Here is a 72,089-nt window from a genome sequence, read left to right as displayed (position 1 = left end):
CTGAGTGGCTCAGTCAGCTAAGCGTCTGACTCTTGGTTCCAGCTCAGGTCATGATTTCCGGGTCATAAGATCCAGCCCCCTGTTGGGCTCCAGGCTTAGTGAGGAATCTGCTGGAGGTTCTTTCCCCCTCCCTCTCACTCCCCCTCTGCTCCTCTCCCTCCCCTCGGCTCTTGCTCACTCCTGCACCCTCTCTCTCAAATACATACATAAATACGTACATAAATAAAATCTTTAAATCAAAACAACAGTTTGGGAACCACTGTCCCAAATCAGCCATTTGCAGCCTTGACTCCATGTTAGCATATTTGGCGAGCTTTTAAAAACTACAGATGTCCATTGGGGAGGGTATGTTCTTTGGTGAGTGCTATGAAGTGTGTAAACCTGGCGATTCACAGACCTGTACCCCTGGGGATAAAAATACATGTTTATAAAAAAATAAAAAATTAAAAAAAAAAAACTACAGATGTCCAGTATATACCCAAAAGGACTGCAAAGAGATGTCAAACATTCGTGTGCCCAATGTCCACAGCAGCACTGTTCACAATAGCCACATGGTGGCAGGAAGCCACATGACCACGGACGGGTGAGTGGATAAACAAATTTTGGAATATCCGTAAGATGGACTATTACTCAGTCATAAAAAGGAATGACGTGTTGACGCCTGCTACAACATGGATGAACCTAGGTGACGGAAGGCGGATATAAAATGTCCCATTTGTAGGATTCCTTTTATGGGAGCTATCCTGAATAGTTAAAATCCATAAAAATGGAAAGCAGATTTATGGTTGCTGGGGGCTGGGGGGAGGGGGAAAGGGGGAGTGACTGTTTAACGGATACAGGCTTTTATTTTAGGGCAATGAAAATGTCCTGGAACCAAATAGAGGTGGTGGCGGCAGGGCACTGTGAATGTCCTAAATGCCACGGAATCGTTCGCCTTGAAACGGTTAATTTTGTGTGTGACTGTCACCTCAATAAAAATAGATGACATTTATAAAATACACAAATGCCCAGCCCCCACTGCAGACTACTGAAACCACAGCTTCTGGAGGTGGGGCCGGAGATGAATGTGCTTAGAAGCCCCCCCACCCCAGGGTTCCAGAAGCAGCCCAGGCTGAGAACCACATTCACGAGGGTTTGCCGCTGTGTCTCTGAAGTATAGCACTTGGCTCCTACCTGGTCCCAGTCCGGTGTCCCCTCCTTGAGAAAGCTGTCTTCGCGGCTGCTCCCTGCAAGGGCGACACAGGCGACGTGCTCCAGGATGCCCAGCGCTTCTCCTAGAGCACTTTTCTTACTCAGTTGCCACACTCCAAGCTTTCTGAGCGGGACACCAGGCCTTCCTTCTGACTTGGTTTCCCCAGGGCCAGCCCACGGGGGGTCCTTAGAAACGTTGAGTGCCTGTATGAGTGAGCAAATGAATGCTGAGCGGGTGAGGGAGGGAGAGGAAGCCTGGCTCCCCTGTGTCTCCTCCACCTACTGAGCCCGCCTGGAACTTTCCCAGCCACACCGCTCAAGGGCTCCTTCGGGAGCGGGCCTTCTGTTCCTCCTACAGGTTTTTTCCTGCAAAGTCTAGCGGCCTCAGTGCTGGCAGCTGGAGGTGTTTGCCACTTCTTGTCGGGCTTCTCCGGAGGGCCCTTACATCAGACTTCTCTGCACATTTGGACCACCTGGGGAGCCAAGCGCCGCCCCCCCCGGCCCCCCCCCCCCCCCCCCCCCCCCCGCCCCCAAGCCTCTGACTCAGGTGGTCTGCAGTGGGACCAGGGAGGGCATGGAGGTTTGGCGAAGCCCCCAGATGATTCTAATGTGCAGCCAACCCCACAAACCCCTCGTATTTGGTTGCAGTATTCTTGAATAATTTTATTCCTAAAATCCCAAAGCATTCAGAAACTGACGGTCGTGTCCTCTCACCTGGAACCAGAAGGACGTTTGGCACAACCATGATAGAAGCCTCGAATTTGCTTTACAGTCACCTGCAGGATGGGATGGCCTCTGGGGGGAGCTGACTTGCCCCCCTGGGCCCTGGCTGAGCCCCCGCAGTCCCTGGGTGAGGGAAGAGATGGGGCAGCAGCTATGGAAGTGAGAACTCTCCCAGGATTTGAAGAGGCTGGAGGATAATCTCCCTTCCCTAATCTGTAAATAAAAAGAAGGAGCAGGGGGAAGCCAGCCTCCTACCCTGACGTTCCATGCCCTTCCCAATCACTCAGATAGCTTGGTCTATGGAAATACAACAGCAGCACGTTTCATGTTTACAGTGAAAACAGTTTTTGACTCCATATGTTTGTTTTGTTAAAATTATTGTACCTTGCTGTTGAAGAAACAAAATGCCTAAACTTGTTTTAGTTAAATACGCTTCCATATTTGCCGTTTTAGGTGATAATTTGCTGGTAGTGTTTTGTTATTTCTCTTAATACAATGTGACAATAATTCACTTAAATATTCATGACTCATTCTTAGAATAGATATGATCCCGTCCAAGGACTTCACAAATACCAATTTGGATTTTTAAAATTACGATTGGAGTAAAGCACACATAAACTTGACCATTTTAACCATTTTAAAGTAGGAATCAGGGGGCACCTGGGTGGCTCAGTTGTTAAGCATCTGCCTTCAGCTCAGGTCATGATTTCAGGGTTCTGGGATGGAGCCCCATCTCAAGACCTGCACTGGACTCCCCACTCTGTGGGGCATCTGCTTGTCTCTCTCCCCATCCCTCCCCCTGCTCATGCTCTCTCTCTCTGTCTAATAATAAATAAAATCTTAAAAAACAAAAAAGTATGACTCAGTGGCAGTCAGTAGATTCACAGTGTCATGCAACCACCTATTGCATTCCAGAGCTTTCTTAACGCCCTGTACTCATTAAGCGATCCCTCCCCCTTCCCTCTCTCCCCACATATTGAATGGTTCTATTTATACGAACTTTCCAGAATCCTCAAACCCAGAGACATAGTGGTTTCCAGGCACTCGGGTGGGGTTGTTGGGGAGAAACAGAGAGTGACTACTGAAGTGTACAGGTTTTTTTAATGGTAATGAAAATGTTCTAAAATTGATTGTGGTGGTGGGTGCACAAATCCACAAATATCCTAAAAGCCACTGAATTTTAAACTTTGGGTGGGTGAATTGGATGGAATATGAATTATATCTCAATATACTTCAGAAAAAACCAACAGAACAGTAATGTCTAATTTACTGAGCTCTGAATAAGCTCGGAGTTGTGATATTCGTAGGTTTGCTTCTTTGCGTGTTTTGCTGGACTAGAGCTTTGACTCTGGGGAGGTTAATAAAAGGGGCACCTTGTTCAGGGAGCCCCCAAAAGAAAAACCACGTTTCTCATCCCTGCTTCTTGGGTAAATGAGGTTGCCTGCTGTATTTTAGATTTCTTTCTTATTCAGTAAGGAGTGCGGGAAGACTACCCATTTTCCTCAGAGTGCAGCTCTATCCGTGAGTTTTGAAGGCGATGCTTTCGTCAGCATTATTTCCCAGAGTCTATGACTTTACTTTTTGTCCAATGCTAGTTTGATAGAAAGTCCTGACATTCTTGAATGGTTGATGTTTTGCTTCTACTTTTTAACTTATTTCTAGGTTTATGGTGTTATGATCAGAGAATGTGATTTGTCCTATTTCTAATTCATTATGTACCATGCGTTTTCCTTGGGTTCATTTTTATAAAATTTTTCTGTTCATACTCGAAAATAGATCTACTCTTTTCAAGAAATGCAGTTTGGAATATTTAGTTACTCATTACATTATTCTTTCAGATTATTAATAAACACATTATTACTAATATATAGTATATGTAATTTTATGATATAAAATATATTTAAATAATCATATTAATTATATTATCATCATCTATAATTTTCTTACCTTTTCCCCACGATCTAGTCCGACAAGGACTGACATAAGTGGGTGAAAGTCTACCTCCACTGTTGTATTTCCGTCCATTTTGCTTGGTTATTCCTGCACTTTGTTGTTATGTAAGACATAGGAGATTAAAATGGGACTGCCTCATTCCAGCTTCCTCTGAGGACCCAGAGTGGGGTGAGGCCAACGCAGCAAATGCCAGGAACCCCCCTCCTAAGCAAGGGGCAAGATTGCCTGCACAGGACACGAGAAGAGGCTGTAAAAAATGTAAAGTATAAGAATTACACTTCAATTAATCTTACAGTTAGGAAAAAATGAGGCAAAGCTTAAAAATAACTTATAGTTGCTTTGTGTGACAGAATTTTATGCCACTGTTAATATTAACATATTTGAAATATTTTGGTGAATAAGGACATGTGGACAAGATCATAACATATTAATTCTAATTTTATGAAATAAATGCACATGCAGAAAAGAGGAAATAAATACCCTAATTGAGATTTCAGGTACTTTTTCTTCTCAACATTCAGGCGGCTCTTAGAAATTTCCTACAATTGGGGTGTCTGGGTGCCTCAATGGGTTAAGCCTCGGCCTTCGGCTCAGATCATGATCTCAGGGTCCTGGGATCAAGCCCTGCATCAGGATCTCTGCTTCCCCTCTCCCCAGCCTGCCTCTCTGCTTACTTGTGATCTATGTCAAATAAATAAAATCTTTTAAAAAAATTTCCTACAATAAATATGGATTGGTTTCTTTTAAGTCATTTTTATGTTTAGGAAAAAAGTTGCTTATATATATATATAGAGATAGATAGATAGATAGATAGATAATTTATTTGACAGAGAGAGAGAGAGAGAGAGAATCACAAGTAGGCAGAGAGGCAGGCAGAGAGCCTGATGCAGAGAGGACCTGAGGACCCTGAGATCATGGATTCTGAGGACCCCTGAGATCTCAGGACCCTGAGATCATGACCTGAGCCAAAGGCAGAGGCTTTAACCCACTGAGCTACCCAGGAACCCAAAAAAAGAGTTTTATTAAAAAAGAATAATGAAAATGCCTAAGTAATCAGGTTCCTGTGCTACCTTTACTCCCCAACTTAAGACAAATATATGAATGAAGAGCCATGGATTTGGGGGTGATCTTCCTCTTATCAAAGGTCTCAGAGGAGGGCAGGGACCAATGACCTTGTTTCATTAACAGGCAGGTTTTGTTTTGTTTTGTTTTTGAAGAATTTATTTGACAGAGAGAGACACAACAAGAGAGGGAATATAAGCAGAGGAAGTGGGAGTGGGAGAGAGAGAAGCAGGCTTCCCGCTGAACAGGGAGTCCAAGGCTCGATCCCAGGACCCTGGGATCATGACCTGAGCTGCAGGCAGACGCTTCATGACTAAGCCACCCAGGTGCTCCATTAGTAGACAGTTTTAATAGCAGATTCTATTGCTTGTTTTCCCTCAATGCCCAGAACATCTCAAGAGATGCGTCAAGTTTGCCACTTGCTCATACACTTATTTGGGGCTGCTGCTGGGACTCATGCAGTAGTTCAAGTTTTATGTTTAATCACGGCTCAGAAATTCAGTTGCCATAGATACAGAAGACCAGGATGATGTCTGATGTCACTGCTGCCATTTGCCTCCTGAGCTGGTTAAAACTGACCTTTAAAAGTTAAGCTTAATTACCCTTGCTGCCAAACTAGGCCCCTAGGGAATATGCTTTAATGAATTCATATTTTGACAATCATTTCCTTCTTTCCTCATTATTAAAACTTATTTTCTGGGTCTGCCATGGAATCCACGCTAAGCCTCTCTGAATCACACATTTTCCTAATCCATAGAAGACAAAAATCCTGGTTTGTACTCAGCCTTCTCCCTGGAGAGGAGGGCCTGAACGGAGATCCACGAAGAAGGCGGCCTAGTTCTTTATTTCTTCCTTCTACTCTCCCCTTCAATGGGGTCATTGGTCAGGAGCAAAAGAAGGGACAAAGGGGAAAGTGAGATCATCTAAGGCACACCCCATCTCTTCCTGTCTCTTGCATTCGACACCACAATATCTTGTCTACAGATGCTCTGGAAAATAAATTCTATAATGAAGCTTGCTGTGATCTGATGATCATTATTATTTTTTTGGAAGTATCCAGCACTGCTTCCACGCTGCATGCCCCTATGTACAGTTGTAAAGCCCACAACCCCTAGCTTCAGCTGGTCCACACGTAGATAGATGAATACCCATTTTCATTTATTCATTCTTTGAACAAATGCCCCAGAAATTCTGGATCCGGCCATGAACAAAAAGATAAGGCAACTAGCCTCCTGGAGCCACTTTGAATGGGGGATGCGGAAATGAATGGAGTAGGGGAGGGGTAAGTTCAGGCAAAGTCTCCCTAACGAAGTGACATTTAAACAAAGATCTGAACAATGGCCATCCAGATTTTCTGTAAATGTGATTCAGGACAGTATTCAGGTTAGAGAAAGTGCTAATTGCTTATGTTAGAGAAGGGGAGATGATGGGAGAAGGCTTCTCCAAACATCTCTTTTTCACCAACACCGACGTGATAATTGACATAGTCAAAGGCAGCAGGTGCAAAGGTCCCGAGGTCAGTCTTCTAAGTGGAGACATTCCCATTAAAGATCTAAACACAAATTATTATTGTAAACAAGTGGTTTTCAAACGTTTTGGTCTCAGAACCTTTTTACTCTGTGAAAATTACTCAGGACTCCAAAGAGCTTTTGTTTTTACAGAGTATACCTACCAAAAATAAACTACCTATTAGAAATCAAAACAAAATACAAAAACTTTTAAATTTTAATTTAAAAAATAATAAACCAATTACATATTGATATAGCACATTATTTGAAAAAAAAATTTTTTTTCCCAGAACAAGAAATAGTTGGGGAAAGAGTGACATTATTGTACATTTTTTGGTAAATATCTTTAATATCTAGCTCAATAGAAAACTGAATTCTTATATCTGCATCTGCATTTAGTCTGCTGCACTGTTATTTTAGTTGAGGGTATGAAGAACATTTGGCCCCCACATATAGGTAGTTAGGAAAAGGATATTTTAATGGCCTTTTTAGGTAATTGTTGTTATCCTTCACTCAAGGTTATTACACTGAAACTCAGTAACTGATAATTTTTCCTTAAAGGTAAATTGCAGGATGGAACCTGAAACCATATCAACGATTTTTTTTTACTCTATTAAAATCTTTTGGTCCAACTTGCTCTTTGAATGGATCTTTTACTCATGCATGATTTTGTAACATCATGTTTGGGTCATTTAGAAAATACTCACTCATCAAGTTGTACAGATTTTCCAAATGTTTTCATTATACAAATTTTAAAAATCATGTTTGTTAACATCACTGCCAATGTCATTTAAGTACTGGAAGGCTGTCTACCTCACAGTAATCGATACAAGTTTTCCAAATGTTAAATTCACCTGGAAGCTCAAATTTTATCATTGTTCACAAATATTTCTGTTGTTTTCCATGACTTGACAGCCTCCCTTCATTCGTTTTCAAGAAAATGTCTGTCAAATACTCAAGTCTGAATAATCACAGTTTGAAAAATCATTCCTTCCAGTGAAACTGATGCTACATAGGAATTAAAGGGGCTAATTGGCTGGCAGTTTAGAGTCCTTTTCCTCTACACAACCACTGTCCTTTGGTTTGCAGAAGAAAATGTTTTATGCTTACTTCATAGTTCAGCATGCAGTCTTTAAAAATCCATGTACTCCAAGGCGAAGGTTTTTATTAATAGTCTTTTTTTTTTTTAAAGATTTTTATTTATTTGAGAGAGAGACAGTGAGAGAGAGCATGAGAGGTGAGAAAGTCAGAGGGAGAAGCAGACTCCCCATGGAGCTGGGAGTCCAATGCGGGGCTCAATCCCGGGACTCCGGGATCCTGACCCGAGCCTAAGACAGTTGCTTAACCAACTGAGCCACCCAGGTGCCCCAAGACCAAGATTTAATAATTTAAAAGGCTGCATTGAAGATATTAATGAAAATGGTGCCCCTCCACCCCCGCCGCTATGAGTGTGAGACAGTGGAGAATGAGGCCAAGTTTGTGTTTAGATCTCTTTTACTGTGTTGCCTTTGAAATCTATCTCCAATACCACCATTTCTCTCTCTTGAACCCACATTTCCCTCCCCTTTCTGAGCCTTGGCCAATCCCCTCAGGTTGCCCCAGCAGCTCCCTCGAGGCAATTGCCACACCGGAGGTATGCTGGGTGGCTAGTGCAGCCCTACCCCCGACACCCTCCTATAAGCCTCCTTCCCTGACTGCTCTCTCCAGAACAGCACCCCTGTTGTACCTGCCTCGTGTTTTCTTCCTAGCACTTACCGAGGACATTCTATTTTTTTGGTATGTGGTTTTATTTATTTATTTTTTACTACCAAAAGGCGAGCTCAGCAGGTAGGGACTTTATTTGGTTCATGCTTCTACGGCTGTGTCCAGCAGAGAGCAGCTGCTCAACGAACATGTGTGGGGTGCATGAGGGAGTGAAAGCTCAGAGATGCCAGTGCCCAGTTCTGCCTAACGCAGTCCCCCAAAGACGTGTTCCCTCTCCTCCTCTCTCCCTCTCTGCCTTGTGTTTTGGGATCAGGCCCTGTGTTCCACCTTGGGAAGAGAAAGGCAAACAAGACAGTCTCTTCCCTTCTGGAATCTCCAGTTTCCATGCAGAGCGCACACACCTCCACACAGGTTTCTCATGCAGCTCAGTGGAGAGGAGCCCAGGACTCAGAGGGGCGGAGACTGGAGTTCAGACCCTCGGTGTTCAGCCTTTTGAGTCTGTTTCTTCAACTCTAAAATGGCAATAACCATTGGACCTGCTGTGCTGACTGGTTGTGAGAAACAAATGAGTTAATAATAATATAATGACGTGTCTCACGTATTATTAATGTAGATGTGTTAAGTGAAGGTGGAATTTGAGTCTTAAGGACTATATATTAGAAATATAGATCCAGAATTAGATCCAGAAATAGATCCAGAATTCACCAGTGTGGCTGCAGAATAAGGGGGTCTTCCTGGAGGAGGGTGGGTGGGACATTGCCTGGGGCACGGCTGACATTTGGTGAGGTGGGTGCCGCGTGGGGAGTGAGGAGGCTAGAGAAGTTGACAGGAGCCTAATGGCAGAGGAGTTTGTGACCATGCTGGGGGCTTCTTATCTATGGGCAGAGAAGGGAGAATGAGGCAAAGCAGTGAGTAAGATGATTGGCAGCACGGTGCAGGATGGACAGAGGAGGGAGGGAGCCCAGTGAGGGGGCAGGGCCCATGGGAGAGTGTGGAGGGGCTGGGGGGCAGACTAGGAGGCTGGGGGTAAGCTGCTCTGGGGTGGACCTTGAGGGGCATGCGTAGGACTTAGGCCGTGATTATAACACTCTTTTGTCCCATCGCATGCAACTGTCAATGGAGGTATTGGTTGTCCCAAATTTCCTGTCCCCTCCTGTTTCGGTAAGGTAATGTGGATGAATCCAGGATGTCAATTTTGGCAAAGAGGCAGAATATCTTAAGAGCCAGTCTGACAGTCTTTTAAGTTGTTTTACTTTATAGTGAGGGACATTTGGAGTCCTTCCTTAATTAGTTAATTGGCTGATTGAGATACATCACATTTTGTTCCAAAGAAAAAAGATCTTCTTGTTCTAACTCTTATGCAGTAAGTGCTTACTGGCTGATAAATGTTAAAGATATGATGTAGTTTCTGAAGTACAACAGTCTTTGTTAATTATTTATAATAGAATGTTTTAAAAATCAACTCTGCTTCCTTGAGCTCCACAGGAGGACTGGATGGACTGCAGCCTGTGTTTGGTAATGTCCCTTACCCTCTAAAGGTAACTCATGCTTATGCAAGAAAAAGTACATAATTAAATGAGGCCCAAAGCAAAAGATTCATATCTTCTCTCCACTACCTCCAGCTTCCTAATCTACTCCTCAGGGGTATGGATGTGGTCCTTCAGACATTTTCTTTAATGCACTTTAAAAAAAACCACCAAAACCAGAAATGAGCTCATATACTACACCTTAGTTTTAACTTGCCTTTCTCCTTCAACAATAGACGGCCAGGCCTTTTAGGGTCCTGGCATTGAGTCGCACCCTCTCCTATGTACTTGCTGAAGAGTCCTGTCCATGCAGAATTTGTTGTTAAAGGCACAGGTGGCCTTGAGCACAGCCATCTATGTTAGAAAAAGCAGACCTCAAAGACATAATACAATTTGCAAGGGGATCTTTGGAAAAAGGGTTTTTGCCCTCTGTAAAGCGCCAGCCTGTGGCTGGATGCCATGCGTCTCAGACTCATAGAAGTTGTAAATAGTCCCCTAGCAGCAAGAGGGCCCTGGGCGGATTTGGACCTGCCTGAAAGCAGGAGAAGGCGGGGGCAAGATAGAGCTGTGCTGCTGGACCGGAGTCTTGCTGTAGGGGATCCCAACAAAGCACGTTTGGTCACATTTTCCACTTCCTCTGGGGCTTCGGTCATTGACCATAAGAAATATGATGAGTTGATTTATTGGATTTGGAGGAAAAGTTCCTCCTAGGAAAACAATTTGTAGCTTTCACTCAGCACAGTCAAGCAACGATGTTTCTTTAGTGTAATGGGTTAGTTCTATGAAACATGTAAAGGATTTTCTAATCCTTTATGCTTGCATATGGAGACCTGTATGAAAGCAGTGCCTGCTGGGTTATTTGTTAGTATTTTTAAAATTGGGCACAATTCAAACGTCCATCACCAAGTGAATGAATAAATAAATTGAGGCATATTCATAGGCTAGAACACTTGACAGCAACTCAAATGAATGGATTATATCTTGAAATCATGTTGAGTGAAAGGGCAAGCAGCAGACTGTCAGGTATGGTGTAAGACTGTTTTAAAAACACAGAATATGGCATATTGTTTACAGATGTGTGATTTGTAGTAAAAATGTAAAAAAAAGACCAGAGGTCATAGTGTTCACCATGGGGAGGAAGATACAAAAGGGATTGCCTGCCTGGACCACATCTCATACTTTGCCCACACCTATGATGTTAAATTTTTTTTATTATAAGAAACACATAACAAAATTTACCATCTTAGCCATTTCTCTGTCTCTTCTTAAATATTTTATTTATTTGAAAGAGCTAGTGGGTGGGAGAGGGAGAGAGAATCTGAAGCTGACTCCGCACTGAGCGCAGAGCCCGACATGGGGCTTGATCCCATGACTGCGAGAACATGACCTGAGCCAAAACCAAGGGCCAGATGCTTAACCGACTGAGCCACCCGGATGCCCCCCTTCTTAACAATTTCTAAGCATATAGTTCAGTAGTGATAAGTATACTCACATGGTCATGAAACAACAGATCCCCAGAACTTTTTCATTTTACAAATTTACAATTTCCCCATTGGCCAATAACTCCCCACCCCACCTCACCCCACCCCACCCCCGTCACTGCCATTCCATTCACTTCTATGGATTTGACTACTCTAAGCACCTCATATACATGGACTCATACTATAATTACCTTTTTGTGACTGGCTTATATCATTTAACATCCTGCACTCAGGATCCATACATGTGGTAGCATGTGTCAGAATTTCTTGGATTTTTAAGGTTGAATAATATTCCCTTGTTAATATATACACCACATATCCTTTATGCCTTTATCTCTTGATGGATCTGGGGCTGCTTCTACCTCTTGGCTGTTACGAACAGTGCTACTAGGAACATGGGTGGGCAAAAACATCTTCAAGACCTTGCTTTCACTCCTTCTGGATGGATACCCAGAAATGGGATTACTGGATCACATGGCAGTTCCATTTTTAGTTTTTTGAGGAGCACGCATACTGTTTTCCATGGCAGCTGCTCCATTTCACATTCTCAACAGTGCACAAGGCACTGTTGCTCCACAACCTCGCCCACACTTCAGAGTTTGTTTATTGTTGTGCTATTGTTCACAGCAGCCCTCCTAAATGGGCGCAAGGTGCTAACTCAGGGTGGTTTTGATGTGCTTTTCCCTAATGCCTCCTTTAAACAGGGTCTCTGCTCCCCACCTGCCCCAGACCCTGCTGCTGTGGATCCACGTCCCCTACGATGCTGACAAGCGTCAGCGGCATTTTGTCATCACACTTGTCTTGCTGTTGTCTCAGGGTAGTAAGAGGAGCATGAAGTCATTTTTGCACCCAAGTTTCTATCAAAAATTAGGGAATGGAAGATTAGAGGACAAGGTTGTGTATTTCATAAGAAATACGAGGTCTCTGTACCCCTGGGGATAAAAGTATATTATATGTTTATAAAAAATTTAAAAATTAAAAAAAAGAAATACAAGGTCACATTTCTTTCTGGGAGTGAAGAATATCCCTTTATCTTTAATAAGTAAATAAAGTGTCTCTATACTTTAAGACTTCATTATCAAAGAGATCACAGTAAGAACTATGATGAGCATCTATAAAAGATGAGTGCTGGAGAATTAATGAAAATAAAGAGGATTAAAATTTTAGGGAAGCCTGGGTGGCTCAGTCGGTTAAGCATCTGCCTTAGGCTCAGGTCGTGATCCTGGGGTCCTGGGATTGAGTCCTGCATGGGGCTCCCTTCTCAGCGGGGAGCCTGCTTCTCCCTCTCCCTCTGCCTGTACCCTCCCTCCCACTCATGCTTTTTTTTCTCTCTCTCTCTCTCAAATAAATAAATAAAATCTAAAAAAATTAAATTTCAGAAAGGTTTGTCTTTGAAAGTCTGTAAGTGATATTGCCACAGAACTGTTCTAGCACATGCTATCCCACAGATTTCTGTGGGGACAGATCACTGCTTTTCAGTGAGTGCAGTTGTTCTTATTGTTGAAGAGACCTTACTAGACAATAGTCACTCATCAAACCTGCCATGACAATTCTTGGGCATAAAAGATAAGTCTGAGACCTCGGCCAATGCAGTGGTCAAGTTTTCCTGGGTCAGAAGCAATAGAAACTGCGCCTGACTCTTAGGCAGTAGAGAGCCTTGCAGGAGGCACATGAGCTAGTGGACGGAAGAGCCCGGTCTCAGGGAGGACAGCACAGGAAGGAAGGGCCAGCATGACCTGCTGTTGGCCTGGCTTGGCGGCTCCAGCTGTTTTGGTTTCTCAGTCTCTTGGCTCAAGACTCAGATTCCAGGGGACGGGAGGACCTACAGGGCCTGGCTGAGGTTACAGATCCACCCCCGGGCCTGCAGGAATAGCAGGCCTGTGCAGTGTTAATAGCTCCAATTCACAAAACGAGGGGATAGTGAGGAGGTTCCGTGAAGTAGAAAAATACTGGTTAAAAATAGGAGCATAAATGCTGTAACTCAGACAGAGAGAGGCTAGGACTCAAATCTGATTGACTCATTCTGGGATAAATGATTCTGAGTGAATGATGAGTTCAAGTAAGTAAACAAACAACAGCAACAAAAAAATCCAAAGGTGAAACAGGATGTACAACAAAGGACTACCTGGAAATTATATTTTCCTCTACTGGGAATCTATTTGTCTAATCTCTAATGTGTGCTTTGTTATAAAGCTCAGTCCCTTTTGGCTTTGAGCTGCAGACTAGGTGGTCCGAAGAGCCTTCTTGCTGAGAGACAGGGCAGAGGACACACCCTTTGAGTTATCTTTGCTCGTCATAAACTACAGGAGAAGATTCCGGGAAGAGTGGGCTGAGGCCAGAGCGCTAAGGGCTGGGAAAGGAAGGGTGGCCTTAGGGCAGGGGCTTCAGTAGTACAGCTGTTTAAATTCTGAACTAGTGGAGAGGTTGAGAGACCTCTGGAACAAGATCAAGTATACCATCATTCGTGTTATAGGAATCCCAGAAAGAGAAAGAGAGAAAGAAAGGAACATAGGAGAACTACGAAAAACGAATGGAGAACCAATGAACAAAATGGCAATAAGTACACACCTGTCAATAATTATTTTAAATGTGAATAGACTAAACACTCCAATCAAAAGACACAGCGTGACTGAATGGATTAAAAAAACCAAGATCCATCTGTATGCTGCCTACAAGAAACTCACTTCACCTAAAAAGACACATATAGACTGAAAGTGAAGGGATGAAAAAACATATCCCATGCATATGGAAGCAGAAAGAAAGTTAGGGTAACAATACTTACATCAGACAAAATATACTTTAAGGCAAAGATTAACAAGAGGAATCAATTCAATAAGAGGCTATAACAATTATAAATATATACATGACCCAACATAGGGGCATCTAAATATATAAAGTAAATATAAATGACATAAAGGGAGAAATTGACAGTAATACGTTAACAGGACACTTTAACACACAACTTAACATCAATAGATAGATCATCCAGAGAGAAAATCAGCGAGAAAATGGTGGCTTGGAATGATACATTACACCAGATAGCCCTGACATACACTGAACATTTCATCCAAAACCAGCAAGATATATATTCTTTTCAAGTGCACATGGAACATCATCAGGGAGGTGTCACATGTTAGTCCACAAAACAAGTCTCAGTAAACCTGAGAAGACTGAAATCATATCAAGCATCTTTTTTGACACCAACAGTGTGAAACTAGAAATCAATTATAAGAAAAACAAACAAACAAACAAACATACAGACACATGGAGACTAAACCACATGCTCCTCAACAATGAATGGGTCAATGAAGAAATCAAAGAAGAAATAGAAAAATACCTGGGAGGGGATGTTATATGCAACTAAGGAATCGTTGAACACTACCTCAAAAACTAAAGATGTACTATATGTTGGCTAATTGAACATAATAAAAAAATACCTGGGACAAATGAAATTGGAAACACAATGGTTCAAAATCTTTGGGATGCAGAAAAAATTGTTCTAAGAAAAAGATTATAGAAATACAGGCCTACATCAAGAAATACGAAAAACTTCAAACAAGCGATTAACCTTATACCTAAAGAAACTAGAAAAAGAACAAACAAAACCCAAGGTTAATAGAAGGAAGGAAATAATGAAGATTAGAGTGGAAATAGATGAAATAAAAAATAAAAAAGCAAAAGAAAAGATCAATGAAACTAAGAGCTGGTTCTTTGAAAAGACAGAATAAAAATTGATAAATCTTTAGCCAAACTCATCAAGAAAAAAAGGAAGAAGACTCAAACAAAATCAGATATGCAACTGAAGTTACAACTGATATCACAGAACAAAAAATTATAAAGGACTACTATGAAAAATTATACACCAACAGACTGGACAACTTGGAAGAAATGGATACATTCCTAGAAACATAAAATCTTCTTAGACTGAATCAGAAAGAAATAGAAAATGTGAACATATCAAATACAATGAAATTGACACAGTAATCAAAAACTCCCAACAAACAAAAGTCAAGGACCAGATGGCTTCACTGGTGAATTCTGCCAAACTTTTAAAGAAGAGTTAATACCTGGTGGGGACCCTGGGTGGCTCAGTGGGTTAAAGCCTCTGCCTTCGGCTCAGGTCACAATCCCAGGGTCCTGGGATCGAGCCCTGCATAGGGCTCTCTGCTCAGCGGGAAGCCTGCTTCCTCCTCTCTCTCTGCCTGCCTCTCTGCCTACTTGTAGTCTCTGTCTGTCAAATAAATAAATAAATAAATAAATAAATCTTAAAAAAAAAAAAAAAGAGTTAATACCTGGGAAGCCTGGCTGGCTCATTTGGTTAGGCATTTTTAACTCTTGATTTCAGATAAGGTCATGATCTCAGGGTTCTGAAATTAGGCCCCACATTAGGCTCTGTACTGGGCATGAAGACTGCTTGAGATTCTCTCTCCCTCTCCCTCTGTCCCTCCTACTTGTGCTCTCTGTCTCTCGAATAAATAAATAAAATAAAAAATAAACCAAAATAAAGAAGAGTTAATACCTATCCTTCTCAAGCTAGTCTAAAAAGTTAAAAAGGCAGGAATAGTTCCAAATTCATTCTGTGAGGCCAGCATTACTTTGATACCAAAAACAAACCAAAATACTACAAAAAAATTACAGGCAAATATCCCTAATGAACATAGATGCAAAAATCCTCAACAAAATATTATCAAACTGAATCCAACAATACATTGAAAGGATCACTAACCATAATGAACTGGGATTTATTCCAGGGATGCAAGAGTTCAAGATCAACACATCAATCAATGGGATATACCACAATAAAATGAAGGATAAAAATCATATGATTATCTCAATAGATGCAGAGAAGCATTTGACAAAGTTCAAAATCCATTCATGATATAAACTCTCAACAAAGTGAGTATAGAGGTAACATGCCTCAATACAATAAAGGTCATATACGACAAACCCACAGCTAACATACTCAACGGTGAAAAGTTGAGAACTTTCACTCTAAAATCAGGAACAAGACAAGGATGTCCAGTCTTGCCACTTTTATTCAACATCAAACTGAAATTCCTGGCCACAGCAATCAGACAAGAAAAAAAAAAATAAAGACATCCCAATCAGTAAGGAAGAAGTAAAACCATCACTATTTGCTTATGACATGACACTACATATAGAAAACCCTAAAGACTCCAGAGGCCCCTGCGTGGCTCAGTCAGTAAAGCATCTGACTCTTGGTTTCAACTCAGGCCATGATCTCAGGGTCATGAGATTGAGCCCAGCATCAGGCTCCATGCTCAGTGAAGAGTCTGCTTAAGATTTTCTTTCTCCCTCTCTCCCCCACTGTTCCTCCCCTTGCTCATGCTCTCTCTCTCTTTCTAAAACAAACAAACAAAATCTTTAAAAAAAAAAAAAAAAAAAAAGCAAGCAAGCAAGCCCTGGGATGCCTGGGTGGTTCAGTTGGTTAAGCATGTGCCTTCAGCTCAAGTCATGATCCCAGGATTCTGGGATCAAGTCCCATATTGGACTCCCTGCTCAGCGGGGAGCCTGCTTCTCTCTCTGCCTGCCACTCCCCATGCTTGTGCTCTCTCTCACTGACAAGTAAATAAATAAAATCTTAAAAAAAGAAAACCCTAAAGACTCCACCAAAAAACTATTAGAACTAATAAGTGAATTAAGTAAAGTTGCAGGATACAAAATCAATACACAGAAATTGGTTGCATTTCTATATATGAATAACAAGCTACCAGAAAGGAACAAAATAACCCCATTTAAAATTACATCTAAAAGAACAAAAATACCTTGGAATAAGCTTAACCAAGGAGGTGAAGGATTTGTACTTTAAAAACTGTAAGACATTGATGAAGGAAATTGAAGATTATACAGATAAATGGAAAGATAGAATCATGGACTGGAAGAGTTAATATTGTAAAAAATGTCCATATTATCCAAAGCTAGCTACAGATTAAATGCAGTCCCCATCAAAATACCCATAGTATTTTTCACAGAACAAAAACAAATAATCCTAAAATTTACATGGAACTACAAAAGGCCCCAAAAAGCCAAAGCAATCCTGAGAAATAAGAACAAAGGTGAAGTATCACAATCCCAGATTTCAACTATACTACAAAGCTATAGTAATCAAAACAGTATGGTATTTGCACAAAAATGGACACCTGGATCAATGGAAGAGAATACAGAATCCAGGAATAAACTCATGCTTATATGGTCAATTAATCTACAACAAAGGAGGCAAAAGTATACAATGAAAAAAAGATAGTCTCTTCAATAAATGGTGGTAGGAAAACTGGAAAGCTACATGCAAAAGCATGAAACTCGACTACATTCTTATACCATATACAAAACTAAAATCGGAATGAACCAAAGACCTAAAATGTAAGACCTGAAATAATAAAACTCCTAGAAGAAAAGATAGGCAACAAAATCTTGGGCATTGGTCTCAGCAATATTTTTTTGGCTCTGTCTCATCTGGCAAGTGCAACAGAGGAAAAATGAACAACTGGGACTACTTCAAACTTTTCAAGCTTTTGCAAAACAAAGGAGATCATTGGGGTACCCGGGTGGTTCAGTGGGTTGAGCCTCTGCCTTCAGCTCAGGTCATGGTCTCAGGATCCTGGGATCAAGCCCCACATCAGGCTCTTTTCTTGGCAGGGAGCCTGCTTTCCCCTCTCTCTCTGCCTGCCTTTCTGCCTACTTGTGATCTCTCTCACTCTGTCAAATAAATAAAGTCTTCAAAAAAAAAAAAAAACCCAACCAAACAAAGGAGGTCATCAACCAAATGAAAAGACAAATGAATGGGAGATGTTTGCAAATTATATATCTGATACAACTCAATACCAAAAAAAAACCTTAAACAATCCAATATAAAAATGGGCAATGGACCTGGGCATCTTTTCAAAGAAAACATACAGGTGGCCAAAGACACATGAAAACATGCTCAACATCACTAATAATCAGGGAAATGCAAATCAAAACCACTGAGATATCATCCCACACCAGTCAGAAGGGCGAGAATAAAAAAGACAGGTGTTGGTGAGGATGTGGAGAAAAGGGAACACTTGGGCATTGTTGGTACATGGTAAAGTGGTGCAGCCACTGTGGAAAACAGTTCAGAGTCTGATCAACTAACTAAAAATAGAAATACCATACAATTCAGTAATTCCACTGGTGAGTATTTCCCTGAAGAAATTGAAAAACATTAATTTAAGAAGGTATATGCACTCTTATGTTCATTGTAGCATCATTTACAATAGTCAATATACAGAAGCAACCTAAACCACTGGTAGATGAGTGGATAAAGAAGATATGGTATATATAGGAATATATATATATAATATATATATAATATTATATATGACATATATATAATATATATGTCATATATATTATATATTCCATTATATATATATTATATATATATAATGGAATATAACTCAGCCATAAAAAAGAATGAAATCTTGCCATTTGTGACAAATGAGTAGACTTAAAGGGTATTATGCTAAGTGAAATAAGTCAGATAAGACAAATACTATATGGTTTCACTTAAATGTAGAATCTTAAAAACAAAATATATGAACAACAACAACAAAAAACCCCAAACAGACTTAGGTGAAACAGGTAAAGGGGATTAAGAGTACACTTAGAGTGATGAGCACTAGGTATTGCACAGAATTGTTGAAACACTATGTTGCACACTGAAACTAATATAACATTGTATGTCAACTGTAATTTAATTTATTTAAATAAATAAAGTCTATGTTCAAATAATGAAAAAAATAGAAGTAATAAAAAATGGAAGTGATAATAAGATATGAAAGATAGACTGAGAAAGTCTAACACATCTGTTTGGAATCCCAAAGATAAAGAATAAAGAGCCTGAAGAAGCAGCAACATTTGAAAAGATAATGTCTGAGAGAGTTCCAGAATCTTTAAGAAACTATAAATACACAAAACCAGGAAGCATAACCTATCTTAAGCAGAATAAATAAAAATAAATTCATACTTCAGTTCACTTTCATGAAACCACAGTACGCCAGAAACAAGACGGTCTTAAAAAGGCCAAGAGAGGAAGAATCTTTTTCATAAAAAAATACAATTAGACTGAGAATAGAGTTTTCCAAAACAACGGAATCCAGAAGACAGGGAAAGAACATCTTCAGAGAACTGAGAGGAAAGGATTCCCAACCTAGAACTGTGTACCACCAAAGCAACTTTTCAAGAAAAATGGTACCAGAAAAAGACATTTACAGGCTAGCAAAGACTGAGAACATTCACCATCAAGAAATCTGTACTAAAGACACTTCTAAAGGGTGTTCTTTAGGGAAGAGATATAAGCCATAGATACAAGCTCTAGAATACAACTGGAATAGAAAACAAATGGCATGTAAATACTATTTAAAACCAAACATTGAATAAAATAATAATAGTATAATGTATGGGGTTAAAAAAAAATATGGGATGAAAATAGCATGTAATAGCATGACAGGTAGACTGGAGTTAAAGCATACCAAGGTTTTAGTTTTATCAAGGAGGAGTTAAGACAGTAATTGATGTTAGGGGTGATTAAATTACATGTACATGGTAAAATTTCAATGGTACCCTCTACAAGAATAGGAATAGAGTGTATGAATTCCAAATGTGTAGCAAGAAAATTTGGAATAAGCAAAACAAAACAAAAACAAGAAAGGCAAGAAAGAACGGAGTGGGATACAGAAAAAGCAGAACAAATAATTTTTTAAAGGAAGATAATAAAGCAATTCTAAATATATCAATAATTCCCCTAAAATATAATCGTATATTTGCCAGTTAAAAAAGCATATTGTCAATTTAATTTCTTTTTTTAAAAAAATCTAGCTGTGTATTGTTTATAAGAGATTTATCTGAAGCATAAGGATACAGAAAGTTTGAAAGTAAAAAGGTAAAAGCATGGAAAAAGAAATAGCAACAAATAAAATGCAGGCATAGTTATTTTCATATCAGATAAACTTTAAGAAAAAAGGTATTATTAAGGATAGAAATCAGTGATGCCTGTGGCTCAGTTGGACTAGCATCTTCCTTCAGTTCAGGTCATGATCCCAGGGTCCTACATCAGGCTCCCTGCTCAGTGGGGAGCCTGCTTCTCCTTCTGCCTGCTGCTTCCCTTACTTGTGCACTTTCTCTCTCTCTGACAAATAAATAAATAAAATCTTTAAAAATAAAATAAATAAGTCTTTAAAAGGGATAGAAATCATAAATATAGTTGGTCCATATTATTCATGGATTCCATAATGCAAATTTGCCTACTCGTTAAAATTTATTTTAACTCCAAAATCAATACTTGCAGAGCTTTGCAGTCATCTGTAGACAGGCAGAGAGTGCCAAAAAATTTGAGTCACTCAATGCACACATTCACAGTTGAGGTTGAACAATGGGACATTTTGCATTCTTGTGGCAGCACATCCTGCAAACAAGTTTCCTTTTTGCATCTATATGATGCTACATTTTGGGCATTTTTGTGTTTTTCATTGATTTTGCAGTTCACAGTGTCCCCCAAGCATATTGCTGAAGAGAAGCCTATTGATCCCATGCACAAGAAGGCTGTGAGGTGCTTTATGGAGAAAATACATACATGCATTATATAAGCTTCATTCAGGCATGAGTTACCGTGCTGTTGGCCATGAGTTCAATGTTCATGAATCAACAACACACATTAAATGAGATACCTTTAGGGGTGCCTGGATGGCTCAGTTGGTTAAGAGGCTGCCTTCGGCTTGGGTCATGATCCCAGGGTCCAGGGATCAAGCCCCACGTAGAGCTCACTGCTCCACAGGGAGCCTGCTTCTACCCTGTGTGCCGTTCCCCTGCTTGTGCATGTTCTCTGTCTCTCTACCTTGTTCTCTCTGTGTCAGATAAATAAACAAAATCTTAAAATAATCACCACAATAAATGAGATGCCTTTAGACAGAAGCACACATAAGACAAGGTTATGTATTTACTGACTAATGAATATGTTATGACCACAGACTCATAGAAACCTAACTCTATATTTTCCCTAAGAGCAATTGTTCAGTATTCATTAACTTTGTTTTTGCCATACTCTACAGAGCATAATTACAGAGAAAAATGAGAATCAATTGTAGTTCAATTCACAAAGATATGGCAATTCTTAATTTGTATATATTAAAAAAACACTCAAAACATATAAAGCAAAAATTGCTATAACTATAGAAAGACATTGCTAAATTCACCATCATAACAGGAGACACCTTTCTTTTGCTTTTGCTAGGTTAAGCAGACAAAACAAATCAAGAAAGATACAGAAGATTTGAAAAAAACATTAACAAACCTAAGGCTAATTGATGAGTATGGACATTACACGTTTTCCAGAAGCAAACATGGAACAGTTTTTTATCACATCCTAGGCCACAAAGCAATTATCAGAGAATTTGAACAATCAGTATTACACAGATGTTCTCCAACTAGTTGGGTTAGAAGGGGATATTGAAAGTTAAATAAGTTAAATAAAGTTAAATAAAGCTATCCACACATTTAGAAATTTGAAAACATACGTCTAAATAGTTCAAGAGTAACACATATAATGAGATGCAAAAATACTTAGAACTGAATGATAAGGAAGGAGCAATGTATCAATACTTAAGAGATGCCAGGAAAGTGGGACCTAATAGGAATTAGATAACTTTAAAGTTTTATTTCAGAAAAGGGGAAAAATTAATGAGCTAAATGTCCAGCTTGAATTTTAGAAAAAGAACACAAGATAGACTCGAAGAAAGCTAGAAGAAAAAGATAATAAATAAAAAGGCAGAGAATAACAAACTAGAAAACAATGACCAAAGTAATAAAGCAGTACTGGTACTGGCAATAAAAAAGATACTACTATTAAGCTACAAGATAAAGGTACAAGATACAAAAAACAAACAAACAAAAAACAAAACAAAGAAATGATCAACAAAGACAAAAGTTTATCCTGAAAATACAAACTGGAACTCTGGAGAAAATGATAAAGAATAGATTAGAGGCATGAATGAATAATATTAGGAATGAAAAAAAGAATATTAAATTTAAAAATGGAGATTTTCAAAGATAGTAGTATAATCTTGGTGCCAATACATTTGAAACAAAATGGAAAGGTTCCTAGAAAAACAACTTATCAAATCTGTCTCAAGATAAACAGCAGATAGTCTTAGAAACACTAAAAATAAAAATCAATTAAGCAGCTGCTAGAAATTGCCCCACAAACTAAACACCAGGCCCTGATAGTTTTCAGATGAGTTCTGCAAACATTCAGATAACAGACCATTTCCATCTCCCCAGCTAATTCCACAAGGCCAGTAAAACCAATAAGGAACATACAAAAAAGGAAAATTACAAAACAATCTAATTCAAAAACACTGATGCCAAAAACCCTATATAAAACATTGGTGACTAGCAGTATATAAGATGATAAAACATTAATCCTTGAAATTCAAGAAGCTTAACTTGAGAACATCTTTAAGTTCATTAATCATATTAATAAAGAAGAAAAACCATATGATTATCTTAATAATGCCAAAAAATTACTTGACATAATTCAACCCCAGATTTTGATTAAAAAAAAAAAGAAACTCTAGAAATAAAAGAGTAGTTCCTTAACCTAACTAAGGAGATCTACTTAGCAATCTATACCATACATTATTTTAAATGACAAAGTGTTAGAAGACAAGGATGCCCACTTTTACTGATCTTATTCAACTTTATACTGGAGGTCTTAGCCAGGGTTGTAAGACAAGAAAAAGAAATGAAATGCATAACAATTGTAAAGGAAGAAACAAACTGTCATTATTGGCAGGTGATATGATTCTTTACATGGAAAACCCCAAAGAATCTAACAATAAATTACTACAAATAACAACAGTTTAGTAAGAAATGGTTAAAAAGCATAATAAAAGAAGATATCATTGAACTGCAACCAAAAAAGTATAAATACCTAGAAATAAATCCTATCAAAAGATGTACAAGACCATTATGGGGCAAGTCATAAAATTTTACTAAAAATCTTCACTTGAGCTAATTAGTGATCTAAATTGAGTTAGTTAATGACCTAATTAAATTGAGAGAGACAGTGTGCTTATGGATAAAAGGATTCAATATTATAAAGATGTTAACATAGACACAAATTGAACTGTTGATGCAATGCAATTCTAATCCAAATCTTAGAGGGTTTTGTTGGTTGGTTGGTGGCAATTGCCAAGTTGATTCTAAAACACATAAAAGTGCAAATCAGAAATAGTTAAGACATTCCTCAAGAAAAAGAATTACAGCACTTGCCTTGCTGAATAGTAAGATGTTGCAAAGCTGTAATTCTTATGATTGTGTGGACTTAGCATAAGGCTATGGATAAAATGACCAGTGTAGCAGGAGAGAGAGCTCAGAATCAGTCCCAGCACGTACGTCTGAGGTCACACTGGAGACCTGTGGAAAAACAAACAGTGCCATCACTGGGTAATCCATGTGGAAAAAGTGGGTCTACACCATGCAGAAAAAATATTCCAGACAGATTGAGGACTCACGTGTGAAGAACAAAACTTTAAATATTTAAGATGATATGGTAGAATAGATTGCTAATGTGGATCTAGGGAAAGATTTCTTACACAAGACACAAAGAGACTTAACCTACAATACAAAGAGACACAAAGAGACTTAACCGATACTAATACATTTCACTTCATTAAAACAGAAATTAAGACTTCTCTTTATCTGAAAACATAAAGAAATTAAAACACAAATCACAGTCCAGAAATTGGTAGAAGATACAATACATATAGTGAACAATATTCAGAATGTATTAAGAATTCCTACACTTCAATTTTTAAAAAAAAGGCAAGCAACCCAATAGGAAAGAAAGACCAAAGACATAAGCATTAACTCATACAGGCAATAAACACATGGGAAAATATCCTCAACCTTACTAGTATTGGGGAAATCCAACTTAGCAATGAGATATCATTTTATACGCATTGGATTGTCCAAAAAATAAGGCTGACAGTAGTTAAGTATTGGAGAGGACATACATGGATCACCTTACATTGGATCATATAGGATCACCTTACATTGCTGTATGAATGTAAACTGGTTCAACTATCTTGGAAAAACAACTTAGCAACGAGGCATATCCTAACACATTCTCTGACCTAGCAATCCTATTCCTAAGTATATACACCCTAGAAAACCTCAGCAGATAGTTTAGGCATACATACCTATGGATAAACTTGTTAAAGAGTAAGAAAATGAGAGAGAGGGTGGAACATGTCGGTAGGTACAAGATAATGGTAATGGTCTAGCTCTAGTGTTGTAAGTTAGATGACATAAAGAAATACATTTCCTAAATGTTCCTTTTAAATGGAATAACTTAAAATGGGAATTTTGCGGGGGGGGGGATTTACATTAATAGACATATTAGTACACGTGGTAGGAATGTTCTTTGTCAGCCAATCTCAAAGATTACTGATTGGGTAATTTGACTTGCAGGGGCCAGTGGCTAATGAAATGCATTTCATTTAGATAAAAACTGAAAAACAGGGGTGCCTGGGTGGCTCAGTGGGTTAAAGCTTCTGCCTTCAGCTCAGGTCATGATCTCAGGGTCCTGGAATCGAGCCCTACATCGGGCTCTCTGCTTAGCAGGGAGCCTGCTTCCTCCTCTCTCTGCCTGCCTCTCTACCTACTTGTGATCTCTGTCTGTCAAATAAATACATAAATAAAATATTTTTAAAAATAAAAATAAAATTAAAAACTAAAAAACTCTTGCACACAAGCTCTTTCTTTACCGGTTAAGAATATGATAAATATGACATTCTGTTTCAAAAACTTTGGGGAAAATAAAAATGTTCTATGGATGATATATTTAACAAAAAATCTGCAAATCCAACACAGATTATCTAAAATAAAAGTGCCAAATAACGGCAGGAAACTATTAAAGACCTTTTATCATTTTCATTCACACACAATGACCTCTTTGGTGTATAAATTATAGACATATTTTTCCAGAACGAGGGCATTATAATGCTTTCCAAGAAACTCTTGTACTTTTTTGCTCAATGTAGAAGATATTCAAATGACAAAAACCTAATTCAAACTTATACTCTTCAGCATAAACATCAGAATGCTGCTAGGAAGCTTTCAGTGAGCATTGATAGTAATGAAAAATAATTCAAAGAAAATGCAGCATGAACTATTGACAAAATTCCTGTTCAGAAGACTTTGTGGGATGTTGCATCTGTATGAAGTCATACTATACAGTACGCAGTAACTAAGACATATTTGGGCTGGCAGGCATCTTGCTTAATAGTCCAACAAACCAAGGATCAGTAGCAGGCCACACTTGGAAAATGTGTGATATGTAAATGAACAAGTACTTGATTTTGTTGTTGTTGTTCTGTTAATTTCACAAAAGAAGAGGTTTTGAAATGCAGTCAAGCTCATCGGCATGTTTCTCCCAAAACTGCAACAGAACATCAAGACCTATTTTCCAGATGGAAAAGCAAACCAAGTGATTTAGAAATTCAACCATCATTGTCTCCTAGGATGAAACTTGCAAACTACTCAGAAGAAGTTTTCAACACCCCAGGTTTTGAGCATCATGGGCAGGCTATGAATAATTGAAGGCAATCATCAGCAGAGTGAAAAAACCTCTCTCCACGATTTTGGAATCCACAGTCAACCTGAATATCCAGAACTATCTGCCAGAGTTTCCAGAACTTGCTGTAACTTCAGATGTCCTTTAATTGAGAGTTAGGTTTTTCTTTTCTTTTTTTTCTTTGAGAGTTAGGATTTTCTAACTTCATAAAAATAAAGAGTAAAAATAGAAAGTGACCTGTTGAGAAACTACATGTTTCATGCTGTCATGATCCTGGATATGCAGCCCATAGCATAAGATTGTTTTTTTGTTTTGTTTTAAGATTTTATTTTATTTATTTGACAGACAGAGATCACAAGTAGGCAGAGAGAGAGGCAGGCAGATAGAAAGAGAGAGAAGCAGGCTCCCCGCTGACTGGAGAGTCCAATGCAGGGCTCGATCCCAGTACCCTGGGATCATGACCTGAGCCGAAGACAGAGCTTTAACCCACTGAGCCACCCAGGCGCCCCCATAGCATTAGATTGTAAATGAATTTCCTCTCCAAGATATAAAACTATTATTACCATTATGATTATTAATCTTAAATAATTAAATAGTTATTTACAAAATGATGATGGGTCCTTTAAAATTTCACCCAATGTTGCTGTGTCTGCATTAAGTGACCCTTGGAGGCTGAAGATTTGAGGTCCTCTGTTCATACGGTCCGCTGGGCCCCCGCAAGATTCTGAGTCTTTATCATTATCAAGTTATGCTAGACAGCTCCTGTTAAGAGTGAATGTTTTTGGTGGCCTCCACATGGCTTCCTTTCATGCAGGAATTAAAGAGGAATTGGAGAGAGCCAGCGTCTTGTACACTGCCGTCAGCATCCCCACTCAAGGAGCAGACCCTGGAGTCCATAGTCTCTCATGGTTTGTCTCTCACTCTGATTTCTCCCCCTTCATTGTTCCTTTCCTTCTCCTAATGTCTTCCATGCTATTCCTTATGTTCCACAAATAAGTGAAACTGAGGGTTTTTAGAAGGGAGGGGTTGGGGAATGGGTGAGCCTCGTGATGGGTGTTAAGGAGGGCACAGATTGCATGGATCACTGGGTGTTCTATGCAAGCAATGAATTATGGGACACTACATCAAAAACTAATGATGTACTATATGGTGACTAACATAACATAATTAAAAAGAGAGAGAGAGGGAGGGAGCAGCTCCTGGCTTTGCCCTAATCACCACTTCTGCCTCAGTCCCCTATCAGGCAGCACAAGATCCAGGCTGAGAAATGCAGACTTGGACACAGCTCACCATCCTGGAGTTGGAAGGATCTGGGTTGGAGTCCTGCCCCAGCCACTCTCTGGATGTGTGGCTGTAGGGAAGTGACTTTTCCACTCTGAGCCACCATGTTCCCATGGGGAAAGCCCACTTAATTCCTTCATCCTGGCGCGGTGACTGTAAATCATGAATAAGAAAATACATGTGAAAGCGTTTTGACACCGTGATGAGGAACAGACTTGAAGGGTCAACTTCCGTATCTTCCACTGCCCCAAATCTTTCCCATTCTGCTCTTCTCCAGCAGAAGCCAACCATTGCTCGGTGTTAAAAGTGACAGATTATCATGAGGCACGAAGAATGTCAGGGGGAGTCTTGAGGGGAAGGAGATAGTGACTACCTTCTGAGTCAGACTTCGCTTCTGTCCAGCTGTCTTTCTTTCTATTAGCCATTCACCTACCTGTCTAACAAACATCCTTCATGCAACTGAGCTGGCAGCCCGGGATTCCGCGGAGTTACGTGTTACCACAATGTTGTCAACACTTCTCTCAGGTTCTGGAATTTGTGCTGAAACCAAAGCTGCTCTTGAGGGCTGGAGTGCAGATCCTATCTGGCCCCGTGGTTTGGCACAGGGTGGCGTAACTCAGACCTGCAAGCTGAAACACTAAGGGAAACTGAGCCCCAGAAAACCACACTGAGAGTGTCAGAATGCTTGTGGGGGTTGGAAAAACCCAACCCAGCCTAGTTATGGGCTTCTTCCATCCAATCTGACAAAGTCATGTAGACACAGGGCGGGTGCCTCAGCACCCACTGAGGACGTAGACAGACCACGGCCACACGGACCGGGCTTTGTGATCCAGCAAAAGGGATGTCTTCTTCTTCTTCTCCAGAAGAGCCCTGCCAAGTTTAGGAAACAGGCAGCCTTTTCATCCGGGCTCCTCCTAGGTCTCCATGTCTAGACGTTTGCTTGGTGACACCATGGTAACGATGATGCCACAATGGAACATTCTTCCCAAGGAGGCAGAAGGAATCCCTCTGTTGAGCTCTGCTGTGTAAGGTCAGAGTGAGTTCATTTCTCCTTAGGCAGTAGCAGTTCACAGAAGACTCTGAGAGCCATCCAGACAACAAGAAACATCAGTGTCATGAGTGGAACACGGTGACTGAGAACGGCCACTGGGCATTGTTTGAGGCAAGGGTGGGCCCGGTGGTATGGTGGATGGTGAGACACATGTGGGCTTTGAACTCAGACGCTAGTTCAAATTCCAGCTCCACCACTTGGCAGTTGTGTGACCTTGGACAGGCTTCTCAGTGTCGGAATGTCAGTTTCTGGATCTGTAAAATGGGGACAGTGATACTGTCTACCTCACAGCGTTATTATACACATTAGCTGAGCTAAATGTTGGGCAGTTGCTATGTAGAATTACAAGCTGTCAGTGGTTAGAAGAAATCCCAGCATTAGTGGAGCCCTCCGAGTGCAGGAGGACAGGCAAACCGGGAATGGGCTTGCACTTAACCCTGCTTTTTCTTTCAGCAGCATTTTATGGCTACAGAGTTAAGAAAAGGGTCGAGTTCCATGAGTCAAGAAACAACTCTTTTCTGAGCCCCAACTCTCTGGGAAGCCCGGGGACCCTGGCTGGGTCGAGGAGAAAACTGACAAGCAAGGGCTGCCTCCCCTCCGTGGGCCACCCTTCCAATCCCAAGACTATCAGCGCTGGGCAGCTGGGCCCGGAGCTCTTCACTGCACGGAACCAAGCAATTGGGACGTGACAGGTCTGGTTTCCCACATCTTGGAAGCTTTGTCAGTGGAAAGGAAAGAGGCAGGGCATCTGACGCTGGGGGTCGGGGGTGGAGGGGAAATCGCCGCTTTGGGGAGGAGAGGAAAAGCCTGTGCCTTTGGATGTTGTGTTTTCACAGCTGCCCATGGTGTCCGCTGCAGTTCGCTTTGGGGATGGCAGAGATGCGAGGGATGCTCCTAGTTCTGCTGTACGTCTCGCACTCTTCCGCCAGTGAGTACACGCCTCGCTGTGGGGACTCGAGCTGCTCGTGTCACAGGGCAGGGGGAATGGGCCAGGGAAAGGCCCGGGATGCCCAGAGAGGGACCCAGGGGGAAGCTGACTCACAGGGCTCTGCTTGGATATCAGGCATGGGGGTTGGGAATCAGGCAAAGAAAGGGAACTGGGGTGTGGATATAGGCAACTGGCTTCCCCAGTCTGATGTCAGAGCTGATCCTCCGGCGAGACTGCCATTAGGAAAGTAAGCCTCGGGCTACCGAAAGGCCTGTTCAGAAAGCCCACCCTGCTCTTCCTGGGGCTCATCCCCCAGGCACCATGAGGTAGGGATGTCCTTCCCCCTGCCGGGGTGGGGCCCTGTGGGCAGCTGGTACCCTTGGGAACCACGCCCTCCCTGTGTTTCTACTTCGGTAATATTGTCCCAGTGAAACCTTTTCTCTCTAATCCGAAAGAGTGTATTGCCGAACAGACCCTCAATTGCAGGGCTGGACTCAGAAGCAAGGACGTACCTGGGAGCCTACTGGGGCCTCAGTCTTTCCTTTGACCTCCTGGTTGTCCAGGACTGAGATTCCAGCTAGAAAGGGGCAGGTGGCAAGAGGGGGCACCTGACTCAAGCAAGCTCTGTGGCTCTGGCTGCCACCAGCTGGCTCTGTCCTAACTTCCTGGAGTTCTATGAGAGACATGACAGAGCATCCACTCTCCTCCACCCTACCCCCCACACACCCCAACATCAAGGGTGAACCCCCTACCTTCCTAGCCTACTCCATTTCCTTTCAGCCCCCAAAAGACCAAGGGATGCCCACAAAACAGAAAGGGCCTCTCCTCCCTCTTAAAAAGCCTCAGGCAAGTGACCCAGGGCAAACATTTCATTTCTGGGTCAGATTTCCTCATTATATCCAAGGGTTTTATAATGTCAAATAAACTAGCCAACTAGAGCTTTCAGAGAGCAATAGTCATCACCCATCTGTTCTTGTTGGGCTGCGTGAGAGTCATAACCTTGTTCACTAGAGACTACCAGTGTCCCATGAATTGAATAACACCGAAAACATAGCCACCAATGATCTGACCCATAGCTGGCTAGTGGTGCCCACCGTGTCACACCTCTCACCCAGGGCCACCAATTTAGAAACAAGTACCAAGTACTTGTGGTCTGGGATTCATAAATAGCAACCAGAGTAGTGGTTTACATTAAAAAAAAAAAAAGGAATCATCCCTTTTTGGGATGCCTTGGGTTTAGCATTATCAGTCATGAGGATAGAATTTGCAAAGCACCTTCCCATATCGTCTCCTCATGTGATCTTTGCAACTCCAAGAGATGTGTCACCACACATTTCAAAAGAGGAAACTGAGGCCCAGAAAGGTGAAGTGGCTTGTCCCAGGTCTCACGGCATAGGGGCCAACTGTACCTGGGACTCTGCCTCCAGGGCCCTCCCAAAACACTCGTGGCTCTCAACCCTGAATAGGCATTAGAAACTACCTGGGGAGGCTGTATGAAATACCAGTGCACCAGCCCATCCCCAGGGGCCTGGGAAGTGCTGGGCAGCGCAGGACTGCAACATGCAGCTGAGCTGAGAATCCTTGCAGTCTACTCTGTGTACCGAGGATGAGACAGATACCTCTAGGTCCAGTAAGGAGGCTGGGCTTGGGGACGCTTGGGACAGGAAGAGTGGCATGGGAGGTAGGACACAGGGCGGGGAGGGAGTCAGCAGTCCACAAGAGCAAAACACCCCACGTGTACGCCATCCCATAATGGTGCCTGGGAAGTAGGAGGCTTGGCTCACCCAGTCTGGGACTTTGTGCTTCAAGGGTCCTTCCTGCTCTGTCACAGCTACACTCTCCATGATTCTATGTATATGGACTTCTTTTTTAAAACAGAGCAATACGGGGACGCCTGGGTGGCTCAGTTGGTTAAGCAGCTGCCTTCGGCTCAGGTCATGATCCCAGCGTCCTGGGATCGAGTCCCACATCGGGCTCCTTGCTCCGCAGGGAGCCTGCTTCTCCCTCTGACTCTGCCTGCCACTCTGTCTGCCTGTGCTCGCTCTCGCTCTCTCTCTCTCTGACAAATAAATAAATAAATAATCTTAAAAAAAAAAAATACAGAGCAATACGGCATCTTGGGTGAAACCAGGCCTGGCAGGAGGAGAATATTATTTAAAACTTTAGGCAACATTTAACTCTCATTTGAAACAGAATCCAGACTCCCCAAGAGACTGCCCAGTGGGAGGCAACTCATTTGAGGGCTTGAGAAGGCAAAGGCCAAGCTTGCCTGAATAGGCCAGGTACAGTCTCCATCTAGTGGGACCCTTTCGCCCCTTGATGACAAGACTTCAGGAAGTGCTTGATACGGCAAAATGCTCTTATTCATTCACCAGATGATTTACTGAGCACTTACTGTGGGCCAGGTGGGCCAGGTGTATCCCTCTAGGGATATACTGGCAAGTAAAACAGACATGGGGGAGCCACTCATGCCAACTGCTGAGGTAGGGAACAGCAAGGACAAATCTGAGGATATGAAATGTTGGCTGGAACAGGGATGGTGAGTGGTTGAAGGTGTTTGGAGTATGATTCCGGCCCTGTAGCCTATCGGCTGTGTAACTTGGACAGTGCTTACCAGCTCTAGAACCTGATGCTCTCCCCCGCAAATGGAGAATGAGAAAGTCCATCTTCATTCTGCTGGAGGAATTATATGAAGTAGTATATATCAGCAGTGTTCAAACATTTTGGTCTTGGGACCCCTTTATATTCTTAAAAATTATTGAGGACCTCCCCCCCAAATTTTGGTTATGACGCTGTATATTCCCATCTTTACCATATTAGAAATTAAAAGCTGGGAAAATTGTAAAACAGAAGAACACACAGGTTCACATGTGCTATTAGCCATAAGAGTGATGACATCATGTAGCCTCTGGAAAATTCCCCTGTACACTAGTGATAAAATGAGGGCGAAAAAAACAAATACTGTCTTAGTGTTCTTATGAAAACATTTAAATCATAAAGACCCTGGAAAGGGTCTTGGGTCCCAGAGGTCCCAGACCATGTTGAGAACCACTGATGTATGTAAAAGCTTTCAGATACTGTCTCGAGTGTGCTGCTAAGGGCCCAATGGATGAGAGAGATCATCGGTAGCCTAAGGTTATTTCTAGACTCAAAGATGTCATCAAGCATCTTTTATGGAGAAGAAGACCCACTAGGAAAAGAAACAAGGGGGCAGTGGCAGAGTTAGTGGTGATGGAGATGGAGAGCCAGGAGTGCAGAACCAGCAGGAGAGGGGGTCCTGAGGTCAGATGCAGTGATGGTGTCCACAGGCCACCGACTCCTTGCCCTAACAGTGAGGTCCCCACACACCTTCCCCACAGGTTGTGGCATCCAGAAAGCCAGCGTTATAGAAACTTCCGAGGAGGGTTTGGTCAACGACAAGGAATTCCCGTGGGTGGTGTCGCTGCAGGATTCCCAGTACACCCACCTGGCTTTTGGCAGCATCCTTAGTGAGTTCTGGATCATCAGCATCGCATCCATCTTGCAGAACAGGCCAGTACCCCTGCCTTTGGGACTTACACAGCCCCCCGGGGGTGGGGGTGGAGGGATCTTTTTCTGTTCAGCTTAGGGAAGCCTGGAGGTGGATTCCTGGTAACAGGACAACAGGGCTTCTTACTGTCTCAGCACTTGCTCGCCAGGACTCTCGGGTTCCTAAAATCACCAGCTGTCAAAGTCATGCTGTCCAATGTGTTGGCTGCCATGGGGACTGCAAGGTGAAATGAAATCTTTCCAGCCTCCAAAGGAAGGATATCCATCCCCATGTTACCACAATCTCAGGCACTGACTCCTGATACTAGAGGTCCTGACTCTAGTCTTGTTAAATGAATTGCTAGGAGCCCGCACCTAAAAATCTTAACCTCAAGCCTTAACAACATGTCTGCCTCAAACATATGTACACAGAGAAAAGAGTTGAAGGAAATGAGCGAACGTTTTAGGAGCACTTATCTCCTAAATGCTGAGAATGCACATGATTTCCATTTTATCTTTGAACTTCTCAATTCCTCAAATTCTGTACAGTAAATATGCATTCTTGTAAACCAGGAAAAAGAAACCTCAAACAGTATTAAGGGAATAATTTTTTTGTAAAACATCTTACTTTTTGACCCCATGATTTCACTTTTGGGAATCAACATTAAGGAAGTAACTTCAGCCACTGGAAAAATTTTATGCACAAAGTTCATAGGATAGTTTGCTACACATAAAACACTGCAAATGTAATGTCCAATTATCATGGATAAGTAAATTATAGTTACTCTTTCATAGATATAGCATATAACAAACAGTATATAAATAATATATAATTACATATCTATCTCTCTTTATACTATTTATATGCCTTATAGGTGTATATAAATGTATATATACATACAAAGTATGGGGAGAGAGATTATAATTACTATAATTGGCTAAATAAGTAATAGTGTAAACTCTTAATGAAATATTGTATAGCTGCTGAATTTTTCACACCTATGATTTATATTATTTGAAAACACTTGCCTTTTTTTAAAAATACATGCATTCAAATGAAAATACATATATATAGTATAATGTTCAGGAGGAACCAAAGGGTATACAAGGAAAAGCAGCTCCTTCTTTCCTCTGGCCTTCAGAGACTAACTCCTTCCCTTAAGCCATAGCCTGTCATCAGTTTCTTGAAAACTCTTCCTTAATTAATGTATTTATGGTTATCTATATATCCATAGGTCTATCTGTATTGATTCTTACATACATTGACAGAGAAAGAATTTTCCTTCCCCCTGTATTAATCTGCTAGAACTGCCATAAGAAAATGCCACAGACAGGGTGGCTTAGACGAGAAATTTCTCTCTCACCATTTTGGAGGCCCAAGTCCAAGATCAAATCCAAGATCAGCAGGACTGGTTCCTCTTGAAGATTCTCTTAGGCTTGCAGACCACTGCCTTCTCACTGTGTCCTCACATGGCCTTTCCTCAATGCGAGTACTCCTGGTGTCTCTGTTCCCTCTTACAAGGACACCAGTCCTATCAGATTAGGGCCCCATACTTAGGAGCCCACTTGATCTTAATTACCTCCTTAAAGGCCCTCTGTCCAAATACAGTCACCTTTGGGGCTAGGACTTCACCTACAAATTTGGCAGGACACAGTCCAATCTATAACAACCTCCATACAGTTGGTAGCACACCAACACAGTGTTACACTCATAGTCCTTTTCATTCTACCGGGAATGTGGAGCCAACTTTTCTTACCATTACATAGAAAGCACCCACATTTATCAGCTGCACAATATTCCAAGATGGATCTACTATAATTGCATAGTCCTCTATGAATGGAAATTGGGGTTGCCTCCGATCTTTTACTGGTACAAAAATGCTGCAGTAGATATACTTGTACATATGTTATTCCACACACATGCAATGTCCTGTAGCATAAATAACCCAGGAGTGGAAAGACTCAGCCAAACAGTAGTAGCCATTGCAAACTAGCCTTCCAGAAAGGTTCTGCTTTCCGTGTTGTGTTTTCATTAGTGCTGTTTCCTATCTGGTCTATTTCAGTTTTGATTTCTCTTTGCCTTAGAGTTTTATTAAAGACAGAGTTTTTAAATACCCAGGTTGTGGGGTGTTTTCTCTATTTTGTTTTCTGACATTATTGAATTTTGAGTTATACTTCATGGTGAACTGAACTATTTAAGGAATTTGTTGGAGTTGTCCTTGTGGTCTACTATATGTGATCCATGTGAATATTTCCTACAGTTAAAATTCAAATTTCATTCTGTCTTTGGTGTACAATTTAATATATAAAACCAGGGGAGGTAATCTCCTTGATCGTCCTAGGCTGCCAAAGGTAAATGAAAATCTATCACAAACAAGCTTCAGGCTTTTTCTGTTTCCTGAGTGTTCCCTTTGTGAACATTATGTCATGGGCTGCAGATGTTTATGACTATGACATCTTCACTGTAGACTGCAGACTGAATTCTTTCTCATCATTAAGAGCCTCTCTTTGTCTTACTTTGTGCTCTTCTGCTCTGAATTGACGGTCAGAATGAAACTCCTGCTTCTTGCTTTATTTTAGGTTATGTTTTCTGCTTTTGTTGCTTCTTTTCTTTTCACACTATTGCCTTTGTTCTGTTTTGTATGTCTCTTCTGACAAATTTGGGAAGTTTGAGTTTTTGTCTTGGTGTTCATTTTAGAGTTATAATTTCATGGAAGATGACTATATCCTCAGTTTCTTTCTGGACTGTCCTCTTAGACTCTGCTATATTTCCTTGGGTGATTCCCAAGAGGAGAAAGGGAAAACACCCAGAATGAATTCCATCATTATTAAAATCGGAATTTCTCTGAAGAGTATTTACAGAGTATATAATATGAAAAGATAAGATGTTTATGTTAACATGTTAAGTGCTAAAATCGAGTCAAGTTTACATCTTGGCCGTAACAATGACCACGTAGAAAAACAAAAAATAAAACCATGGGAAAAGCATGAAAAAAAGATAATCAGCCACAACTTAATGATTATTTTTGGGTGGTAGGACAAATGATGTTCGGATGGAGGATTCCCAAGATGCAATGGGCTCACAAGGGAGGACACAAGCCTCCCTTCTGAACAAGGGTTCAGAAAAGATTTCCTAGGGACTGGGGCCAAAGGGGTCAGTAAAAATTAGCCCAGGAAAAATGAGTTGAATGAGTATTCCAAGCAAAACAAAAACAAAAACCCAGTAAATAGGAAAACAGGGAAGGGTGACTCTTTCATCATGCCTTGGCTTCTCAAGTTTCCCTTGCTCTCTCTCTAGGAAGAACGTCATCGTTATAGTTGGTATAGCTAAGATGGATGCCAAAGTGATTTCTCATGAAGAGTATCCAGTCAACACCATCATCATCCATGAGGATTTTGATAATGAAACCATGACGAATAACATAGCCCTCCTGAAGACAGACACGGCAATAGAGTTCAGCAGCCTGGTCCAGCCCATCTGCTTCCTCGGCAGAAAGCTGCATGTGTCCCCAGTCTTGCGGAATTGCTGGGTGGCAGGATGGAATCCCACGTCCGCAGTTAATGCCTTCCTTCTCCTAGAGGAGGCTGTGTGTGTGCTAGCGGTGGGGGTGACTTGGATGAACCATTCTGGGGCTTATCTGAATAATTCAGGCTGCTCAAGATTCTGGAGTTGGGCTGGAACCCTCATGTAATCAGTCAAGATTTGCAATGCTTGCCTTATCTGTGACCGTTCTTGCATTTGGTCCTTTTTCTTCTAGTCCTACACCAAAATTAGAAGTACATAGGCAGGGAACGACCTGAAGTGAGTGCCAAGTTAGGGAGGGGTTAGGGAATCTTATTCCCTGAACTGATTATCCTCTTGGGTAAGCCATCTTTGTTTCTGTGGGACATGAACAAGGAAATGTATTCTCTGTGGATGTGGAAGAAGGGTGGAATATGTACATTTTCAGATTCAAGTTCAAAGCAAAGGTAGTTTTCAGAAAAACTCAGACACATGTTCTGATTTCTATAAGGAAAAGGAGTTTATCAGAACATTTTCTACTCATTCCCCTCTGGATATGTGAGTTGTAGTTTATTTGACATAGGCAAATGTCTTCTTGTTAATAATTCCTGGCTCTCTGTTGCATGGTCCAGACAGGAAATCACATGACGATGAGTATCCTGAGGAAAATCTCCGTGAAAGACATCGACCTGTGTCCTTTACACAGAATCAAGAAAACAGGATGTGGCAATCACGTAGAGCAGGAAACTGATGCTGTCTGCTTGGTAAGAACATGACGGAGTAAAAGCTAAAGTCTGAGATTAAGCAGTGGTCATTTCAAGGAAGCCTTGGGCCTCTCCCTTGTTGCATGGTGAACTCCATGGGAACTGGAAGGGTCTGGCACTGGGGATTCCTAACTGTCTCCCAGCACTTGGCAGACAGCAAATGCTCCATAAAAATCTACTGAATGGCCTAAACAGGCACCATTTTCAGTGTGACATGATTAAGCATGTCTAAGTCATAGACGTTTTCTCACTGGCTGGAAGTTTGGAAGTGTGAGCTCAAACCATGATATACTTGCAGCGTGTCCACAGGGTGGGGTCCTCGTCTCCAGCTTCTATGGAGCCTAGACTCTGATGCTAGGGGCTCATCAGTTATCGAAGTTTTTTTCTGTAAGAAGCCCTGCCCTCCATCTGCATGCAGGCTGTATAGATGTGCTTCTGCTGCCTCAGCAAAATGGCCGAAATGCACAAGCCCTTGGCCCAGGCTCCCTCACGTCCACACCCAGAGAAGGTGCAGTTTACAGAGGTCACACAGTTAAAAAACGTTAGGGTAAGGATGAAAACATAAGTCCACCAGATTTCCAGGTGCTTTTTCTCCTCTGTAAGTGCTGATCATCCACTCAGGATTCCCTGGTGGGGAAATTTATTTTCCAGATGATCTAGGGAAAGTATTTTAGAGAAAGAGGGGAAAATACCTATATGCAGACAATTTTTTCTAAAAGTAATTTTATTGCGAATGTTTGAAGGACTGTGTTTCATTAGGCAGTAAGTTTGACCTTCCAAAGTTGGTTCAACATTTATTGAGGGCCTACTGTTTTAAAGATTTTATTTACTTATTTATTTTAGGGAGAGAGTGAGTAAGAGAAAGAGAATACAAGCCAAGGGTGGGGGAGGGGCAGAGGGAGAAGAAGACTCCCCACTGAGCAGGGAGCCTGACTCAGGGATGGATCCCAAGACTCTGTCTGTGATCTTAACACTTAACACTTAACCCACTGAGCCACTGTGGTGCCCCGAGTGCCTACTTTGTACTGGACTCTCTACCAGGTGGAAGACTAACAACTTTTTAAAGTAGATAATGTGTTACCATACAGTAGAAAATATAGCTATTTATCAAAATCCTGCTATCAGCCATTCCATCAATCCAGCACCTTATTTCCTTAAATCTAAGATCCTAAGTTGTAGAATACACCATTTTTTCTATGGAACATCAAGTGAGAAAATGCTGCTAGTTGAACTCTGATATCAACCAATTAAGAGACACATTTCATTCCAAAGATGCTAATTTTTCAAGAGCATCTTAGATTCAATGGAATATGGTAAGCTGCTCATACTCTAAATGATTACCTCTTTAAATCTATCTGCAAATAGATTGGTTTTTACCTGTTGGTTTTTAACTGGAGCACACCTGCAGTCAGTCCTTTGCTTTTGAACTGTGCTTGCAAATTGGCTCAGACAAACAGTGACTTGTCTACCTAGGATCCTTTCCTCTCAGAAACGTGTTCTAGCGTCCAGAGATCCTCAAAGTCATTCAAATATGTAGATGACGGTACAATAAATCACCTAAATCCAGTATCTGCCTAATGGGTGTCCAGAAACCCAGCCCAAAGTGGAATCACTCAGAATTCGCCGCCCCCCGTTCCCCCACAACCGTTAGGGCTTTTGTTCACTGTCAAGGTTGAGGATCACGCAAGGAAAGAGCCCCTCTAAGCCAGGGCGGCTCCCCTGGGAGATGCGGTGGGACTGCTCCAGAGGAGCCCCTGTCCTACTTCTCTCAGCTGCTTGGGCTACAGAAGTCCGGTTCCATAGATTATGAGGAAGAGAAAAAGCGGTGTATTCCACCCCCACAAGACACGGCAACTTGCAAAACCATGCCACAGCCAGGAAAGTCTACCCCACACTCATTCATCAAACCATTTGTCCTAAATTGTGGTGTTGTTCTTCCTCAAGCTATGAAACCACAGTTTAAGTAAACTGGGGGTGGGACTGGTGACAGGAGGGGAGACCACGCTATGCTTGGCCCGAGAGCCTCTGTGCCCCAGGTAGACATGAGCAGGTGCAGACAGGAGCCAACTCGACAGTACTACCACTGCCAGCCAGAACTCGGGATGAAATCTCTGCCCTCTGCTCCCTGGCAGCACGGGACAGGAAGAACAATGTGTGCTTGCCCTGTCCTCCTACAGAGGCAGCCATGCAGATCAAAGGGGCTGGCTAGCCTTTGAATGACAACCCCTCTTGGGCCAAGATGGACCACCGAGCTGGAATGGGGGTCAGGTATTCCCTGAAGGGGAACCTCGGGGTGGGGCAGGTAAGGTAAATGATACCTAGAAGTTGTCTTGTTGCTATTCCCATATTTCTCAGCTTTTCACAGAGAAGTGATGGCCTTTTCTAGACACCAGGATAATGACAGCTGATTCTTTACTGAGCGCAGACTGTATGCCAGGCATGGTGTTAGGAGTTCTGCCCCTGGTACAAACACTTTAACTCAGAGACCAGTAGGTGACTCACTGGGGTCGTCATGTATGTAAGGGAAGCGTGCCAAGCTCCCACATGCTCCCTTGAAGGGAGATAAGGTCTGTGTGGCGGAGCACTTCATTTGGGAGCATGGGCAGGGCTGAAGAGCAGGGGCGTGGACAGACAGCTGCCCTGGGTGGACAGGCTGTGAACCTCCCTGGCCAGTGCTCCTGGGGGTGTGTGACTCTGACCTCAGCAGGAGTGTGGGATGGAGGGAGCAGCTTAAATGAAGGACAGAAACAAAGCAGAGAGGAGAAGGAAAAATGTAAGCATTCTAGCCAGAAAAGGGGAGGGGGAGGAGTCAACATTTGAGGAATGAGAAACTAAAAGACAGGGAGGATTTAGTCAAAGGGGCATGAAAATGAAATGGGAACCAGAAAGCTAGAGCCAAACTGCAGAAGCCTACAAATAATTTGCATAATAAAAGAAAAAGTCATTGTGTTGGAATTTGTGGTAGTGGCTGCCTAGTTTGGAATTGGTAGCCTATAATTTACCCCATCTCCAGTGAGTACTAGCGTAAAGCATTTCTAGAACAAATAGTAAATTGCAGAAGGATATATATTTTTTTTAAATAAGTTTTTCTAAGACCTGAAGCCTTCTGTCTTTTGTCACAGGGGGACCCAGGAAACCCAATGATGTGCCAGCTCCAGAAACTGAACATGTGGGTGCTGACAGGAATCTTGTCCCACGGTGGTGAGAAATGCCCCGGCCTATTTCTGTACATCAAGGTGGAAGACTATAGCGACTGGATTATGTCCAAGACTAAGAAAACCAGCCGTCCCCTCTCTTCCTTCCACCACTGGGAGGAATCATTTCCTTTCCCCAGCTACTCATCCCATGTCATCATGACGCCGAAAAAACACTCCGGGCTGGGCCAGGGTGAATGGTCCCAAACATACATGCAAGGACATATAAAGGTCACCTCTCACACATTGCCAACATTGCCAACTTTGCCAACATTTCCAGCATTGCCAACAAACAGCTCTAGAAAGAGTCTAGTCATGGGGGAGAAAGGGTTAGGGGAATTAGGCAGGTCTTCTGTTATGGCCGCACAACCCATGTACTATGACTATTACGGGGAGGCTGGGGACAGCGGTGGGTCTACTTCAGGTCAGAACAGGTTACATTGGCCCCAAGAAATTATCTTGTTTTTCTCTGTGCTGGTTTTCTTTTGCAACGGTATCTAGTCTAGGAGCTAACCCTCCCAAGTGAAGAGTAAGCTCGGGATGCTGAGTGCCCGGCAGCCACCACGCCGTTTTGGTGTCTGTCTTTTTGAGTTGGCACACCCAGGCTGCCACGGACAGGCCCACGGCGCATTCTGGGCTGGCTGGCTCCTCTGCCCCACTCCCGCATGCGGGATGGTCACTTTCCTTTGTGCTTGTGAACTAAATGTGGGCTAACAAGTGTCAAACCATTAGAGTGCCCTGTGGTTCTTTCAGTGTTAACGGCTCCAGAGTCGGGGATACCACGCAGCACAGGGAACAGTGAGAGGACCTCTTGACTGGAAAGGAACTGATGACTTTAATGGATCCCGCTGGTCTGCAGCCGTGGCCTCCCTCAGGCTATTTCTCAGGGGGGCAAATTGCCTGCAACTGCTCATTGGTGGTTTTCATTTTATTCCACACCTTGCGGTAGCCTTTTAAGGACATCTGCAAAAAGGAAAAAGGGGGTGGGGTGGGGAGAAGGTCATTTGGGGAAAAGCAATTGTGATTTTTCCAGAACACAACCTGCATCTAGCCCTGCAAGGCTGCAGGGGGTATGTGTGGGCAATTCGAGGCTGCAAGACTCTTCCAAGAGTTTGTTTCTGTCGGTGAAGGAAGAGGCTGCAGGTTCCTGTGGGGCTGATTCTGGACTCCAAATCTGATGGGCCCAAGCTTGGATACTAATTCACTCCCTGCCACCAAGTGGCCATGGCAAGGGCAAGAGAAAGTCCTGGGAGAAAAGGAGCCTGGGTCTAGACAGGAAAAACCAGGCTTCCAAAGTGACCTGCCTGGGTTTCTGAGCTACTCTGCTGATGTCTTCAGTGTCCTCCGTATGCAACCCGGCCTGTGGCAGACCTGGTGCCTTCCCTTCTTTTTGTCTGACCCTTTGCACCTTTCTCATTTTCTCTTCCACGCTCACAAGGGACTAGGGTGCTCTGAGCACGCTGTACCATACGGAAAGGCTGTGGGGTTACTAAGGATGAAAGACCCATGGCAACTATGTAAATGCATGGAATCAGGTTCTGATATTAAAAATCCATTATCTCATTTTTTAAAAAACTGGCTTCTCCATGTATAAAGTAGCAATGACTAAATCACCAATGGTGGGGGAAGTGATACAGAAACTTCCAGAATTCATTAAGAAAACAAGCAACTAAAAACACAATTACTACCGACTCTCCTCCTGATCACTTGAAAAGACCCTGTCCCTAACACTGAAAAGGCAACTTTAAAAAAAGAAAGAAAGAAAGGGCATCCAAGGGCATCCTTCATTTTCCTATAAGACTTGAAGGGACTGCTGAGATTTCTCATAGACATTACATGTCCAAACATTGGGATTCTTAGCTTGAAAAGTAAAACCCTAGATAAGAATGTGAAGGACATGAAAAGACTGCCTGTCTTGGGGGTTCTCTGGGACTTACCTCAGCAATCTCCACTTTCCTTTCCCACATCTTGATGGTCTTCTCCAGTTCCCCATTGAAGATCTTCTCCCGCACATACACCATCACCTGGGGCGAGCGGAACTCAGCCAGCTGTTTGCGGAGCTTTTTGTTCAAAGCCTCAGCCTTGGCCCGGTCCTGGGTTGGGAAGGACCCATTAAACCAGGGATCCTGGCAGTTCTGGCTTACTGGACTTACTGATCCTGACATCTCTCCCCACTTTCAATGGAGTTCTCAAAATCATGTTGAAATTTTCAAAGAAGTGGAGAGAATCATAAGATTCTGATGATGATTTTTTTTAACAAATGATGATGTTTTCATTCAGTTCAGAAACACAAAGTGCAGTCTAAAAGAGAATTTTTCCCTTCCATCTTTCCTTTATTGAGGAATTTATTTTCCCTGTTGTGATTTCTTAGGTTTGGTGGTTTCTGGGGAAAAACTATGTACTTAAGCACACTTTGATTTGATCAATCTCAACTCACTTTTTGTAAAATATATGTAACATAGAATTTCCTATTTTGAACAATTTTGAGTGTGTAGTTCTGTGGCATTCAGTATATTCACAGTATTGTACGAGCTTTACCACCCTCCATCTCCACAATTTTCTTCATCTTCCAAAACTAAACCCCTGTACTCATGAAACACGGACTCTCCAGGACCCCTTTCCCTAAGCCCTGACAACCACTCATCTACTTTCTGTCTCTATCAATTTCATTCTTCAAGAATCTCATATAAGTGGAATCAGACAATACTTGTACTTTTGTGACTGGCTTATTTCACTCAATATAATGTCATCAGTGTTTATCTATGTTATAGGATATGCAGAATTTCCTTCCTATTTAGGCTGAATTTTATCCCTTTTGTACGTATATGCTACATTTTGCTTCTCCATTCAACTGCCAGTGAACACTTGGGTTCTACCCCTTGGCTACCATGAATAGTGCTGCTGGGAACATGGGTGTATAAATATCTCTTCCAGCTCAGGCTTTCAGTTCTCTTAGGTATGTACCTAGAAGTAGAATTGCCAGGTCAATAGTTAGTCAATTTTTTGAGGAATATCTTTTTTAGTTAGTTTTTTTTTTAAAGATATTATTTATTTATTTGACAGAGATCACAAGTAGGCAGAGAGGCAGGCGGGGGAGGGGGGGGGAAGCAGGCTCCCTGCTGAGCAGAGAGCCCGATGCGGAGCTCAATCCCAGCACTCCAGGATCATGACCTGAGCCGAAGACAGAGGCCTTAACCCACTGAGCCAGCTGGGTGCCCCTTTAGTGTTTTGTTTTGTTTTTTTAAGATTATATTTATTTATTTGACAGAGAGACACAGTGAGAGAGGGAACATAAGCAGAGGGAATGGGAGACGGAGAAGCAGGCCTCCCACTGAGCAGAGAGCCCCACGTGGGGCTCAATTCCAGGACCCTGGGATCATGACCTGAGCCGAAGGCAGACAATGACTGAGCCACTCAGACGTCCCTTAAGTTTTATTTTTTAAATTATCATATAGTAAATTAACTAGTCTTTTCCTTTCAGTGGTTTTTTTTTGAACTAGCAATGTCCTGCCTTTCTTTTTGGTTTAAATATTTATTTATTTATTTTTGGGAGAGAGTGAGTACTGGAACAGTAGGGAAAGAGGGAGAGAGAGAGAGAGAGAGAGAGACTCCAGCAGATTCCCCACTGAGCACAGAGCTTGTCACTGGGCACGCTCTCGAGACCCTGAGATCACAACCTGAGCTAAAACCAAGAGTGGGATGCTTAACTGACTCAGCCACCCAGGCACCCCTTATTTTTTATTTTAACAATTGTTTTGAATAGGCAATACATGCAATTTAAATGGATAAAAGTATACAGTGACAATCTTCCATCCCAACCTGTCTCTGGCTGCACAGTTCTTCCCAGAGGCATGCACTATTTTTAGGTTTTTCATATTCTTCTAGAAATCTATACTCATATAAACCTATTTATTTTACCTTTTTTGTCCAAAGAGTAGCCAATGCTTTCAGTTTTACCCCCTCCAACTTTTTTTTTCACTCAATAAATAACAGCAGAGCTGTATCCACACATTAAAAAACTCATTCTTGGGGTGCCTGGGTGGCTCAGTGTGTTAAGCCTCTGCCTTCTGCTCGGGTCATGATCTCTCAGGGTCCTGGGATGGAGCCCCGTGTTGGGCTCTCTGCTCAGAGGGAAGCCTGCTTCCTCCTCTCTCTCTCTGCCTGCCTCTCTGCATACTTGTGATCTCTCTCTGTCAAATAAATAAAATCTTTTAAATTAAAAAAAAAACCTCATTCTTTTTAACAGCTGCATCATTTTCCATTGTGTAGATGTATCCTGATTTGACACGTCCTAACGACAGTTACTCAGCTCCTCAATCCCCTGCTAGTACAATAAACAATCCTGTGATTACTAATCTTCTAGGTGGAGGTCATACTGTAAATATGCAAGTACATCAGGAGGATGAACTACTGCAAGTGAAATTGCCTGCTCAAAGACACTGGTTCTCAACTGCGGGGTGAGGGAGGAGGCAGTTTTGCTCCCAGGAGACATGGCAATGTCTGGAGACTTTCTCTGCTGTCAGAACTAGGGGGGTGCCACTGACACCGAGTAGGTAGAGGCCAGGGATGTCACTAAACTTCCTAGAGGGCACAGGACAGTTCCCCACAACATGGAATTAGCTGACCCAAAATGCCGATGGTGCCTAGACCCTGCCACGAGCATATAGGTATGTTTGGTACGGAATACTAAAGGGCCTTCTCTGACCATAAGCCAATTCCACCTATGCAGTGATGCCTGAGGCTGCCTGTGTTTTTGCCCATTCTCTCAACAGTCTTACCAATTTTTTTTTTACCATTCCTAATCTAGGAGATGGGGAAGTGGTCTCTTGTTACGATTTTATTCTCTATTATCAGTGAGGTAGAATATTTTTCATAAGTTTGAGACTTTCTGGCTTTTCTGTAAACTTTATAAATCATTTACCCATTTTGTCTATTTTTTGGTTAGATTTTTCTTATTAATTTGTAAAAGATATTTGTTTTAAGAAAATTCACTCCTGGGCACCTGGGTGGCTCAGTGGGTTAAGCCTCTGCCTTTGGCTCAGGTCATGATCTCAGGGTCCTGGGATGGAGTCCCGCATCAAGGTCTTTGCTCGGCAGGAAGCCTGCTTCCTCCTCTCTCTCTCTGCCTGCCTTTCTGCCTACTTGTGATTTCTCTGTGTCAAATAAATAAAAGAAAAGAAAAGAAAAAGAAAAAGAAAAAGAAAATTCACTCCCAGTGGTTTTGGGCAACACATTTTTCCAGTTATTTACTTTTTGTCTTCATATATGATAGGTTTTGCTGTGCACAAAAACTTTGCTTTTATAGAACTGACTTTATATACCGATTTCATGGTTTCTGGATTTTATAGTTCAAAAGCCCTCCCCAACCCAAGATTATAATAAAAATGTTCCACTATTAAGTTTAGGACTTTAATGGGTTTTTATCATTTATATTTAAATCTCTGATACATCTGGATTAATTTCACCATAACATATATAGCTCCAACTTTGTTTTTTCCTAAATGACTATCTAGTCATCCCGGATCATTTATTGAATAATCTGGATGTGCCCCACTGCAATACCTTTACCATAAACTAAATGCACCTATATCAAAATTTTATCAGATACCTGATCATATACATGACATATATGAGATCTGTACTGGGGCTTATCATAGGACTTCTATTTTTTTCTCTGAACTTCCAGTCTGTTCATGAGCTTGTTTTAAATACTGTAACTTTGTATCATGTTTCAGTATCTGGAAGGGCTAGTCCACTCATCTACTTAAGAATTTGGGGGATATTTTTATTTTTCCAAAATAACTTTTGAACCAATTTAAGTCCTTAAAAAAACAACTTTGTTATTTTAATTGGAATACCATGATTTTGCACCTCAGCTTAAACAGACCTAACACTTTTATGCTGGTGAATCTTCCTGGCCTGGCACTGTCTTCTCATTCTTTGCTTCACAAGGTACAGTCTACGGTACTGGCATCACTTGGGAACTGGAGAAAATGATGACTCTTGTGCCCATCCAATCAGAAGCTGCATATTAACAAGATCCCCAGATGTCTGGTTTGCTCTTGTGCCCATCCAATCAGAAGCTGCATATTAACAAGATCCCCAGATGTCTGGTTTGCTCCTTCTAGTCTGAGAAGGACTGCTTTAAATCACTCTGGAGCAAACCAATAAAATTATTTTTAGTTAACATCAGAATGCAATAAAAACTTGTCAAGAAGGATTCAGTGAATATCTGCCATGTCTAGCATAGATATATTCCTGTAGTGAGATCTAAACATGAACCTGGAACCTCACATCTTGTGAGGAAAAAGATGAAAGAATACTTAAGATAAAAATAATGAAGGAACAAGAATCAAGGCATTAAAAAAAGGTTCCACAGAAACACCTGGATGGCTCAGCCGGCTAAGCCGTCTGCCTTCAGCTCAGGTTGTGATCCCAGGGTTCCAGGATTGAGCCCCGCATAGGGCTCCTTGCTCAGTAGAGAATCTGCTTCTCTCTCTCTCTCCCCCTCACCCCCCCACCACACTTGTGGTTTCTCTCTCCCAAATAAATAAATAAAATCTTTTTAAAAAAATAAGTTCTACAGCTTTGAGGGATGTGCTAATACCAGGAACTGTGATCCCTACCCAGCACTCCACTTGTAGAATAGGGCTGTTACAGCAAGACAGGTGGACCACTGTTCCCATCCTGAGATCCACTGCAACAGTACAGAAATTTTGCTCAAGGGGAGAGGCTATAAAACAGAGAGCTCTAGAATGCTGCCTGGAAGGACTGACTTTTTTTGGAAGAAAGTGTGGGGAGTTCATGCCCAAGAAGTTTGTGGAAAACAATGGAGAACTTTGAGGTGAGCAATTAAGAGGCAGATGGAAGTTCCATGATATTAGCAGCAACAGGCAAAACAGTAGACCAGCTAGATGTTTAACAGAACCAGGAAAAGAGACCATTAAGAGACCAAAACAACAGACCAGAGAAAGAATAATTAAGAGATCATAATTCTACAGTATCAGTAGCAACAGGCAAAACAGAGGACCAGCTAGATAATTAACAGAACCAGAGAAAGAGACCATTGGGGTTGGAGCAAACCTTGAAGACTGCCAAAAAGATCCCTGAAAAGGGGCATGACTTTGATTAGATCAGAATGTGCTGCAGTTAATGTCCCAGGGTGTTGCTGAAAGCAACAGAGCAAACAGTAATTAATGAAGGCTAACAGCTGGGTATGATACCAATAGAACTAGACCAGCAAGAAGCTTCACAGGAGGATGAAGGAGAGTTGAAGAGAACTCAGCAGAAACGCCAATCATTCCTGGTTGTCAGGGACACTGTATGACCAACACCAGAGGCTACCAACAGCAGGAGAAAGAGACTTTACTAAATTAATCCAGCCAAATCACTAAATAAGCAAGTGGTGGGTGGAATTAGTATCCAGCATTGCTATATTATCTAAAATGTCGAGTTTTCAACAAAAATTACAAGATAGACAAAGCAACAGGAAAGTGTGACCCACACGGGAAAAAAAGGAAGCAACATAAACTACCTCAGAGGGAGTCCAGATGGTGGACTTAGCAAAGGTCAAAGCAGTTATTATAAATATGTTCAAAGAACCAAGGTGACCATTTTTAAAGAATTAAAGGAGCATATGACAATAATGTTTCATCAAATAGAAAATATCTATAAAGAGAAATTTTTTAAAAAACAAATGGAAAATATGGAGTATTTTCAATACAATAACTGAAATGAAAAATTCACAGAAGGAGATCAGAGATTTAAGTCAGCAGAACAATTAGTAAACTTGAAGGTAGACCGATAGAGATCATGCAATATGGAAAACACAGAGGAAAAAAAAAATTCAGTCTCAGAGAAATGTGTAGAACACTACTAAGTGTGCCAACATTCATGTAATGAAAACAGGAGAGGAGAAAGACAAAGGAAATATATTCAAGGAAATAATGGTTGAAAACTTCCAAAATCTGATGAAAAATATTGTTTTGATGAAAAATATTAAACCACATATTCAAGAAGCTCAAAAAACTCTGAGTATGAAACTGGAAATAAATCCACACCCAGACACATCAGACCCAAAATGCTGAATGACAGGCAAAGAGAAAACACTGAAAGCAGTGAGAAAACATTTCCTTACATTCAAAGGAAACCAAATAAGAGTAATAGCTGACTTCTCATCAGAAACAATGGAGGCCAGAAGCAGTGGGATGGCATATTCTAAGGGTTCAATGAAAAAAAAAAAAAAAGACCCTGTCAAACAAGAATCTTATATCCAGCAAAACTATCTTTCATAAATGAAAGCAAACAATGAGCACACTCAGATTTTGGTTTCCAATGTTATTCTCAAATTAAAGGAACCAGGACTCCTTGGAGAAATGGCTAATTCTAGGGCTGGAGCGGGAAATATAGGAAATGAGTCACAAGCATTTTCTAGTGCCAGAAAAGAAAAAGTGTTCACACACACAAAAAATGGGGCTATGCCGAATGGACACAGAAGCCAACTGAACGAGTTTCCAAAGTCCAAGGTAAAACAATGTGAGTAATAAAATATTAGATTATAACCCAACATATAAAATTAATATCCATGCTCACTTCAATAGCACATATACTAAAATTAATATCCAAGAATTGATACTTATATAAATAAAAGATTAAAAATAAACAAATGGAGAATAGACAAATATCCCAGATAGAATTCCAAATAGTTTATAAGTTTCCACTTCTTAAGTGTTGGCTGCACATGGTAACATCCTTCCAAAAAGCTGTGTCTGAAAATTGGAGGAAAGAGTAACTGTATGATGGAGAAACCCTTTTAATATTACATCAGGCAGGGCGCCTGGGTGGCTCAGTGGGTTAAGCCTCTGCCTTCGGCTCAGGTCATGATCTCAGGGTCCTGGGATCGAGTCCCGCGTTGGGCTCTCTGCTCAGCAGGGAGCCTGCTTCCTCCTCTCTCTCTCTCTGCCTGCCTCTCTGCCTACTTGTGATGTCTCTCAAATAAATAAAATAAAAAATCTTTAAAAAAAAATATTACATCAGGCAGGTGATCAAGGTTAACATCAGCAATGATAAGTCATGTTGAGAGTATGCTCCCTTGATAAAATATGAAAATGGCACTTCACCTCTACAGTCTTCCTCCTGAAAACCATTTAACCTCAATCTAATCCCAGGAAAGACAGCAGACAAATCCTTCACAAATACTTGACCACTTCACAAAACTGTCAAGGTCATCAACAACAAAAAATAAAGCCTATTACAGCCAAGAAAAACCTAAGAAGATGTGAAACTGAATGTAGTATGTTACCCTGGATGGGATCCTAGTACAGAAAAGGACATCAGGTAAAAACCAAGTCGATATGAATAATATTATAACATATTCTAACATAAATATTTTTATATTTACATGTTATAAATTATAAATATTAATCACATATAAAAATCACAAGACATAAATATTGGTTAGTCAATTTTAATAAATATTCCACTGTAAGGTGTTCACAATGGGGGAAAATGGGTGTGAGATTTGGGGAACTCTGTACTCTCCACAATTTTCTAAAACAATTACAAAATAAACTTTATTTTTTTAAGTGAAGAATAAAGACATTCCCAGATAAACACACACATACAGAATTAGTTGCCAAGCAGACCTGCCTTATAAGACATACTAAAGGAAGACATTCAGGCTGAAAACTAGTGAAAGTAGCTTAAGCTAAAGTAACTTACAATCATGTGAAAACAAATAGCACAAGTAAAGGTAATTAGGTAAGTATATAAAGGACAGTAAAATTGTATATTCTCCTTCTCTTAACTGATTGAAAAAGCAATTCATAAAGCAATATGTGTATAATTCTATCGTGGACCTGTGACACATAAAAACAATATATTTGACAATTACAGCAAAAAGGAGGCAAGGTAAAACAAAGCTATATTTGAGTGAGGAAATAACATCAGATGGTAATTCGAATTCAGAGGAAGAAATGAAGAGAACCACACAATGGTAAAGACAAAGGCTAATATAACAAACACTATGAACATACTTCATCTCTGACGCACCTGGGCAGCTCAGTCATTTGAGCGTCCAACTCTTGATCTCAGCTCAGGTCTTTATCTCAGGGTCATGAGTTCAAGCCCTGCATTGGGCTCCACACTGAGTGTGGATCCTACTTAAAACCAAACCCACATACTTCATTTCCTTTCTTCTCTCAGCTTCTGGATCCCTTCCTCACATTCACAAGATTAACTCAAAATGCATCATAAACCTAAACATAAAATCTGTAAAACTTGTAACCGAAGACACAGGACTGAATCTTCATGATATTAAGTTATGGTTTCTTAGATACAACACCAAAAGCTCCAGTGCAAAAGAAAAAATAGATAAACTGGGGCTCACCCCAAAGTTAGAAACTATAAATAGCATCTTAAAGAAAGTGAGAAGGAAACCAACAGAATGGGAGAAAATATTTGCAAATCATATACCCAAAAAGTATTTGAATCCAGAATATATAAAGAATTCTTACAACTCAATTATGAAAAGACAAACAACTCAATTAAAGACTTACTCAGGGGCTAAGGGTTTGAATAAACATAGTTTGAATAAACATTCAAACTAAGGGTTTGAATAAACATTTCTCAAAAAAACACACGTGGCCAATAAGAAAATGAAGGGATATTCAATGTCATTAGTCATTTGGAAAATTCAGATCAAAACCACAGTGAGTATGTCACTTCATACCCACTAGGACAGCCACTAAAAAGCAGGCAAATAAACCCCCAAAATAACAAGTGTTGGTAAAGATGTACAGAAATCAGAACCCTCACAGGTTGGTGGGAATGTAGAATGTGCAGCCACTTTCACACACAGTTCTGCATTTTCTCTAAATGTTAACCACACCATCACCACATATGATCCACAATTCCACTTTTAGCTGTATGTCCAAGAGAAAAGAAAACATACATTTACACAGAAACTTGTATGTGAATGTTCACAGCAGCTTTATTCATTAGATCCTAAAAGAACCCTTGGGAAACAACCGCCTCAACTGATGAATGGCTAAAATAAGGTCTACCCACACAAGGAAATACGATTCAGCCATGAAAAGAAACAAAGTCTTGACACATACTACAGCAGAGATCTTGAAAATATTGTTAAAGAAGCCAGTGAAAGACCACAGACTGTATGATCCCTTTTACTTTTTTATTTTTTTAAGATCTATTTATTTATTTATTTATTTGACAGACAGATCACAAGTAGGCAGAGGCAGGCAGAGAGAGAGAAAGGGAAGCAGTCTCCCTGCTGAGCAGAGAGCCCAATATGGGGCTCCATCCTAGGACCCTGGGATCATGACCTGAGCTGAAGGCAGAGGCTTTAACCCACTGAGCCACCCAGGCACCCTGTATGATCCCTTTTAAACAAAATGTCCAGAACAGGCAAATTCAGAGGGACAGAAAGTGAATTAGTGGTCATGGGGCTGAAGGTTGGGAGTAAGATGAGGTGGTAAACAGACAAGGATTTCTTGAAGGTACAGGGTTTCTTTCTAGGGTGACAAATATTTTCTAAAATATTGTTCTGATGATTACATCATTCTGGGGATATACTAGAAATCATTAAAATGTGCACTTTAAATGGGAGAATAATATGGTATATGAGTTATAACCCAACAAAGCTGTTTAAAAAAAAAAAGTTCACAAGAAAACTAAAATATACTAACAAGTAACTGCCAGGCTTTTAAAAACTGATGTTATATTTTACTTGTAATCTAATAAGTGTCCACCCAAAAAAATACCACAGAAATCCTGCATGGGGAGAGCACACAGACTTTTGCTTTACTTTCATTCCTGGCTACTCTGTACCGAGACCCACTTCTTTGCATGTGTCGGTTGTCCACTGAGGATAGGACTTGGATGCCATGACAAAACTGAGTCATATGTAGTCATCCTGTGGCTTTTCAATTATTGTGGACAGGTCTGGGGCCACACACGCTGCTGGGGACACTTACACTCATTCAAGACAAGGCCAACAACAGCTGTACTAATGGCTTGGTACATTGGAGGCTGACAAAGCATCGCCATCCTGGTCCTCACAGGTCACCACAAGGCCTGTGACATCTCTTTCACACATGCGGAAACCGAGGCCTGTCTCATTAAAAGGCCTGTTCAAAGCCAGAACCTGGCAACACCAAAGCTTACACTCTTGCCCTCATCTTTCTAAAAAAGTCCTCTTGAGTCACATCCTTCATGTTCTTAGCTTGGTGAAATTCAAATGTACGTGCTCAGCAAAATACTGAGAGCACAAAATCCCAATGGAGATGTAAGGAGCTCAGATAATGCCACCTGTCTGTCCACACGGTGACCGTAGGCCCTGGAGTAGGCTCAGGACAGAGGTCCCAGGTCTGTCATCCCAGCATCCACCGTACTGAGTGAAAATTACATGTTTAAAGAAAAACCTCCCTCTTGTACATAGAACACTGTATTTTGGTATATGCACTTTTTCTTATACCAGATGATTACACTAATTACAGGCCTTTTTGTGATGCTGTATACATGACACCTTGAGTATGGTACTTTATGGGTTCCATTGGGTTATAAGAAGGTTATTCTTGAGGGTTATTTGGGCTCTACATGATTTCTAAATGGTTTGGTCATTTCCACATGATTTCTGACTCTAGACCCTAACCCAGCAGTAAAATTCTACTGGACTATGAGTCTCCAGGTACCACTTCCTCTCCAGCGGCCCAGACATATTTGACTTTTATGGTCTAGGCTTTTCTAGACAAAAACCAAGGTAGCTTGGTTCTTGGTGTACGTTGGCTCAAGTGCTTATAGACAGAATGAGACAAACACCAGAAATAGCACATTTTACCCTCTCCTACCTGTTCTACTTGTATGGTTTCTCTTTCAATTTTTTCAAGTAACTCATTTGTCAGCGAGATCTCCTTATCCAGACTGATGGACATTTCCATTGCCTGGTGTAGCTTGCTCTGAAATATAACAACAAGCAAGTCTTGAGCAAAGATGATCACTCAGAACTACAGGAAGGATAGACAGTTCTTCATTAAGCAGGATGACAGCAAGGCCATCCAGGAACCCAAGCCTGCCCTTCTCAGAATCCTGGTGCCTAATGGGAAGTAAAGACCCGCAGAGTGGCTGGACACACCAGGACCCAAACTCTCCCCTACCATTTGCTAAAAAAATACTTTGGGCCAGTCCCAGAACCTCTCTACACTTGGGCTGGTCACCTCACAGGGCTGTGGAGAGGCTCAAGGGAGAAAATCGTGGTAAAGTGCTGAGCAGAGAGCCCCTGGCACATGGAGAACACTCATGCAAGTGGCTGCCATTATGACATGAAGAGAGAAGAAACACTCCCCAAGTGCTACTGGCATCGCACTTTACAGGCAAAAGAACTGACTCTTTGGTGAGTGAAAACAATTTGCCCAGGGTCATAGGGATAAGAGGTTAAGCAGGGCTTGAACCTGGGCAATCTGAGTCCAGGGCCCGCGGGCTCCACCACCACTGACCCTGAAGGGCTCCTGCCCGAACTGGCCCACAGCTGCCCCCCACGTCACTTGCCGCTGTCCTTCATCAGCTCCCCCCAGGCCCCTGCTTTTCAGATTTTCCCCCTTCGCTGCACCTTTGTCTCCCAGCAGGGAACGGTGAGCCTGGGGGAGTTGGCACATGCTCTGCTGGGCTGAAGAGCCAGTGACAGAAGCCAGTGACTCTGGGGGGATCGCTCCAAGGACTCTGAAATGCAGTCACCTTTCCCTAGGCACTGACCAGCATGACAGCCTAGGCCCTGCCAGCCAGATGTCGGCTTACCACCTAGACGGAGGCACCCTAGGCCATGTAAAGCCGCCACTGTGCCTGGCACTGAGAATGTGAGGACAGCGGTGGGGGCTTCCCTGGGGGAAAGGGTACTGGAAAGGTTGCTGAAAGGCTGTCAAACATGTCTAGTAAGAGGTGTGGTGGCGGGGAAGCCAAGCTAAGGAAAAGCCTGGGGGGGGGGGCGTGCTGGCACAATATGTCCAGGGTATAAAATCCTAGACCTAGCAGAAAAGCCTGGAGCCACCTTCCTGGGGACCTCAAGGCACTGAGGCCACCGCCCCCCATTCCTCTTCTCACCAATCCTCCCTTCTTTAAGGTTCACTGTCTGCTCCCCATCCTGTACGACAGGCTCTGCTTAGGAAAGTGCCCTGGGTTAAGACACCAGACCGAGCGCGTGGGCTGTGGGAAGGGGAGGCAGCACAGGACTCCACTACAAACCAGAAAGTTGGTGGGAGGAAAAGAGAGCACAGGGACATTGCAGAGAGCGGGGGCAGGAAAGAATGGATTTGCAAGGCCTACTGCAAGGCAGCTCCTGACTCTGAAGGTGTGAGGCGAGCTATTTGTGATTCTGAGCAGAATGTCGGCCACTTGAGGTGGCTACTTCCAAAAAGGCACTTTAGCTTTCTCTTGCTGTGTAACAAATTACCACGAATTTTGTGCCATAAAGCAACACCCATTGTTTTTCTCAGTTTCTACAGGTCAGAAGCCCAGCACAGTGTGGCTGGAGTCTCTGCCCAGGTAGGGTCCCCTGGGGCTGCAGTCAGGATGTTAGCCAGGCTGGTTTTCCTCTGGAGCTGGGGTCCTCTCCCAAGCTCACAGACTGTTGGCAAAAAGCATTTCCTCTAAGTTATAAGCCTGACATCTCTGTTTCTTTCTAATCGTGAGCAGGAGGTGGCCCTCTGCTCTTTGAAATCCCTTCAAGCCAGCAGTGGAGAACTTCTTGCCTAGAGAATTTCCTGACTTCCTCTTCCAGACAAAACTGTCTCTTCAAAGGGCTCATGTGATTAGGTCAGGCCCATCCAATAATCGCCCTATTTTAACATCAACTATGGCATATCATATTCATAATCACAGAACAGAACAGAACCGGATAGTAGAACCCATCATACCCATAGCCTTGCAGATTGTCCTGGGTATATACAGTAGGTGGAGAACTCTGGGAGACATCCTGGAATTCTATCTACCACAAGGCACTAGTTTACATGGGGATCACTAGTTTACAGTCAGTTAGGAATGACACATCGTGGCTGTCTTCACACGCTTACATTCTACCAGATTCCACCACGCAGGGCTCGACAGCATAAAGTTGGAGATAAAGGTGTCCCTTTGGCTGAAGCTCACACACCAAATTCACAAAGGAGACTATGTTTGTCTCCTTCATCTTACACCCTCAGCACTTAGCCCAGCGTCTGGCACTCTACACCTCCTTGTATGTTTGGTAATAGGTACTCTATATGTGCATTGCTAAAGTGAACACATTGGTAATACTTATTCTGCAAGCTTTTCCAAGGTCTGAGACGTGGGTGCTGATATTTATATGAAATTGGTCTCTCTTGCTACCCTCCCACCCCCTAAACACAACACACCTCATGCTAGTAGCTCATTTGACAATACTGGCTGAGGACTTGCTTTGGCTAGGCACTGTCCTCGGTACTAGGAACACAGCACAGACCAACATGAGCTCTATCCTGGTGGCAAGTCAGAAAAACCTGCCACTGACCCATGGTCCCTGTTGGAATCGCCACTCAAGTCCACGTGAGGCCTGACCCCAAACTCAACAGTTGTTCCACCTCTATTTCTCCCAAAAGACCTAAGAACTGACACACGGAAGAAATGAGTTTGCATCTCCCTCAAACCATCACTGCATCCACCGTAGCACTTCCGTAGGCATCTCCTCCCAAGCTCCACCATCTGCTTACCATTATTTGAAACGGGCCTACGGGCATGATGACCCCTGGGATTCTGGCTAGAGAAGCTCCCATTCCACCCACTGTGGCCTGGGTTGCTGCTGCGCGGGTATCACAATCTGTCCTCTGCGTTTAGATCTGCCCTAAAGAGCTCAGGCCCTGGACCTGGCAGTTTCATGTTATAAACCAGTAGCTCCACTCCAAAGCCCTGGCTTTTCTACACAAGACCAGACAGGCCCTGTGCTACTTAAGTTGATTCCACAGGATACAATCAAGATCCAATGTGGTATCACCATGTACTACCCAGCTCTCCAGCCTATGAAAGCTCAAGTCATGGGGACTGGCTTTATCTTGAAGTAACAGCGATCAGATAAGCTAACTACTGATGAGTGGATGATCTGTTGCAGAGAGCTGACACATGAATTTCAAAATGCCAGCACAACATTGTCTATGTGCTTTATGCCAGAGAGAGGCATTGGCTTAGGTGGGACATGTACTGGACTAGGAGCCTGAGCCCTGTTGAACTTGTTGCTAGAAGCTGGCAATTACTCTCTCATTGGACTTCAGGTTTTTCATTTTTAAAAGCAAAGTGCTGGACAAACATAATAATCTAATCTAAACACTTCCAAATTTACTTTTTTAAAATGATACTATGTGGGCCGAATGAAGACCACCTGCGAGTTACCTAAACCTGCAGTCACAACTGTCCTGCAGGCAGGAGGCCAGGGTCAGCCACCTTGCTTGATAAAAGGCCAGAGTGCCAATATTTGGGCTTTGTGGGCCAAGAAGCAAAATCGAGGATACTTACATTAACAAAAGAAAAAAACAAATTTCCACATGTTTTATTGATGACATTCAAAATATAATCATTAAGTACATTTTGGAATACAGATCTACTAATGAGAAGAATGGAATTTCTGGGGCAGAAACCAATTTTGCTTAATTGGATTTCAAAGGTAGCATTCTCTATCAAATTGGTTACTAATACCCTTCTGGAAAAAACACAGCTCACAGGCCAGTGGCAGGATACACTGGCCCCAGTCAGCTGACTCCAACACTGCACGGTTCCTAGCAGGGTGGCTGGGCACTCATGGCTATGGACCCTGCTTAGTCATTAACAGTATCTCCCTCTCTCCCAAAAGGGTTCTGTGTGGATAAGGAATTATATACTAGTTTTCTGATTTTTAACTAAGACAGTTTTCTTCTGGAAGGTTTTAAGCAGAGAAGTGCTTCTTACAGGCCTAAATTAAATGTGGTTAATTCTCAAAATATGCAAGAAAATCATGAGGGCATTAAAAAAATAGATGCATGGCCCTTACCCCCTTATTCACCTGGTCAGGGCTAGACTAGGGTATTTGTATATTAAAAAAAAAAAAAAAGTTCTCTGGGTGGTTGCAGTGCACAGCTAGTGTTGTGGGAACATTCAGAGTATTTGAGAATGGCTTTGTCAAGAGAAATCGAGGAGCAACAGTAGACAAAAGGGCCCCAAGCCCTTGTGTAGCACCACAGTGGTGCATGGGAACTTCACTGTGGCTGGAAAGGTGGGTGTGGGAGGCCTCGGGAACCTGGGCATCAGGGCAGACCTTACTTTGTAAGTATTGAGGACTTGCAGGGTGTTTCCGGATGCCAACTTTAGCTGGATCAGTTCTTGATTCTTTGCTTCAATTGTCTCTAAAAACTGAGCATTCTCAATCTTCAGCTGCTGAAAATCAACCTCATGGAGAGCCTCACCCACCTCTTCCTTCTACAGCTCAGAAAGAAGAAAGAAATGATGTGAGGTTGTGACTTTGGAATCTGATTCACACCTTGCAGTTCTAGATGAAATTCTAAAAGTCAGTCATCATTCAGTCATTCAACAAACACGGGCTGGGGATCTGCTTGGTGCCAGGCGTGATACAAGGCACTGGAATGGAGATCTGAATAAATACAATGCTCCCTGGCCTCAAGGAGCACATATTCAACCAGGGTTCACAGACAGGTCGCAGTGTGGTGTAGTGGGAGGGGCAGAGGACATACGGAAGCTCCTCAGCCAGGCCAGAGAAGAATGGAAAACTGGGTCAGGGAAGGCTTCCCACAAGAGGTAGTGTCTAAACAGGGCTATAAAAGAAGAATAAGAAGGAGACCATATAAAAGTTATTTTTACCCCAGAAAACCGAGGACCAGCAGCCCATAAATTCCCTTTCTGTGATCATGTGACATCTCTGTACTATGGCTGTGTCAGTGTATTGGGTTCCCTCCCTGGCCTGGCCCGCCTTACCTGCCCCACCAGGTCTAGGCCATCTCATATGGGTAGTAGGCCAAGAGCCAAACCTGGGAACTGTTCCTCAGCCCCATGCTCCACCCATGCAATACTGCCTCCAAGGAGGCTTCTTTCTTGTCCCCTAAACCAACACAACCATTTCCTTAAGTCCCAGTAATGACCCATCCACCAACTCAAACACTCCTAAACCATTTCCACACCAGGAGACTCCCCCGCTGCGGCTCTGTGTGCCATCCAGGCCACGCTCACCAAAAGGGGTGAGCTGCTGCCCATTGCCTCTGGCTAGCAGTTAGGGCATCCCGCTATTTCCTACCATCCCCACTCGCCGCTAGTCTGAGCTCCTGTGGGCAGGACCACCTCAGGGTCAGCTTTGTGCAGCAATGGCTTTCAGGCTAAAAGTCACTCATCTCCTCCCTCTCTCACACTCAAACCCCCTCCTCAGGACGCCTGAGCATGCACAAAGCCTGGAGTACCAGGAACTCTCTATCTGGAGGCAGCTCCTCTCTCCTTTCTTACACTAATCTCATAATCTCAAATCCTTCGATGACACAGCCCCTCTAGCTTTTGCTCTGCTGGGGACCTCCAGAGCAGCACGTTCTCTCCTCCCCACAGCTGCTGTGCACCTGCAGCCAGAAGCTGGTCCTCCTGAGTCCGCTTGGGCCCATCAATCCCAGGTCGTCTGATAGGCTCTCCGTTCCCCTTGGTCTCCAGCTCCCTCTCCTGTGTAAGCCCTAGGTTCCCCATTCTTTCCAGAGAGCAGCTCTCCTGGAGACACGGTGCTCCAAGTAGGCCTACTCAGACCAAGAGGAGCAAGCCCACTGCTTTCTTGGAGCGGGGGGGCTGTGGTTCTTTGGGTGCACCCCAGGGCACAGCATCGCCTCCCACTGAGCTGACTTTATCAGGCACTCTACGGCTAAGCCACCTGGCACCTGCGCAGACATCCTGGGGCATCAAAGTGGAGGAGCTGACATTTGCCCTCAGTCACTTCGTGTTGTTGAAGCTGTCCCAGTCTGTCATCTTTCGGGATCCAAGTCAATCAGGCATTAGTTCCAAGTGTGTTGATTTGCACAACTCTGTATCATTGGCAGTGGCCACCTCTAATGCACAAGCTGTCGGTGCCCATATTCGAGTTAATTCAAGGGATAGAGCCATGCAATCACATTCGAGAGGCCCTGTGCCCCATCTGCTTACTGCCTTCCATCAGGAAGCTTTAGTCTGATGCACAGGTGACCAAAGCACCCTCAAAGTGTGCCATCCAGGCCACGGTCACCAAAAGGGGTCAACAAGTACCCCATGAGTGTCTTTTAAATTCAAGCCAACTCTGTCTGTGGCTGTGCCAGCACCGTAACAGTAGGTGCTTCCTATCACCGCTGTGGCAAATTACGACACACTCGGTAGCTTACAACAAAAATCGATTATCTTACAGTTCACGAGGTCTGAAGTTCAAAATGGTTCTTGGGCCTAAACTCAAGGTGTTTTCGCAGAGATGCATTCTTTCCGGAGGAACTGGAGGAGAATCTGTTTGCTTGCCTTTCCCAGCTTCTAGAGGCTGCCTGTTCTCTCTTGTTCGTGATCCCTTCCTCTACCTTAAAGGTTCATCACTCTGATTTCTGTTTCCAGTATTCCATCTCTCTCGCCTGCCTCCTTTGGGATTATATTGGGCCCACACAGATAATCCAAAATAATCTCCCTTAGAGTCAAGGGAGATTATTTTTAAGATCATCTCAAGATCCTTGACTTAATCACCTTTGCAAAATCCTTTTGCCATGTGAAGCCACAGATTCACAGACTCCAGAGATTAGGACATGGACATCTTTGGGAACGCGTTGTTCTACCTTCCATGGTAACCTTAAGAAGGAAGACAGAGAGAGAGAGAGAGAGAAAGGAAGAAAGAGCCACATACCTGCCTCAATTGTAAAAGCATCTTTTTCCTCTGCACTTTGAGAGAAACATTTTTCAAACGTAATTTATCCTTCATATTATCCTAAAAAATACAAGTAAATTTTAATCCACTCCTCTTCATCCTCCCTGTTGGTTTGAAAAGTTGGTAGGGCTGGGGCTATAAACCAGACCTTGAGTCCTAACATTCAGTCACTTATTTTTAGGTCTTCTTGCGTTTACTGGAGCTCGTGTACACTTCACTCCTGACAGGGGCACCTGGGTGGCTCAGTCAGTTAAGAATCTGCCTGGGTTCAGGTCATGATCCCGGGGTCCTGGGACAGAGCACCCTGTTGGGCTCCCCGCTCAGCAGGGAGTCTGCTTCTCCCTCTGCCTCTGCCCTCCCCCCCAACTTGTGTGGGCTCTCTCTTTCAAATAAATCTTAAAAAGAAAAAAAAAAAAAGAAAAAACCCGAAAAACAAAAAACACTTCACTCATGACCAAGAAGCAGAAGTAACTTGGTCGGCTTTGTGCAAATTTTCTACTATTTTTAAATTCGAGATTATTGGGGTATATAATTTGGATACAGGGGTCATTCCTGACAAAACAACCTTATGATTCTCCAATCTTTTATTCTCTTGGTAGTTTATATAATTTTTCATCACTTATACATTGTTAGGGCTAGTAACCCTACCTATGTCCAGGATCCAAAGCTCGACATGCTACAAAATCTTTGAAAGTGAAGGAACATTTTATGTCTCGTTTTTATAATAATGGAACTTAAAGAGCTTGAGATTTACCTGTCCCCCCTCCCTGCAGTCACCTGGTTAGATAGGCTTGCCTCACTTTTCTCTAGGAAACGTATCAGATCTTGAAACAAATAGCAACAATAAAAAAGAAAAAAAAATCAGTCTGAGACACTATTAATATTCACCCAGCCTGATTGGTTTCAGCCTTGATAAACGTGCCTTTTAAGACATACACTTTGGGGGATGCAATAAATCTGCATGTGGGGAGAGCATTTACGGCGGACCAAATGGAGTGAGGCTGCTTCACGTGGATCATTTTTATGTCTTCATCTTCTGAATCTGTTCTCCCTTTCTAAGCTCCGGCCTCCTGCCAACTCACCCTCCGGCGGTTCATGTCCTCAATGTACTTCATCACTTTCTGAGTGGCCAAAATACTCCCTTTCTTCTTGGATATGGTTTTTAGGATATCTTTTTTAAAATCATACGCTGCTCTCTGAACTTCAGTCCATCGAATTTCAGCTTCCTCAATGATAGCCTGCAGGAGTCAGCACAAAGAAAGAACAGTTTCCAAAAATCCTCAGGGACAGTTCCCTCTGAGGAAACCTAAATTCTCAGGCTTTTTTGTGTCTAATACATAATGTTTCTTCTTAGCCTTAGAAATATATTGATAAGATACAAATTTGACTACGGGAATGTTACCATTAAAAAGCAGGCCTCGGGTCGCCTGGGTAGCTCAGTCAGCTGAATGTCTGCTTTTGCCTCAGGTCATGATCTCCAGATGCTGGGACCGAGCCCCATGGCATCAGGCTCCCTGCTTGTCGGGGAGTCTGCTTCTCCCTCTCCCTCTGCCCTTCCCCCACTGCTGGTACACTCTCTCTCAAACAAATAAAAATTTTTAAAAGAAGCAGTCCTCAAAAAAAGGGGGGCATCCATAAGAAGGTGGTAAACAAATAAAAACAGGACCTCAGGTATCTCTATACATACACATTTCCGTATCTGAAATAATACTTATCCACTAAAAATTGTAACATTGATATATTATATAATGCTATACAATATTATATGTTATATAATATTATTATATATTATATACACTATACATAATATATACTATATATAATAATATATTATATGTTATATAATATTATATATATAACATTCATAATATTATAATATATAATATAATAGGATAGGATAGGATATAAAAAATATCTGGGGCCGCCTGGGTGGCTCAGTGGGTTAAAGCCTCTGCCTTCGGCTCAGGTCATGATCCCAGGACCCTGGGATCAAGCCCTGCATCGGGCTCTCTGCTCAGCAGAGAACCTGCTTCTCCCTCCTCTCTACCTGCTTTCCCTGCCTACTTGTGATCTCTCTCTCTCTCCCTGTCAAATAAATAAATAAAATCTTTAAAAAAAAAAATCTGGAAAACATTACATCAAAACATTAGCCATGGGGCACCTGGGTGGCTCAGTGGGTTAAAGCCTCTGCCTTCGGCTCAGGTCATGATCTCAGGGTCCTAGGATCGAGCCCCACATCGCGCTCTCTGCTCATCGGGGAGCCTGCTTCCTCCTCTCTCTCTGCCTGCCTCTCTGACTACTTGTGATCTCTCTGTCTCTTTCAAGTAAATAAATAAAATCTTTAAAAAAAAAAATTAGCCACATCCAGAGAGATGGATTACTAAGGAGACCAACAGTCTTAATATATATATACTTCAGCAATTTGCAAGTGGTATAAATGAATATATGTATTGACATGGGAAGACAGTCAGTGCAAAATACAATTTACAAAATAATATAATACTTTTTATAAATAAATTCATATATGTCCAGAAAATAATCTAAACTCTAGGAGATAAACACAAGTGTCAACACTAATTCTCTCTAGGCGGATTCTGGATGTTTACAAATGCTCCTTTAGCTTACCTCTATATTCAAATTTTGCTACATAGAGATTGTCTTTAAATAAGGAAACACATACACATACACACACACACACACACACACACACACGCTATTTGAAAGAATAAAATGAAAAGCTAGCTGTAGCTGCAGAGCAAATCATCTCAGTCCCGACCTTGTCCCTGGGCACCAAGAAGCAAAAGCATCTTCCTTCACTGGCCAGCCTCTCCCCTCTCCCCGTGGTCTCCACCTGCAGGAACTTCAATCCACCATAACTACCACTTTCAGCATGTCACTTGCTCTCCTACTCAGCCATCCTTATCAGGGTCCTGCTTTCTAAGGCATCAAAGATAAACTCCCCTGCCTGGCTTTCAAGGTCTCACAGCCCCAGTTTTCTCGTACAGGCCCTAAAAGACACATTCATTCCCACTTCTACTTCTTGCTCATGTCATTCACCCAACCTAGGGTGCCCTTCTTTTCTTAAGCCTCTGCTTTATTCCTCATCATTCTTCAAAACCATGCCAAGCCCTACGTATAGCCCCACCTCTTCAAAAAAGACTTCTCTGGCCACTCTAGCCCACATTAACATGCATGTTTGGCAAGAGAGAGAAGGAGGGGGGAGGGCACAAAGAAAGGAGAGAGGGAGGAAAGGTTAGGTTTAAGTGGTACAGGTAATTCCATCAATAAAGACACGAGTCTACTGATCTGTCCCTCTGGAGGCAATGAGTGTGAGTCTGTGTGCTCATGTTTAGAAACAGAAACATTTAGAAACAGAACAGAAATATCTGTTCCTCATACAATAATGCTCTCTAATGCAAGCCAATAACTACATCCCATGGGAAACTGAACTAACACTGATGTTTCTTCTTTGGAGGAAAACTGACCTTTGTTGGTCACCAAAAAGACATGGATCACGGTCTGCATGCTGCACACAGAGGGCGATTTAAAGGATTTTTCACCCAACTCACTGACTTATACCTCAGATTCCTTATATTATTAGGAATTACCTAATAATTACCTAATAATTAGGTAATAATAGGTAATAATAATTACCTAATAATTACCTAGAAAAAACCTAACATTTTTAAAGCACTTACGGTTATTATAGTTATTTTTTTCTTTTAAGAATCCATATCTTAGGGACACCTGGGTGGCTCAGTTGGTTAGGCATCTGCCTTTGGCTCAGGTCATGATCCCACGGTCCCAGAATTGAGGCGCTCTGCTCAGTGGAGAGCCTGTTTCTCCCTCTGCCCCCTCACTCACCCCCAGCCCATGCACTCTCTCTCAAATAAATAAAATCTTAAAAAAAAAAGAATCCATATCTTAGAGACATATACTAAAATATTTATAGATATAGATACATATTGAGGTATTACTTCATAATAACCCAGTGGCCTATCATGAGGGAGAAGTTGGGATATGGAGGAAACAAGGGTGGCCGTATGTTCATGATGCTGCATGTGGCTATTGAGTACACAAGGGTCCATTGTGCTAGCCTCTGTACATTTGTGCATTTTTGAAATTTTCCATTTAAAAAAGTTTAGGGATGGGGCGCCTGGGTGGCTCAGTGGGTTAAGCCGTTGCCTTCGGCTCGGGTCATGATCTCAGGGTCCTGGGATCGAGTCCCACATCGGGCTCTCTGCTCAGCAGGGGGCCTGCTTCCCTTCCTCTCTCTCTGTGATCTCTTCCCTTCCTCTCTCCTACTGTGATCTCTCTCTGTCAAATAAATAAATAAAATCTTAAAAAAAAAAAAAGTTTAGAGTTACCTGTGTGGCACGGTCAGTTAAATGTCTGACTCTTGGTTTCAGCTTAGGTCATGATCTCAGGGTCGTGAGATCGAGCCCCGTGTCAGACTCTGTACTTGGCACAGAGTCTGCTTGAGATTCTCTCTCTCCCTCTCCCTCTGCCCTTCCTCACTGCTCTCCCTCCCTCGCTCAAATAAATAAATAAATAAATAAAAGTTTAAAATTTGTTGTCTCCTCTAGCAGATGGGAAGTTCCTTAAAAGCAGTCCTTAAATTTGTCTTCTCCTACTTATATTTCTTTCAAAATAACAACAATATTAACATACTCCAGGTACTTCTCAATGAGGTGGAAGTGGGGAGCCCCGGTGGGATGGGCTATAGAGAAAACAGTATACCTCATGATGCTGTAGATCTCGTTCAGCATTTGCTCTCATGTGCCTTATTTCATCCTTCATGTCTTCCAGCTCCTTTTGTACAAGCTCACATTTTTGGTCACAACTGAGGCCTATCACACGGTCCATACCCATGCGGGACTTGGACCTACGCCTGCCTCGTAACTGCAATACAAGAAGAACCAAGTCATTGTCAAGTAGGAATTGCTGCTCAAGGTAGGTGTCAAAATGACCACTCAGACCTGCTAGAAATTACTCTGAGTGACAGCCAGGGAGAACAAACTCTAAGTGAAAGGATTCAGGATATTAGGCCCAAGGTAATGTTTATTTCACCAGTCAGCCTAAGTCCTGTGTTAAAGAATTCAAAGGCCTATACTGGATAATGAACTGAAAATAAATAAGGGAATGTTTCTTGAGGTTGTGGAAGGACTATGAAACTGCTAAGGACTAGCATTCAGGTCAGTGTTAGGGGAAGCCCAGAGCTCAGTGCTTCCTAAACTGAAAACAGAAGAGAAATTGCATCTGGGGGCACAGTGATCAGCATAAAAACCAGACATGATTCCCTACATATTTAAGCCAAAGGTCACCAGCAGATGGCCCTAAGGAACGTATGGGCCTGAAGAGATTGACCCTCAAAAGACAGTCTACATCCAGTTTTAAATTTTCAAAAATTAATTACCCACATTTGGAAATCAGGAGATTCCACCAAATAATCTAGATTTCCAGCTTCTGTCGAAAAATCAGCTGCTCTGGCAATACCAGTCCACCTGGTTGGACTTTCAGATGAGTGAGGAACCTTCCCATGCCCACAGCAGACCTACTTCACTCGTACATGTGGTTAGCTGGGCCTTGTAAACATTGGAGTCCCCCAGTTTAAGGGAATTATTTCAAGTAACCTCAGATATTTTGGGTAAGTCAGTCCACTAATAATTGAACCTGATTCCCTTCACGTTCACTTGAAAGAGAACCTTAGTAGGAAAGGAAGAATTAAAAGTAGAACAAGAAGGGGGTTCCTGGGTGGCTCAGTGGGTTAAAGCCTCTGCCTTCAGCTCAGTTCAGGATCCCAGGGTCCTGAGATAGAGCCCCGAGTCTGGCTCTCTGCTCAGCAGGGAGCCTGCTTCCTCCTCTCTCTCTCTGCCTGCCTCTCTGCCTACTTATGATCTCTGTCTGTCAAATAAATAAATAAAATCTTAAAAAAAAAAAGTAGAACAGGTTGAAAATCATATGCCACTCAGCCTCAGAGGGCACACCAAAGGCAGATACACAAAAACCACTTGCATCTAAAGGAACAGAATAAAAGAATTCTTAGGTCGCTACAGTGTACCTGTGCAAATTCTGCTCCTGATATTTTAATTTCTGATAACCGTGGATGTCGCTGATCCCTGGGCTCCAGCTTATTATAATATTTCTCAAACATCTCCGTCTCAGTTTTGAGAGCAGAGTTTCCATAGCTGCAAGACAGAGGGTACCTGAATAAGTTCTATTAATATGACTTTAAACTCCAAATAACTAGTGTTTAACACTTAATAGCAATTACATACCTTCTGCAAAACATATAACCTCTTGATGCCTCAATTTCCTCTTTTGTAAAATGGGAATAATAATAGTACCTATTATTCAGGGTTGCAATAAGGAATGCAAAGCCTTTAGAACAGTGCTTTTAAATATTTGATTTTTTAAAATGTCTAATGAGCCACAAAGTTGAAAGAACTAGGATTATATTGAAAATTGTTGCTGAGATGAAGCTACAAGTTCCACCTTCCAGTATCCTCTAAACCATTTGTGAAATTCCTTCTGAATTACTACATGCTTGAAGTTATTACCTAGGCCACAATCTTCGGATGTTTCCTTTGGTTTATGTGTTTCGGCTGTTCTTTCCAGCACCCGAGAGACGAAGAATCCACAAGAAGTGTATTATAAAGAGTATTATAAATGGTGGAAAAACTTGGAACAGACAGTTTTTAAACAAGTAGAGGTGACAACTAGAGTTCATCCTGCATAGGCTTGCCAAGATTTTGACCTTTTAAGCTTTTTCATGTATATAACATACAAGTTATGCATGTGTCTACTTATATCTATGAACAGTTTGGATATTTTCATATGTTCCTGAATGAATTCCTGTAGCCTGAATTTTAAGATTAATGGACATAGGTTCAGTGGAAAACCAGAGAAATCAAAACACCTTTTTAAATTTTATTTTATTTATTTATTTATTTATTTTTACCCAGCATGTCGACACTCCCAGTGTCGGCTGTGGAGTCGCCCCTGAGTTTAAATCCTGGCACCACCATTGACTAGGAAAGTGAGTTAACCTGTGTCTTGGTTCCTCACCCACTTTCTGGGGCTCCCGTGCTATTATTAGAAGGTACTACGTGCAAAATAACTGGCACAAAACAAGTTTTCAAGAAATTGTGGCTATGAGGAATACCACGTCAGTTCTGCCCTAACCTAGGTATAGACGTACAGAAGTTACATCTATTCAGCTGCTAGAAGGGGGGTTGGCCGTGAGCCCAAGAAGTTGTACAATGGACCTCTGGGCCCCCAGAAGCCGGCCGGCCGTACCTGAGCTCTTCCACCAGCCCACACAGCTGGATAACAGGCAGCTCGTTTTCCTCCCCGCTCTGCAACTCGCTGACGGTGGTCTCAGAGTCCTCATCAGTCATCGCTCTGCCCAAGTGGCCCTTGCCAATGCTCAGAGAGGCCAAGAGCGCGCTGTGCTAGCTGCCAAGCGTCACGCGGGCTGCGACCTAGCTCTGCGTTGCCAGAGCGACCGGACGCGTGCGTGGGGGCGGGGCTCTCAGAGGCTCCGCCCGACGCCGCTCCGCCTCCCCCCCGTGCTCACCCGAGCGTAGACACCTACACTTACTCAACCATCATTCTTAAGATGCTAATACTGGCAGCTATTGCTTGCGCCGCACTTACTACGCCCTTGGCGCCGTGTTCAGCGTAGTTTATGCAAATCCTTGCGACAACCTTGTAATATTATCTACTATTCTGTGTATTCTCCAAATAGAGGAAATAGATAAGGAAAGTTAATTCCATTTGTTGCAGTGTCTTCCCCTGCCTCTTCGTGAGGCCTCTACTCCGGTCTCCCTCTGGTTCTTCACACATGCTAAGTGTAGTTTCTCTCACCAGATACCGAGGTCCTGCATTCCTAGAAGGAAAAAACCTGGCTCATTATTAAATGGTATAAATTCAAGAGACATCCCAATATAGGGATTATATCCTGGGGGGAATATACAGAACAGACAATTCCGGCTCTTGCTTCCAGTTCAATGAGGAAAAGAGCCCCTAAACCCGCTGTTGAAAGTGGAGTGAGAATGACAGCACTGTCGCGCCTCATACTTTTTCATAGTCATCATTTCATTTAATCCCCAAAACGGTCTTATAAAATTGGTATTACAGTCTTCATTTCACAGATCACTAACTGAGCAATAGGGCAGCATAGGTGAGTGGTCCGTTGTCACACAGGAAAGGAATCAAGCTCTGGCAGCAACCAAAATCCATGCCGTTAACCTCTACACTGATGTGCGTCATGGCAAGGATAGGCAAGGTGGGGGCGGGGGAGGGGGGCAGCTTTCTGTCTGCTCCCCCGGGGATGGAAGAGAGCAAAGGGCAGAAGGGGCAATCTTCTCTGAGGTGGAGGTGGGCGCTGGATGTGGTTTGAAACCAAGCTATGATAAACCACTTGGAGTGGAGGTCAGCCACCTTCTCCCACCAAGGGACATGCCTTAGTGTCAACATATAGTCACTAAACTCCAAAGAAAAACTTCTGTTTTTTTGCATAGGGTGCACAAATTTGAGGCCAGAGTGGAATTACTGGGGATGACAGCAGAGAAGCTGAATTGTGCCATCACCTTTTCTCTACTGGTAGGTCTCTCCAGGAACAATACAGACATATTAATATGTCTGTATTGTACAGACATATTAATATGCTTGTATACCAGGTGATACAAATAGATGCCATCCCCAAGAGGGCCTGGGGCAAGAAAGGACTCTGCCACAGGTCCAGGCTATGGCGCGAATAGCCCTGTCAATTGCGCTATATGATAGAGCAGGCCCTACGGTGTTGGAGGTATCTGTGGAGAGGAAAGAGGCAGTGTGAAGCTTAAAGCAAGATCCAGTGGAGAGACCACAATGCAGGACTTGGAATTCTGGAAAAAGATCATGCCGTCCACAGGAGGAAATTTCATTCCTTTTGAAAAAAAGCTCCTGGCCTGTTTCTAGACTCTGGTAGAGATGGAATGCTCAAACAGGCATCCAATCCTGCTCACTGGGACCCAGGGTCTGCTAGACCCACTGAGGCATAAAGTTGGACAGGCACAACTTCAGTCCATTGTAAAATGGAAATGTTCTATCCAGGGTCGAGTCCCAGGGGGTCCAAAGAGCTTGAGAAAGCTGCATGAGTAGGAAGTCCAGACCAACTTGTCCTCCACCACATTCACCCTTTCTTACACCCAGGACGACATTCAGGGAGGGGACAGGGTCACGACCAGCTAAAAAGGTGGGAAAGCCTGAGCTTGGTTTAGACATGGGCTGGTTTAGAGTGTGGGTACAAGACAAACGTGGAGGATGGCTGCATCACAACCACATTTTTGGGAGGCCCTGAAAGACAGGAGAGCAGGAAAATATTTTCAAGGGGCAAAGCTGTGAGTGGTGCATCTGATCACCTATTTTGTATGGAAGAAGTGATCTCAGGTAAGAAGTGGTTACAGGGACTCATCTAATGGGCAACTTTGGCTTAGGGACTCCCCATCGGCCTGGCTGAAATGCTATTAGATGCTGTCGTCTGAGAAATTTCCTCTCCAATCCTTCCTCTTTTCTTTCCCAGCCGTGTGACCTGTACTGTGGTCTGAACACTCTCACAGGCTACTTCAGCTTCATTTCCTTTGCCCACCACAGGCATTTCCCCCATTAAATAAATCTCTTCTTGTCTAATTTCATCTTAGCTTAGAGGACCTGAACTAATACAAATCATAAATTTCAATCACAAAGATATTATTCGAATTGAGCTAACAACATGTACAAACTGAAGTCTGAAGTTACCAGACAAAAATACCTTGCTCTTTGCACTGTTTCACAGCATTACACTCTTTAAATTGTGGTAAAAAACACATAACATAGGGCACCTTGATGGCTCAGGTCGTGAACCCGGGGTCCTGGGATCAAGCCCCGCATCGGGCTCCCTGCTCAGCAGGAAGCCTGTTTGTCCCCTCCCGCTCCCCTGCTTGTGTTCCCTTTCTTGCTATGTCTCTCTCTGTCAAATAAATTTTTAAAAATCTTAAAAAAACACACACACATAACACAAAATTTAACATCTTAACCATCTCTAACTGCACAACTCAGTAGTGTTTAGTATTTCCGCATTGTTGTGCAACAATTGCCAGAGATTTTTTATGTTGCGAAGCTGAAACTCTGTACCCGTTAATCAATAATTCTCCATTCCCCCTTTCCCCTGCCCCAGCCTCTGCCAACCACCATTCTACTTTCTGTCTCCCAGCCCCTTGTGGCGGCTTTAAATTCCTCATATAAACTCAATCAGAAAGTATCTGTCTTTTTGCGACTGGCTTTTTCCCTTAGCGTCGGGTTCTCACAGTTCATTCATCCATAGCACGTGTGAGAGTTCCCTTCCTATTAAAGGCCGCACAATATTCCATTGTATGTACCTGCCACATTTTGCTTCTTCACCATCTGTCAGTGTACATTTGAGTTGTATTTGTCAGTGCTTTAAATTCTAAACACAAATAACCACAAAATTCCGAAACTTAATTAATAGTATGCTGCTCAGTATTTAAATATGTGCTGTGTGTTATATGTCAGTTATGCCTTAGTAAAGCCGTAAAGCACGCAAGCGAGCAAACATGCTCTCTTCTCTACCCAGCCTCATACATCAAACCGCCTACCTAGTAGCCACACTCAGATGTGTAGTGGGCGAGTCAAACTTGACATATAGCCACCAAAGTTATCATTTTTCTTCTCCCTCCAAATCTGCTTTTCACCCATTCTTCTCCAGCTCAGTGACTGGCAACTCCATCCTCCCAGGGACTCAGGCCAGAAAGTGGGGAGTAATCCCTGACTAACCCTTTTTTTCTTGTCCCTACATCAGATCTGTGAGCAGATCCCACTGGCTGTGCAGTCAGAATAAATCTAGAACTCTGCTCATTACTACGATCACCCTAGTCTGACCTACTTTTGTTTTTTGCCTGAATCATTATAGAAGACCCCTCACTGTGCAATTTGTTACATATCAGTTATACCCCTCAATAAAACCTAGGGTGAGGAGGAGAAGATACTGCCTATTTGCCAAATTTTCTCCCCTTTTGTACTTTGCCTATTTGCCAAATTTTCTCTCCTTTTGTACTTCACCTCCTTCAGGTCTTTGCTTAAATTAGTATCTTTGCAATGAGCCTCTCTTCATCACCCTAGGAAAAATTAAGTCCTCTTCCTATCGGCTTCTCCACCCCAACTTTGGTATTCTCTACCCTTAATTTTTCCCATAAGGCTTACCATAAATAAATTATTTTATTTATTCATTTTTAAAAAGACATTATTTATTTATTTTGAGAGAGAGAGCGTGCAAGCTGGGGGAAGGACAGAAAGAGAGAGAGAATCTGAAGCAGACTCCCTACTGAGCACGGAGCCCAACCCAGGGCTCAATCCCACCACCCTGAAATCATGACCCAAGCTGAAATCAAGAGGCAAATGCTAAACCAACTAATTCTCCCAGGTGCCATTTACCTATTTTTTAAAAGATTTTATTATTTATTTATTTATTTGAGAGAGAGAGAGAGCGCGCGCATGAGCATAACCGGGGGTGGGGGAAAGGGAGAGGAAGAGGAAAGGAACCCCAAGCAGACTCCATGCTGAGCGTGGAGCCCAGTGCAGCTCACAATGAGATCATGACATGACCCAAAACCAAGAGTCAGACCACTTCACCGGCTGAGCCATGCAATGCAAGTGCCCTGCTTATTCATTTATTTATCTGTCTTTCCTCGCCAGTCCCACCCTACCCCTAGCAGCTAAAATATAAGCCCCAGGGATGCCTGGGTGGCTCAGTTGGTTAAGCAGCTGCCTTCGGCTCAGGTCATGATCCCAGGGTCCCGGGATCAAGTCCCACATTGGGCTCCTTGCTCGGGAGGGAGCCTGCTTCTCCCTCTGCCTCTGCCTGCCATTCTGTCTGCCTGTGCTCGCTCTGCTCTCCCTCTCTCTCTCTGACAAATTAAAAATCTTTAAAAAAAATAAAATAAAATATAAGCTCCATGAGGGCAAGGAATTCTATTTGTTTTGCACACAGCTTTATTCCCAGTACCTAAAACAGCATCTGGTAGATGCCCCACAGATATTTGTCAAATAAATACAAGAGTGTGAAGGCCGGACTGTGAGGGGTTTAAGAGCTCAGGTTCTGGGATCAAACAGACTCGGGTTGGAATCTGGGCACTGTCACTCTTTTGTTGTAT

General features: G+C 42.4%; 2 protein-coding genes across 2 annotated transcripts; one reads left to right on the top strand and one right to left on the bottom strand.

Annotated features, from left to right (window-relative positions):
* Positions 1 to 28,933: 28,933 nt before the first annotated feature.
* PRSS54 (serine protease 54) lies at positions 28,934 to 40,490 on the top strand. The gene is given in 6 exon segments (XM_013052161.2): positions 28,934 to 28,972; positions 28,974 to 29,022; positions 32,382 to 32,553; positions 35,828 to 36,086; positions 36,664 to 36,795; positions 39,918 to 40,490. Coding segments are annotated over 6 exon segments (1,221 nt in total). The 5' UTR covers positions 28,934 to 28,936.
* CCDC113 (coiled-coil domain containing 113) lies at positions 40,184 to 67,408 on the bottom strand. Its single transcript, XM_004744278.3, has 9 exons — positions 67,195 to 67,408; positions 65,957 to 66,083; positions 64,636 to 64,797; positions 60,978 to 61,133; positions 59,875 to 59,955; positions 57,300 to 57,455; positions 52,856 to 52,963; positions 41,927 to 42,082; positions 40,184 to 40,952 (listed from the first exon to the last, which is right to left on the bottom strand). The coding sequence occupies exons 1-9, from the start codon at positions 67,293 to 67,295 to the stop codon at positions 40,866 to 40,868; spliced, it is 1,134 nt and encodes a 377-aa protein (XP_004744335.1). The 5' UTR covers positions 67,296 to 67,408; the 3' UTR covers positions 40,184 to 40,865.
* Positions 67,409 to 72,089: the final 4,681 nt, after the last annotated feature.

Source organism: Mustela putorius, unplaced genomic scaffold (genome assembly GCF_011764305.1).
Source record: "Mustela putorius furo isolate JIRA1106 unplaced genomic scaffold, ASM1176430v1.1 tig00000174_pilon_pilon_pilon, whole genome shotgun sequence".
NCBI lineage: Eukaryota > Metazoa > Chordata > Mammalia > Carnivora > Mustelidae > Mustela > Mustela putorius.
Note: the sequence above shows the minus strand (reverse complement) of the source record. Positions and strands in the feature narration are given on the sequence as shown.

Bases quoted from the DNA above. Each gene is read 5' to 3' on its own strand.
- CCDC113 (XM_004744278.3), bottom strand. From the start codon at position 67,295: ATGACTGATGAGGACTCTGAGACCACCGTCAGCGAGTTGCAGAGCGGG. The intron at 64,798-65,956 runs GTACACTGTAGC...CTTGTATTGCAG, and splicing joins CAGGAGCAGAATTTGCACAG to TTACGAGGCAGGCGTAGGTC. The intron at 42,083-52,855 runs GTAGGAGAGGGT...TTCCCAACCCAG, and splicing joins AAACCATACAAGTAGAACAG to GACCGGGCCAAGGCTGAGGC.